This window comes from Bombina bombina, chromosome 5, assembly GCF_027579735.1.
Source record: "Bombina bombina isolate aBomBom1 chromosome 5, aBomBom1.pri, whole genome shotgun sequence".
NCBI classification, from domain to species: domain Eukaryota; kingdom Metazoa; phylum Chordata; class Amphibia; order Anura; family Bombinatoridae; genus Bombina; species Bombina bombina.
The window spans coordinates 55670336-55742424 of NC_069503.1; the positions used below are offsets into that span (position 1 = coordinate 55670336).

At 38.5% G+C, this 72089-nt stretch overlaps 1 protein-coding gene across 1 annotated transcript; it reads right to left on the bottom strand.

The window, feature by feature from the left end:
* Positions 1–23510: 23510 nt before the first annotated feature.
* LOC128659834 (gastrula zinc finger protein XlCGF26.1-like) lies at positions 23511–53283 on the bottom strand. The gene is made up of 3 exons (XM_053713408.1): positions 53010–53283; positions 27051–27166; positions 23511–26497 (listed from the first exon to the last, which is right to left on the bottom strand). The coding sequence occupies exons 2-3, from the start codon at positions 27067–27069 to the stop codon at positions 24912–24914; spliced, it is 1605 nt and encodes a 534-aa protein (XP_053569383.1). The 5' UTR covers positions 27070–27166; positions 53010–53283; the 3' UTR covers positions 23511–24911.
* Positions 53284–72089: the final 18806 nt, after the last annotated feature.

Below are 72089 nucleotides of genomic sequence, written 5' to 3' on the forward strand. Positions count from 1 at the left end.
AAACACAAATGTACAATGCACTATTCAAAATATGAGTGTAGTAAATATAAGGGACACAATATAACGTGAACAAACACAATGGACTAAACATTGAAACCAAAACCTCTGTAGTCAAGGACGATTCCCTGTGCCCTTTAAGGCAAAATATAACCCCTTCCCCTACTCCGGCCGTAAGTCGCAGGAAGCAGGCTGAGTAGATAGTGAGTAAAAACTTCAAAGGAACCTCCCCGGCATGCCAATATAAATAACTAGGTTAAATTGTATTCTATCTTTATAACTATGCCATTGCAAGGTAAAATATATAAACAATTGCTCTACAATAATGGGTAACATTTAATTGAACAAGTTGAGAATATTCGGATCTCTCCCCTAGCGCACAATAAACCATGTATGCCAGAAGAGAGCTTATACTAGATTTCAGGTCCAAGTTCAAACACACAGTCCTCAAAAGAAAACACCGTCCCAACATCCCAGTCTCGATCACCTAAGCCACGAATGTGGTGGCGGCGGCCTGAGGAGGTAATTTGTGAGTTAACATCCACTTTCGATTTTCCAGGTTGAGGCATAGCGGCAGAGCCCGTCCAGTTAATTAAGAGCCCAGAGTTATTTAGTTTAAGAGGGCTTGCTGGAGTGAAGGTCATCCTGGAGCCCAGGGCAGCACGGGAGTCCCCCCCGATCCCCCGCACCGACATGGCCCCTGTCGAGATCCCATCCAGCGTTAGGAGCTCTTGAGCCGTATCAGCTGCCATCTGTTCTGTTGTGTAAATGTTAATCACTGCGGTGTCCGTTAGCTTCCCAGCCGAAAGTTCGGTATCACCAGCATAGTCCAAGCAAACCTTCCTGTTAGCTCCCACCATGCGGCTTGTCGATTGTGTTGCAAGGTGCAGGAGTCTCACTGTGCGTGTAGGTATCAGTGGAGGCATGGCAACCTCAGACACATTTTGGTTAGGATCTGCACTGGTGCTGATATCAGGTTGATTGAGCTGATGTTGCCTTTGATAAGCCTGCATGAAAAAGTCCCATGGAGTCCCTGCGAGCAGAGTTTGGAAGCAGCGTTCTAGCTTTTCCATGCTGTGGTCAATACGTGTTTGCAGACCTGTTTCCTGTGTGGCAGCCATTTTTGCTATGGAAGGATGCGAGATTAATAACAATGTATTCTTTACTTCGGGCACTTCTTAGCTAATATAGTGCTGCAGAGGGTTGTGTAATTCAGGCAAGATTTATGGAACCCCAATTAAGGCAAGAACCCTCGAGTCCTCGAGGGGGGTGGTGCTGCCTATGTATGAGCCGCCGCTCTAGGCCTCCTTCATCCGATGCCGGGCTCAAACTTCAAGAATACAGCACAAATTTCCCCAAAATTCAAGTGCTGATTAGCAGGTTTGCTCAAGTAAACAGATGGTTATACATTTCTGCTATAAAATTTCTTTTTTACCGGCGGGTATCAAGATTTCTGTAAGAGCTCAGGGAAAGTACGACTGTGTAGAGTCGCGGTTCGGACACGCACCCTATTTTTTATATTTTAATTACATTTTTTATTAATTTTTCTGTGTTTGGTTATTTAGACTTTGTTTTATATTATATTTTGTATTTTTATTGAGAACATTTATATAATACTAGTCATTTGTTAGCAATATTTTTCTACCCAGGTAGCAAGCACTGTTTTAATCTCTCTTTTTTGCTCTGTTAGAATAACTTCAGTCTGTGGAAGGTGAGTCTGTAATTTTCTTTCTATCCATTTGTTTAAAGAATGTATTAACAGGATTGGGGCCTGTGTGTGGGTGCGGCTCTGGTTAGTTTATCCGCTTCAGAAGTTCTGCGATGTGCCACGATAAATCTTAGTTGAGGCAGATTATTATCTGTAAGTTGGTTGTTGTCTACAGGGTTAGGGTTGTTCCCTGTGAGTGGGTATTAAAACCTACTTGTCTATTCGGATGTGTTTTCTTATTCAGTTTGTTCTGAGTCGTATCATATCACCATGACATTCAGATATCTAGAACACATGGATGAGATATGTAGGTAGTCCGCACAAGATGTGTATGCTAATTGCATAAGTCTATGATCTGGATTGTGTCATGCAGCAATCTTTTTAGAGTTAGCGGTTGAGATGTAAAACTATTATGCAGGATTTACTGTTTGAAGACGATATCTGAAGCTTCAGACCATGTGTGCAGTAAATCTTGAGGATCACATCTAGCGTTACCCTTAACTCTCCTTAGGTAGAGTACATTAGAACAGGAGGTTGTAGGAGCCAGAGAGGTCTCTGCCATGGTCTCAGGGCATTTGGTGGTGTTCAGCCAGATTGCCGCGGTTTGGAACTATCTTCCAGAGACTACCTGAAGCAGAGGGCAGTATCAGCTGAAAGTGGGTCTGTGAATGTTCTTTAAAGACTTGTTGTAAGTATACTTTAAAATTCAGCTGCGGGAGAGATAAATTAGTGTTAAATTGGTCTGCAAAAAAAGTTAATGGAGGGTGCTAGGGGTCATACAGGCAAAAAACACAAGGAAAGATCACAAATTATAGAGATAAGAGAGGTATCCATTGAGGAAAATAAAACCATTTAACAAGCAAGATATATGGCCCATCAATGTGCTCCAATATTCATTTAAAATACAGAATAAAAATAATAGCCCATACATATTACAACATACACATTATTAGTAACAGGGAAGAAATATAATGAGATAAATATCTTCCAGAGACTACCCGAAGCAGAGGGCAGTGTCAGCTGAAAGTGGTTCTGTGAATGTTCTTTAAAGACTTGTTGTAAGTATACTTTAAAATTCAGCTGAAGCAGAGGGCAATGTCAGCTGAAAGTGGGTCTGTGAATGTTCTTTAAAGACTTGTTGCAAGTATACTTTAAAATTCAGCTGAAGCAGAGGGCAGTGTCAGCTGAAAGTGGGTCTGTGAATGTTCTTTAAAGACTTGTTGTAAGTATACTTTAAAATTCAGCTGAAGCAGAGGGAAGTGTCAGCTGAAAGTGGGTCTGTGAATGTTCTTTAAAGACTTGTTGTAAGTATACTTTAAATATGAGTAAGGTGGGTGGGGTATTTATAGGCTTTGAGGTTGCCTCCTCCTGGTAGAAATGTATATCCCATGTGTATCAAATCATGGACTCTCGCCAACTATATGAAAGAAACTGAGCTGTGCCTTATGTTTTTACTTTGCCAGACATGCAGCATTACAGCCTTTTTCCAACTGTTTTTAAACGTTTATTGATATCTATTGTTTTTAACTGTTTATTGATATCTATTGTTTTTAACTGTTTATTGATATCTATTGTTTTTAACTGTTTATTCACATCATGGATCCATGAAGTTTTTCTACATGAGATTGTGAAATGTTTGATTTGTATTGACTGCTACATTAAAACTTTTATTGCATCCACCTTAGCCTTTTTGCTTATAGCGCTCACTTTCTCACTCAATTTAAAGTAAAAAATAACGCAGACATAGAAGAGACAAAAACACGTAACAACTGCTAATAAAAGCTAAAGGAAAAGTATCTCTGTATGTACTGGAATAGCATAGATAAAGTGACCCCATGTGTATTACTGGGTTTTTAGTGGCACAAGATAACCAGCTTATTATTTTCATTTTATTTGCAATGGATTTTATTTTGAAAATCCAGTAAAACCCTATGTAATGTGTCTCTTCTCCTTTTATTTAAGATGCGCATCTGACAAACACCTATATTTTCATATTCAGGTGTCTTTCTATTAGTGTATTAACCCTTTGAGTGCTAACGACGGCTCCAAGCTGTCGCAAACTGTCCCAGTCAGGTGCTGATGATGGCTCAGAGTCGTCGCAAGCACTCACCCACCTTGAGGGCAATCTGGGGGCTGCCACCTACTCCCACCCCGGTGCTCTGGCCTGAATAGTGAGAGGCATTGCAAGGGGCTTCACGATTCATGTGGTGACATCACACGCAATAACGTGATGACATCACTGCGCAACTTTATTTAAAATTAACAAAGGACAATATAGGGAAATGGAGGCATGCTGCTTAGTAGCCTGTATCTCAGTCATCTAAGCAGCTACAGACCCCCAAAACTCAAAGGTAATCACCTAACCTTTCCAATTGTATAAGTCTTGGGGATCTGAAAAAAAGGTAAAAAGTAAAACAAATATATTTAAAAAAAAAAAAAAAAAAGCTTAAATCCAGCTTAGCACCAAGTGGGAGATGGCTTAGCAGCCAAAGGGTTATTTATTTTCAGTATTTTGTCACAACCTAGCCACCTTTTCAGTTGTGAGAAAAACAGTGAGAACGGAAGGATGGAAATGTTTAGATAATTACGTTGGGATTTGAGACAAAATGTCACACGCCCACATGGAACGCCCATGTTCAGGTTATTTTCCAAACAAAACCACAACAATTATGCTTTGTATTTTGTATTTATAAGTACAAATTTTGATGTGTTTTTTTGCAGATCCCATGTACTTAAATTATGATTGATGCTGTGCATAGTTAATACGATTCATTACCGTGTAATTTACGCACAAGTTGTATGTTTTTGATAAAGTACACTTTTTGCTGAACAATATTGTTATGATTTTTAGATGCACATTAACAATACAATTTTTTCCTGTGTATTTGTGAATGGTTCAATAATTCATTTTGTATGATTTAGAAATTATTAATTTAGTTTTGAGAGGTCCCAACGCTGCTTTTTTCCGAACGCTGGTATTACGAGTCTGGCAGGTACAGGTGTACCGCTCAATTTATTTCTGCGACTCAAGCATACCGCAAACCCACTTACGTAAATTGCGTATCCTATCTTTTCAATGGGGTTTTCCTAACGCCAGTATTATGAGTCTTGGAAAACGTGAGCGGTACAGCTTTTCCTGTCAAGACTCCTACCGCATTTAAAAGTCAGTAGTTAAGAATTTTATGGGCTAACGCCGTAACATAAAACTCTTAACTAAAGTGCTAAAAAGTACACTAACACCCATAAACTACCTATTAACCCCTAAACCGAGCCCCCCCCACATCGCAAACACTTAAATAAATTTTTTAACCCCTAATCTGTTGACCAGACATCGCCGCCACTTCAATAAATATATTAACCCCTAAACCGCTGCACTCCCACCTCGCAAACATTAGTTCAATTTTATTAAACCCTAATCTGCCGTCCCTAACATCGCCGACACCTACATACATTTATTAACCCCTAATCTGCCACCCCAATGTCGCTGCAACTATATTAAATGTATTAACCCCTAAACCTAATTCTAACCCTAACCCTAACACCCACTAACTTTAATATAATTTGAAATAATCTAAATAAAATTACTACAATTTACTAAATTATTCCTATTTAAAAATAAATACTTACCTATAAAATAAACCCTAAGATAGCTACAATATAACTAATAGTTACATTGTAGCTATCTTAGGGTTTATTTTTATTTTACAGGCAACTTTGTATTTATTTTAACTAGGTACAATAGTTATTAAATAGTTATTAACTATTTAATAACTACATAGCTAAAATAAGTACAAATATACCTGTAAAATAAAACCTTACCTAAGTTACAATTACACCTAACACTACACTATCATTAAATAAATTAACTAAATTAACTACAATTAATTACAATTCAATTAAATAAACTAATGTACGAAACCCCCCCACTAAATTACAGAAAATAATAAAATAATTACAATTTTTTAAGCTAAATACACCTAATCTAATCCCCCTAATAAAATAAAAAAGCCCCCCAAAATAAATAAAAAAAACCTACCCTATACTAAATTACAAATAGCCCCAAAGTAATCAGCTCTTTTACCTGTAAAAAAAAAAAATACAATACCCCCCAACATTAAAACCCACCACCCACACACCCAACCCTACTCTAAAACCCACCCAATCCCCCCTTAATAAAACCTAAAACTAACCCCCTGAAGATCACCCAACCTTGAGACGACTTCACCCAACCGGGCAGAAGTGGTCCTCCAGACGGTCTGAAGTCTTCATCCTATCCGGGCAGAAGAGGTCCTCCAAACAGGCAGAAGTCTTCAACCAGGTGGCATCTTCTATCTTCATCCATCCGGAGCGGAGCGGGTCCATCTTCAAGACATCCGACATGGAGCATCCTCTTCTTTCCGCTGACTAACACTAAATGACGGTACCTTTAAGTCACGTCATCCAAGATGGCGTCCCTTCAATTCCGATTGGCTGATCTTCAAGGGGTTAGTGTTAGGTTTTATTAAGTGGGGATTGGGTGGGTTTTAGAGTAGGGTTGGGTGTGTGGGTGGTGGGTTTTAATGTTGGGGGTATTGAATTTTTTTTCCAGGTAAAAGAGCTGATTACTTTGGGGCAATGCCCCTCAAAAAGCCATTTTAAGGGCTATTTGTAATTTAGTATAGGGTAGGGATTTTTATTATTTTGGGGGGCTTTTTTATTTTGTTAGGGGGATTAAATTAGGTGTAAAAAAATTGTAATTATTTTATTATTTTCTGTAATTTAGTGGGGGGTTTCCCCGTAATTTAGATAATTGTATTTAATTGTAGTTAGTGTAGGGAATTAATTTAATTATAGTGTAGTGTTAGGTGTAATTGTAACTTAGGTTTATTTTTATTTTACAGGTAAATTTGTCTTTATTTTAACTAGGAAGTTATTAAATAGTTAATAACTATTTAATAACTATTGTACCTAGTTAAAATAAATACAAAGTTGCCTGTAAAATAAAAGTAAACCCTAAGATAGATACAATGTAATTATTAGTTATATTGTAGCTATCTTAAGGTTTATTTTATAGGCAAGTATTTAGTTTTAAATAGGAATAATTTATTTAATTGTAGTAATTTTATTTAGATTTATTTAAATTATATTTAAGTTAGGGGGGTGTTAGGTTTAGACTTAGGTTTAGGGGTTAATAACTTTAATATAGTTGCAGCGACGTTGGGGCTGGCCGATTAGGGGTTAATAATTGTAGTTAGGTTGCAGCGACATTGGGGGCAGCAGATTAGGGGTTAATAAATAAAATGTAGGTTGCGGCGATGTTGAGGGCATCAGATTAGGAGTTAATAAGTATAATGTACGTGGCGGCGGTGTCCGGAGCGGCAGATTAGGGGTTAATAATATAATGGCGATGTCGGGGGCGGCAGATTAGGGGTGTTTAGACTCGGGGTTCATGTTAGGTGTAGACATAAAATGTATTTCCCCATTGATTCAATGGGGCTGCGTTAGGAGCTGAACGCTGCTTTTTTGCAGGTGTTAGGTTTTTTTTCAGCCGGCTCTCCCCCATTGTTTCCTATGGGGACAAGCACGTTTTGCCAGCTCACCGCTACCGTAAGCAGCGCTGGTATTAAAGTGAGATGTGGAGCAAAATTTTGCTCTCTGCTCACTTTTCTGCGGCTAACGCCGGGTTTAAAAATACCTGTAATACCAGCGTTGTCTGTAGGTGAGCGGTGAGCTGAAACTGCTTGATAGCCCCGCAAGCCTTACCGACAAAAACTCGTAATCTAGCCGATACTTTTTACCTCTGTATTTACCTTGTATCTAAGCTTCTGCAGGCTACCTCCTTATCTCAGCTCTTTTGACAAACTTGCATTTCAGGCAATTAGTGCTGACTATTAAATACCTCCACGTGCATGAGCACAATGTTATTTATATGAAAAACATGAACTAACGCCCTCTAGCTGTGAAAAACTGTCAATGCATCCAGATAAGAGGTGGCCTACAAGGGCTTAGAAATTAGCATATGAGCCAACCTAGGTATAGCTTTGAACTAAGACTACCAAGAAAACAAAGCAAATTTGATGAATAAAATTAAATTAGAAAGGTGTTTAAAATGACACGCCCTATCTCAATCATAAAGGTTTAATTTGTACTTTATTATCCCTTTAAATAATCTCTCCATCCCAGAGACCTTTAGATATTCGGCACCATAATGTCCATCCTCAGAGTGGCAGATACACAATTGGCAGCTTGGGGCCGGCAGGTATCAATAAGAGGCGCCAAAAAATAAAAAATAGATAATAAAAATATAAACAGTGTTAAATATAATACAAAATCCTGATGTAGTGTCTGGGTTATAAAAATATATAAATGTGCGATAACAATAGAATATATAAATAACCAATAAAAATATATATATACAGTATATAGATAACCAATATCCTTTTAAACCAGTTATAATCTCCTAGTGAAACCAAATGTGATGCTGATGTTACAAACACAGAATAAGTGTCCAAAAGAAAAAATGCATTATGTGGAGATTAAAAATAAAAAATTAATAAACAAAAGTACATTGTATCCTGCAGGAAGCAGATAAGGCTAATCCAAAAGCCAATGTGATGATAAGTGGCAGTGTCTAGACACACTTCTCAGGCGGCTCCTCTGGTGTGTTGTGCCCTGACACAAAAAATATGATGTATATAGAACAAGAGAGACAGAGGGCGCCACATAGTGCAGATAAATACAAGACAGGATGGAAGGTTTGCAGGTATATAGAATTCCTACTCACGTGGTAAAAAGCACTAATGTGCAATATAGGCAGGCCAAGTCCAAACAGTCGCCTGGCAGACTTCCCAGGCACCTGTATCAGATAGTCTCTTTATCCCAGTAGGGAAGGTCCAAAGTGACAATGTAGTGCCCACAGTCTTTATGCTGTTAACAAGGGGTAATGTTCTCCAAGGCCCAATCAGTAAGGTGCATAACCAGCCAGAAGCCCCAAGGATGATCAGTCCAAGAATATAAGAATGCAGCAGAGATGTAACAAAACATCAAAGGTTTATTAAAAAGTTTAAAATCACATAAGCAACGCGTTTCTCCGTGTCACAGCACAGTTTCATCAGGCTATAAAATCAGTTACAAAGCTGCGGCAATTATAACCAGTAGTGTCCAATTAGCATCTAGCAAAAATGCACACCCACAAATAACACAGCTGTTAAAATCATAGTAACCACCAAGTAATAATATTATTTCCCGCAATATAGAACAAGAGATCATAGTGTATGAAATGATTCCCATGGAACAACAGAATCTTAACACTCAGCTTATAATATTAAATATTACTATACTATATTTGTATGCGTTAATCACAAAATTTTTGTATATGTTAATTACGTTTTACGATAATAAAGGGGTGGGAGCAGTTTCTAAAAACTGTCATCTCCTAACTGAACCAATTACGAGCAGAGGAGTATTAACAGTAGCCAAAGGGTGGGAGCGATTTCTGAATAGCGTCATTTCATAACTAAACCAATTGCAGGCACTGATATATATTAACATATTTATTATTCATTTTAGATTATGGTTTTTTCAGTTAGTTAACAACTATATGGTCTTATTTATCACATCAAACGATATTGGTCACGTTATTTGTATTCATTTTTGGTATTTGGTTTCATAGATACCATCTTATATTATTCGTGTCTACTAACACATTATTACTATTATTAGTGTGTGAATATTATGTTTGCACTATAAGTTTATATTTATTAATATGATTTTTTTCTCTTTATCATTTGATATTATGGTAAAGTGATCCCTTCTACCCAGTCTGTTATTATTAGATCGGTGAGCGGGATGGGGAGCCCTATCTGCTCTCATCGTTGTGATGTCACATCATTTAGTTATTTTCCTAGTTATTGTCATTCTTTTTATACGATGTTTACATGACAATACCGTAATGCAATATTTATGTCTAACATTATATATCTGCTTCTTGATCTATATGTTATTTTGTTTTATCATTGACGTATTTGTATGCTTTTTGTTTTATATTATGATCACTGCTCCATTGCTTTTATGTTCTTTTTTTGTACAGTGATGGAGCAGAATGTGGTATTTTGTTTATCTTTTGTCACGTCAATATGATTTTAATTCACATCCCCCTCTCTGCGATTGGTTCTTGTTTTCACACGCCTCCTTTATGTATTTAATGATGGACCATATGTTTTGTCCTTCATAGTACGTCACAACGATTTGGTTCACACACCCCACCTTTTTACAGGATTGGTTCCCGCACTACACTCCTTCTGATGTATCGGATGATGGACAAGCTGTTTTGGCATCCATATTCAGAAATCACCCCCACCCCCTGACTATTGTGAATACTCCTTTGTTTGCAATTGGTTTAGCTAGGAGATGACGCTTTTTAGAAACTGCTTCCACCCCCTTACTATTGTAAAATGTAATTAACATATAAAAAATGTCGTGATTAACACATACAAATATAGTATAGTAATAGGTAATATTATAAGCCAAGTGTTAGGATTCTGTTGTTCTATGGAAATAACTTCATACACTGTGACCTCCCTGTGATTGGTTCATGTTTTCACATGCCTCCTTTATGTATTGAATGATGGACCATATGTTTTGTCCTTCATAGCACGTCATCACGATTTGGTTCACACCCCCCCTGTTTAGGGGATTGGTTCACGCACTACACTCCTTCTGATGTATCAGATGATGGACAAGTTGTTTTGGCATCCATAGCACGCTAATGCGATTTGGCCTATACCCCCTTGCCCGCAATTGGTTTAGTTATGAGATGACGCTATTCAGAAATCGCTCCCACCCCCTGGCTATTGTTAATACTCATCTGCTCATAATTGGTTCAGTTAGGAGATGACGCTTTTTAGAAACTGCTCCCACCGCTTTATTATCATAAAATGTAATTAACATATACAAAAATTTTGTGATTAACGCATACAAATATAGTATAGTAATATTTAATAATTATAAGCTGAGTGTTAGGATTCTGTTGTTCCATGGAAATCATTTCACACACTATGATCACTTGTTCTATATTGCAGGAAATAATATTATTACTTGGTGGTTACTATGATTTTAACAGCTGTGTTATTTGTGGGTGTGCATTTTTGCTAGATGCTAATTGGACACTACTGGTTATAATTGCAGCAGCTTTGTAACTGATTTTATAGCCTGATGAAACCGTGCTGTGACACAGAGAAACGCGTTGCTTATGTGGTTTTAAACTTTTTAATAAACCTATGATGTTTTGTTACATCGCTGCTGCATTCTTATATTCTTGGACTGATCATCTTGGGGCTCCCGGCTGGTTATGCACCTTACTGATTGGGACTTGGAGAACATTACCCCTTGTTAACAGCATAAAGACCGTGGGCACTACATTGTCACTTTGGACCTTTCCTGCTGGGATAAAGAGACTATCTGATCCAGGTGCCTATGAAGTCTGCCGGTCAACTGTTTGGACTTGGCCTGCCTATATTGCACATTAGTGCTTTCTACCACGTGAGTAGGAATTCTATATACCTGCAAACCTTCCATCCTGTCTTGGATTTATCTGCACTATGTGGCACCCTCTGTCTCTCTTGTTCTAGATCCATCCTCAGAGTTTGTTTTACAATGACTTAGAATTTTCTATGTAAATCTGATAACCTTATTATCACTCTCACATGCTGTATATAGGTACAGTTATCTGTTGTACTGAAGTGCTCCATATCTGTGTATTAGCTCTTGGAAATTTGTATTATTCCTATAATCCATTAGAGATTGTTTCACTATATTTTTATACTAAATTAGATATAAAAATGCTTTGTATTTATCCTTCAATTAACAATTGGCTAGATTAGGAGTTTTGCATTATGAGGGGTGCGGTGATAACTTGCACGTTATTGTCACCGCTCACTTTCCTACAACGCTTTCTTAAACGCTTTCTTAAACCCAGCGTTAACAGGCAAGAAGTGAGTGTAGAGCAAAATTGTGCTCCATACTGCACTCCAATACCAGCACTGCTGAAAGCTGCGGTGAGCTGGTTTTACGCGCTTGTGCACGATTTCTCCGTAGACATCAATGGGGAGAGACGGCTAAAAAAAAAGCCTAACACCTGCAAAAAAGCAGCATAAAGCTCTGTAACGCAGCCTCGTTGATTCCTATGGGGAAACTAAATTTATGTTTGCACCTAAAACCCTAACATTAACCCCGAGTCTAAACACCCCTAATCTTACACTTATTAACCCCTAATCTGCTGCCCCTGACATCGCCAACACCTACATTATACTTATTAACCCCTAATCTCCCGCTCCAATGTCACCGCAACCTACCTACACTTATTAACCTCTAATCTGCCGCCCCCCAACGTCGCAGCCACTATAATAAACATATTAACACCTAAACCGCTGCACTTCCGCATCACAAACACTAGTTAAATATTATTAACCCCTAATCTGCCACCCCTAACATTGCCACCACCTACCTACATTTATTAACCCCTAATCTGACGCACCCAAGGTCGCCGCCACTATACTAAATTTATTAACCCCTAAACTTAAGTCTAACCCTAATCCTAACACCCCCTAACTTAAATATAATGAAAATAAATCGAAATAAAACTTCATTACCTAAATAATTACTATTTAAAACTAAATACTTACCTGTAAAATAAACCCTAAGCTAGCTACAATATAGCTAATAGTTACATTGTAGCTAGCTTAGGTTTTATTTTTATTACACAGGTAAGTTTCTATTTATTTTAACTAGGTAGATTAGTTACTAAATAGTTATTAACTATTTACTAACTACCTAGATAAAATAAATACAAATTAACCTGTAAAATAAAACCTAACCTGTCTTACACTAACACCTAACCTTACACTACAATTAAATTAAATACAATTACCTAAATTACAAAAAAACCCACTAAATTACACAAAATAAAAAAAAAGAAATGATCAGATATTTAAACTAATTACACCTAATCTAATAGCCCTATCAAAATAAAAAAGCCCCCCAAAATAAAAATAAAAAATTCCCTAGCCTAAACTAAACTACCAATAGCCCTTAAAAGGGCCTTTTTCGGAGCATTGCCCCAAAGAAATTAGCTCTTTTACCTACAAAAAACAAAATACAAACAACCCCCCAACAGTAAAACCCACCACCCACACAACCAACCCCCAAAGAAAATGCCCAAAAGCCCTAATTTAAAAATAAAACCCACCCAATAAACCCTTAAAAAAAACTAACACTAACCCCCAAAGATCCACTTACAGTTTTGAAGACCGGACATCCATCCTCAACGAAGCCGGGAGAAGTCTTCATCCAAGCGGCAAGAAGTCCTCAATGAAGCAGGGAGAAGTCTTCATCCAAGCCGGCAGAAGTGGTCCTCCAGACGGGCAGAAGTCTTCATCCAGATGGCATCTTCTATCTTCATCCATCCGGTGCAGAGCGGCTCCTTCTTCAAGACATCCAGCACAGAGCATCCTCTTCTTCTGATGGCTAACGACGAATGAAGGTTCCTTTAAGGGATGTCATCCAAGATGGCATCCCTTGAATTCCAATTGGCTGATAGAACTCTATCAGCCAATCGGAATTAAAGGTGAAAAATTCCTATTGGCTGATGCAATCAGCCAATAGGATTGAGCTTTAATCCTATTGGCTGATCCAATCAGCCAATAGAATTGAGCTTGCATTCTATTGGCTGTTAGTGTAAGAAGATAGGGGAAAAAAGAGAGGTGCTTGTGTGTACCAGTTTAGCAGGTAAAACAGCTTATATTCACCCACAACAGGTTACTCACATTTTAGTGAAGCACTCAGACAGTGCTATTAGGCGCATACTGGGAAATCAAAAGCAATCCAGCTTGCTGGATTCTCCACCGTGTATACAGGAACACTTTGGCTCTAATATCCTAGAGCTGGTATGGATTGCCAACAGGAGAAGTTCCACAGAACTCAGGACTCAGGCAAGCAACAAATGACCCACAGAGACCTCCACAATAAGTAGAGCCGGTCCGAGTGGTGATGATTGGTAGGTGGTAAAAATATGGCACTCAGCAAAGGTTCCAAAGTAGGTTAAAAAGTAGTAGTAGGTTTCTCAGCACTAACCCTGTTTCATCAAGCATATAAAACAAAACGATTATAGCCCTAATATATACAAACCTTACCAATCAATGCAAATTAGAAAATAACATACACCTGGGAATCTCCCTCTGAGGGGTGGATTCTCAGCATTTTAACCCTTCGTTTATAGTATATATTTCTCATTAAGAAGGAGACTTTGTATAGAAAAAGAATATGTAATATAAGAATTACTGTGGCAATTTTGTAAACTAAAATAAGCGTTCCTAAATTATCATCATGATCTGGGTACGATTGTGGCCTCTAACATATCAGGAATTAACTCTCTAGTACAAATATGTAAATGTAAACAATCGCTGTAATATTCGTCAATAGGGGGGGGGGGGTTTATTTTGATAGGGCTATTAGATTAGGTGTAATTAGTTTAAATATATGTTTTCTTAGTTTTTTATTTTGTGTAATTTAGTTTTTTTTGTAATTTATGTAATTGTATTTAATTAATGTAATTAATTGAATTGTAGTGTAATGTTAGGCGTTAGTGTAACTCAGGTTAGGTTTATTTTACAGGTCAATTTGTATTTATTTTAGCTAGGTAGTTAGTAAATAGTTAATAACTATTTAGTAACTATGCTACCTAGTTAAAATAAATACAAACTTGCCTGTAAAATAAAAGTAAACCCTAAGCTAGCTACAATGTAACTATTAGTTATATTGTAGCTAGCTTAGGGTTTATTTTACAGACAAGTATTTAGTTTTAAATAGGAATTATTTAGTTATTAATAGTAGGTTTTATTTAGATTAATTTTAATTATATTTAAGTTAGGGGGTGTTAGGGTTAGATTTAGGGTTAGGTTTGGGGCTTAATAACATAATTTATGTAAGAACTTACCTGATAAATTCATTTCTTTCATATTAGCAAGAGTCCATGAGCTAGTGACGTATGGGATATACATTCCTACCAGGAGGGGCAAAGTTTCCCAAACCTTAAAATGCCTATAAATACACCCCTCACCACACCCACAATTCAGTTTAACGAATAGCCAAGAAGTGGGGTGATAAGAAAAAAGTGCGAAAGCATATAAAATAAGGAATTGGAATAATTGTGCTTTATACAAAAAAATCATAACCACCACAAAAAAGGGCGGGCCTCATGGACTCTTGCTAATATGAAAGAAATGAATTTATCAGGTAAGTTCTTACATAAATTATGTTTTCTTTCATGTAATTGGCAAGAGTCCATGAGCTAGTGACGTATGGGATAATGACTACCCAAGATGTGGATCTTTCCACGCAAGAGTCACTAGAGAGGGAGGGATAAAATAAAGACAGCCAATTCCTGCTGAAAATAATCCACACCCAAAATAAAGTTTAATGAAAAACATAAACAGAAGATTCAAACTGAAACCGCTGCCTGAAGTACTTTTCTACCAAAAACTGCTTCAGAAGAAGAAAATACATCAAAATGGTAGAATTTAGTAAAAGTATGCAAAGAGGACCAAGTTGCTGCTTTGCAAATCTGATCAACCGAAGCTTCATTCTTAAACGCCCAGGAAGTAGAAACTGACCTAGTAGAATGAGCTGTAATCCTTTGAGGCGGAGTTTTACCCGACTCGACATAGGCATGATGAATTAAAGATTTCAACCAAGATGCCAAAGAAATGGCAGAAGCTTTCTGGCCTTTTCTAGAACCGGAAAAGATAACAAATAGACTAGAAGTCTTTCGGAAAGACTTAGTAGCTTCAACATAATATTTCAAAGCTCTAACAACATCCAAAGAATGCAACGATTTCTCCTTAGAATTCTTAGGATTAGGACATAATGAGGGAACCACAATTTCTCTACTAATGTTGTTAGAATTCACAACCTTAGGTAAAAATTCAAAAGAAGTTCGCAACACCGCCTTATCCTGATGAAAAATCAGAAAAGGAGACTCACAAGAAAGAGCAGATAATTCAGAGACTCTTCTGGCAGAAGAGATCGCCAAAAGGAACAAAACTTTCCAAGAAAGTAATTTAATGTCCAATGAATGCATGGGTTCAAAAGGAGGAGCTTGAAGAGCCCCCAGAACCAAATTCAAACTCCAAGGAGGAGAAATTGACTTAATGACAGGTTTTATACGAACCAAAGCTTGTACAAAACAATGAATATCAGGAAGATTAGCAATCTTTCTGTGAAAAAGAACAGAAAGAGCAGAGATTTGTCCTTTCAAAGAACTTGCGGATAAACCTTTATCTAAACCATCCTGAAGAAACTGTAAAATTCTCGGAATTCTAAAAGAATGCCAAGAAAAATGATGAGAAAGACACCAAGAAATATAAGTCTTCCAGACTCTATAATATATCTCTCTAGATACAGATTTACGAGCCTGTAACATAGTATTCATCACAGAGTCAGAGAAACCTCTTTGACCAAGAATCAAGCGTTCAATCTCCATACCTTTAAATTTAAGGATTTGAGATCCTGATGGAAAAAAGGACCTTGCGACAGAAGGTCTGGTCTTAGCGGAAGAGTCCACGGATGGCAAGAGGCCATCCGGACAAGATCTGCATACCAAAACCTGTGAGGCCATGCTGGAGCTACCAGCAGAACAAACGAGCATTCCTTCAGAATCTTGGAGATTACTCTTGGAAGAAGAACTAGAGGCGGAAAGATATAGGCAGGATGATACTTCCAAGGAAGTGATAATGCATCCACTGCTTCCGCCTGAGGATCCCGGGATCTGGACAGATACCTGGGAAGTTTCTTGTTTAGATGAGACGCCATCAGATCTATTTCTGGAAGCCCCCACATTTGAACAATCTGAAGAAATACCTCTGGGTGAAGAGACCATTCGCCCGGATGCAACGTTTGGCGACTGAGATAATCCGCTTCCCAATTGTCTATACCTGGGATATGAACCGCAGAGATTAGACAGGAGCTGGATTCCGCCCAAACCAAAATTCGAGATACTTCTTTCATAGCCAGAGGACTGTGAGTCCCTCCTTGATGATTGATGTATGCCACAGTTGTGACATTGTCTGTCTGAAAACAAATGAACGATTCTCTCTTCAGAAGAGGCCAAGACTGAAGAGCTCTGAAAATTGCACGGAGTTCCAAAATATTGATCGGTAATCTCACCTCCTGAGATTCTCAAACTCCTTGTGCCGTCAGAGATCCCCACACAGCTCCCCAACCTGTAAGACTTGCATCTGTTGAAATTACAGTCCAGGTCGGAAGAACAAAAGAAGCCCCCTGAATTAAACGATGGTGATCTGTCCACCACGTTAGAGAATGTCGTACAATCGGTTTTAAAGATATTAATTGAGATATCTTTGTGTAATCCCTGCACCATTGATTCAGCATACAGAGCTGAAGAGGTCGCATGTGAAAACGAGCAAAGGGGATCGCGTCCGATGCAGCAGTCATAAGACCTAGAATTTCCATGCATAAGGCTACCGAAGGGAATGAATGTGACTGAAGGTTTCGACAAGCTGAAATCAATTTTAGACGTCTCTTGTCTGTCAAAGACAGAGTCATGGACACTGAATCTATCTGGAAACCCAGAAAGGTTACCCTAGTCTGAGGAGTCAATGAACTTTTTAGTGAATTGATCCTCCAACCAAGATCTTGAAGAAACAACACAAGTCGATTCGTATGAGATTCTGCTAAATGTAAAGACTGAGCAAGTACCAAGATATCGTCCAAATAAGGAAATACCACAATACCCTGTTCTCTGATTACAGACAGAAGGGCACCGAGAACCTTTGTAAAAATTATTGGAGCTGTAGCTAGGCCAAACGGCAGAGCCACAAACTGGTAATGCTTGTCCAGAAAAGAGAATCTCAGGAACTGATAATGATCTGGATGAATCGGAATATGCAGATATGCATCCTGTAAATCTATTGTGGACATATAATGCCCTTGTTGAACAAAAGGCAAGATAGTCCTTACAGTTACCATTTTGAACGTTGGTATCCTTACATAACGATTCAATATTTTTAGATCCATAACAGGTCTGAAGGAATTCTCCTTCTTTGGTACAATGAAGAGATTCGAATAAAACCCCAGTCCCTGTTCCAGAACTGGAACTGGCATAATTACTCCAGCCAACTCTAGATCTGAAACACATTTCAGAAATGCTTGAGCTTTCACTGGATTTACTGGGACACGGGAAAGAAAAAATCTCTTTACAGGAGGTCTTATCTTGAAACCATTTCTGTACCCTTCTCAAACAATGTTCTGAATCCAAAGATCGTGAACAGATTTGATCCAAATGTTTTTGAAAAAACGTAACCTGCCCCCTACCAGCTGAGCTGGAATGAGGGCCGCACCTTCATGTGGACTTAGAAGCTGGCTTTGCTTTTCTAGAAGGCTTGGATTTATTCCAGACTGGAGATGGTTTCCAAACTGAAACTGCTCCTGAGGATGAAGGATCAGGCTTTTGTTCCTTGTTGAAACGAAAGGAACGAAAACGATTATTAGCCCTGTTTTTACCCTTAGATTTTTTATCCTGTGGTAAAAAAGTTCCTTTCCCACCAGTAACAGTTGACATAATAGAATCCAACTGAGAACCAAATAATTTGTTACCCTGGAAAGAAATGGAAAGTAGAGTCGATTTAGAAGACATATCAGCATTCCAAGTTTTAAGCCATAAAGCTCTTCTAGCTAAAATAGCTAGAGACATAAACCTGATATCAACTCTGATAATATCAAAAATGGCATCACAGATAAAATTATTAGCATGTTGAAGAAGAATAATAATATTATGAGAATCATGATCTGTTACTTGTTGCGCTAAAGTTTCCAACCAAAAAGTTGAAGCAGCAACATCAGCCAATGATATAGCAGGTCTAAGAAGATTACCTGAACACAGATAAACTTTTCTTAGAAAGGATTCAATTTTCCTATCTAAAGGATCCTTAAAGGAAGTACCATCTGACGTAGGAATAGTAGTACGTTTAGCAAGGGTAGAAATAGCCCCATCAACCTTAGGGATTTTGTCCCAAAATTCTAATCTGTCAGACGGCACAGGATATAATTGCTTAAAACGTTTAGAAGGAGTAAATGAATTACCCAATTTATCCCATTCTCTGGAAATTACTTCAGAAATAGCACTAGGAACAGGAAAAACTTCTGGAATAACCACAGGAGATTTAAAGACCTTATCTAAACGTTTAGAATTAGTATCAAGAGGACCAGAATCCTCAATTTCTAAAGCAATTAGAACTTCTTTAAGTAAAGAACGAATAAATTCCATTTTAAATAAATATGAAGATTTATCAGCATCAATCTCTGAGACAGAATTCTCTGAACCAGAAGAGTCATCAGAATCAGAATGATGATGTTCATTTAAAAATTCATCTGTATAAAGAGAAGTTTTAAAAGATTTTTTATGTTTACTAGAAGGAGGAATAACAGACATAGCCTTCTTGATGGATTCAGAAACAAAATCTCTTATGTTATCAGGAACATTCTGAACATTAGATGTTGATGGAACTGCAACAGGTAATGGTACATTACTAAAGGAAATATTATCTGCATTAACAAGTTTGTCATGACAATTAATACAAACAACAGCTGGAGGAATAGCTACCAAAAGTTTACAGCAGATACACTTAGCTTTGGTAGTTACAGCACCAGAAAGCGATTTTCCTGAAGTATCTTCTGACTCAGATGCAACGTGAGACATCTTGCAATATGTAAGAGAAAAAACAACATATAAAGCAAAATTGATCAAATTCCTTAAATGACAGTTTCAGGAATGGGAAAAAATGCCAATGAACAAGCTTCTAGCAACCAGAAGCAAAGAAAAAATGAGACTTAAATAATGTGGAGACAAAAGCGACGCCCATATTTTTTAGCGCCAAATAAGACGCCCACATTATTTGGCGCCTAAATGCTTTTTGGCGCCAAAAATGACGCCACGTCCGGAACGCCGACATCCTTGGCGCAAAAGAACGTCAAAAATGACGCAACTTCCGGCGACACGTATGACGCCGGAAACAGAAAAGATTTTTTGCGCCAAAAAAGTCCGCGCCAAGAATGACGCAATAAAATGAAGCATTTTCAGCCCCCGCGAGCCTAACAGCCCACAGGGAAAAAAAGTCAAATTTTTAAGGTAAGAAAAATAATTGATTCAAGTGCATTATCCCAAATATGAAACTGACTGTCTGAAAATAAGGAATGTTGAACATCCTGAGTCAAGGCAAATAAATGTTTGAATACATATATTTAGAACTTTATAAACAAAGTGCCCAACCATAGCTTAGAGTGTCACAGAAAATAAGACTTACTTACCCCAGGACACTCATCTACATGTTTGTAGAAAGCCAAACCAGTACTGAAACGAAAATCAGCAGAGGTAATGGTATATATATAAGAGTATATCGTCGATCTGAAAAGGGAGGTAAGAGATGAATCTCTACGACCGATAACAGAGAACCTATGAAATAGACCCCGTAGAAGGAGATCACTGCATTCAAAATAGGCAATACTCTCCTCACATCCCTCTGACATTCACTGCACGCTGAGAGGAAAACCGGGCTCCAACCTGCTGCGGAGCGCATATCAACGTAGAATCTAGCACAAACTTACTTCACCACCTCCATAGGAGGCAAAGTTTGTAAAACTGAATTGTGGGTGTGGTGAGGGGTGTATTTATAGGCATTTTAAGGTTTGGGAAACTTTGCCCCTCCTGGTAGGAATGTATATCCCATACGTCACTAGCTCATGGACTCTTGCTAATTACATGAAAGAAATGTTTATTATAGTGGCGGCGATATCCGGAGCGGCAGATAAGGGGTTAATAAATGTAGGTAGGTGGTGGCAATGTTAGGGGTGGCAGATTAGGGGTTAATAATATGTAACTAGCATTTGCGATGCGGGAGAGCGGCGGTTTAGGGGTTAATATGTTTATTCTAGTGGTGGCAATGTCCGGAGCAGCAAATTAGGGTATAATAATTTTATTTTAGTGTTTGCGATACGGGAGGACCTCGGATTAGGGATTAATAGGTAGTTTATGGGTGTTAGTGTACTTTTTAGCACTTTAGTTATGAGTTTTATGCTACAGCTTTGTAGTTTAAAACTCATAACTACTGACTTTAGATTGCGTTACAAATCTTGCGGGATAGGTTGTACCGCTCACTTTTTGGCCTCCCAGATAAAGCTTGTAATATCGGCGCTATGGAAGTCCCATTGAAAAAAGACTTTATGCAAATTGCGTAAGTAAATTTGCGTTAAGGCCAAAAAAGTGTGCGGTACAGCTGTACCTACAAGACTCTTAACAACAGCGGTAGCAAAAAAGCAGCGTTATAACCCATAATGCTGCTTTTTAACTGCATCTGAAAAGATGATGCAGGTAAGGAAAGGAAAGTATTCATAACAAATTTATATTATACCTTACAGTAAGATATAACTCCTGGATCAAAAAGAAGCCACTTCTGGGCAGATATGTGATGCTGTTATGTGCACTTTTAGTTTTCAGGACTGAAAAATACAACATTCTGAGACTTAAATTACAGGAAAATGGGGAAAAATAAGTAATAAAGGTAAATGTAATAAATAAAGCAAATGACAGAGAACATTCCAATGGACTACAGCTACTTTATTAGAAAGAAGGCAGCTTTATCAGGACCATTCTTACGCGTTTCGCTCATCAAGCGCTTTGTCAGACGTCTCCGATGATGTCACAATAAGAGGTCACGATAATGCTGCATCTTTCTAATAAAACCGCCTTAATCCATAGGACTGTTCCCTGCTGTTTGTTTATTACAGTTTATATGTAGTGAATAGAGGAATAACAGTGGGGACCCTTTGTACCACTGAAGTGTTGGCGTGCAGCTGCCGGAGGAAACCTAAAGCTACACAGGAAACTCGCCATGACCGGAAGTGACTACTAGCACAAGCGAGTGGGACGCTCTTTATGCCTACGGATCTATAATTCAAGCAGAGACAAAAGGGAATAGTGAGTGAGTGAAGTTATTTCTATGTGTTTATTGTATTATTAGTCACTGTACGTCTGTGACACACAGATAATATCCCAGCACACAGCTGATATAACAATACTATTAGACATTAAATAGTGAGTCAGTGAAGTTACCTCTATGTGTTTATTGCATTATTAGTCATTGTACGTCTGTGACACACAGATAATATCCCGGCACATAGCTGATATAACAATACTATTAGACATTAAATAGTGAGTGATGTTATTTTTATGTGTTTATTACATTATTAGTCACTGTACGTCTGTGACACACAGATAATATTCCGGCACACAGCTGATATAACAATACTATAAGACAATGAAAGTATATGGTAAAGTTGTTTTCCTAGGAATAATTAGTCAGTTTATATTACAGTCTCAGGGTGTTTACTGTCCCTTTAATCAGAGCTAGCTTTGTGCTATCTTGTTGTGAATCCTTGTGTAATGAAGATAACATTGTGACAAATCTAACAAGATATTGATTATCTAGATTATCTAGATATAACTATCTGCTTTTAATTTAAGGGATATAAAGGGGCAAAAATATTTTAATATGTTAGATCAGTTTATTATTGTACCACTGATTGTTTATAACTATGTATTTAACTCCTGCAAAGTCAGCTAAAGAGCAGCAATGTAATACTGGGAGCTAGCTGAGCATATCTGGTGAGCCAATGACAAGATGCACATGTGTGTAGCCACCAGTCAGCTCTCAGTACTACATACACTTGATAACAGAAGTGAAATTAAAATTACAAATTCTATCTGAATCATGAAAGTGTAATGTTCTATCCCTTTAAGTATGATTTAAGGTACATAAAATGTCTGTGTATAAAAAGCTTTGCTGGTGATTAATAATCTGGGTTGGTGTAGGTGAGGGGTTAATTTGATATGGTTTTATGTACTGTTAAAGGGACAGAAAAGGCAAAATTAAACTTAAATGGATTGGATAGAACATGATATTTCAAACTACTTTCCAATTTACTTATATTATAATTTGTGCTTAGTTCTGTTAGTATCCTTTTTTAAAGTGTAATACTAGGTGAACTCAGGAGCATGCACGTATCTTCAGACAGCAGTTTGCAAGAACATTTATAGCAATGATATACATAGTTACAAACACTGCTGCACAGAGTGCTAAATACACGTGCACGCCCTTAAAGGGACATGAAACCCAAAAATTTTCTTTCACGATTCAGATAAAGAATACAATTTTAAACAACTTTCCAATTTACTACTTTTATTTAATTTGCTTCCTTCCCTTGTTATCCTTTGCTGAAATGTTATCTAGGAAAGCTCAGGAGCAGCAAAGAACCTAGTTTCTAGCTGCTGATTGGTTGCTGCATACTTATACAGATTCTCATTGGCTCACCCATGTGTTCAGTTTGAAACCAGTAGTGCATTGCTGCTCCTTCAACAAATGATACCAAGAGAATGAAACAAATTAGATAATAGAAGTAAATTAGAAAGTTGTTTAAAATTGTATTTTCTATCTGAATCATGAAAGAACATTTTTGGGTTTCATGTCCCTTTAAGCTCATATAATATCAGCCTCCTATGTTTACTCTTTAACAAAAGATACCAAAAGAACAAAGCAAATTAGATAATAGAAAGGAATTGAAAGTTGGGTAAAATTGCTGCTCTATCTGAATTACCAGCGTTTAACTTTCACTGTCAGATTTGGCTTCTGTCTGATGATGTTTTCCTAATTATTCTGTGATATTGGGTTTTTAATTAGACAAAAAACACAAAATACTGGTCTGGATTACAATCACTTTTTATTTGCATGAAACACTTTGTATATCACTATATAGTAAAAAGCAGCATTACATGATATATGCACACAATGGTATAAATATACCTAACACTTGTGCTCTTGATACAAAGGGATTTATCAGACATATAATGTTCCCTTTATATATACAGTAGGTGCTATTATCAGTTCTTGTGGCTTCTAACTAACATGAAAACATATAACAGACATAATATCAAGTTACAGAACATGACACACATATTACATACCCAATATACATGTAGGTTATAGTAGCCATTTAAATTAAACTGATTATGATCACATGACACACATATTACATACCCAGTATACATGTAGGTTATAGTAGCCATTTAAATTAAACTGATTATGATCACATGACACACATATTACATACCCAGTATACATGTAGGTTATAGTAGCCATTTAAATTAAACTGATTATGATCACATGACACACATATTACATACCCAGTATACATGTAGGTTATAGTAGCCATTTAAATTAAACTGATTATGATCACATGACACACATATTACATACCCAGTATACATGTAGGTTATAGTAGCCATTTAAACTAAACTGATTATGATCACATGACACACATATTACATACCCAGTATATGTGTAGGTTATAGTAGCCATTTAAATTAAACTGATTATGATCACATGACACACATATTACATACCCAGTATACATGTAGGTTATAGTAGCCATTTAAATTAAACTGATTATAATCACGTATGTACCGGTTACTGATATTGTGTCCCATGAAATAAAATCAGTTTCCCCTCAGTAATTCCTCTGCTATATAACATGTACAATGCTAAGCATCTATTGCTATAAGAAAAGGTTTATCCACATGATGGGCACATTAAATATATCTCCCAGATGTCAATAATTTGAGACTGATGTTCTTGTTCATATAATTCTTCAACACTCTTCATATAAAGTCTCCTTTATTCTGTTAATGTAATTATTTCCTCCCCTATGTAAAACAAACGTACAACTCCTAACACTGGCACATTAATAAACAACACTGGGGATGCTTTGGTGGTGAATGGTTGTGTAAACTGGTCAGTATGAGGACAGATCTGTATATTCCTGTGTGGTGTTTGGATTCTATCACATTGATATGAGAGAAACTGAGGTGCACATATATAGAGGAACAAAGGACAGCAGGAGAGCACTTCCAATCTGGGGCTTTTATAACTGGGATTTAGAAAGTATTATTTACAATAGGATCCTTTTTGATGCTTCTATTTAGAGAGTTTGTCCTCTTTAGGATAATTGTAAAAAGGTTTGTACAATGTGTATATAAAGTTTATTTGTGTGTAAATATTTAGTGTTTTGTGATACCGGATTTCAGTAAAAACCTTTTTTCCACTTTCTAAACATGTGAAAGGTTTCTTCCCTTGTGAATCCTTACATGAGTTTTCAGATTATTCATAAGTGTAAAACCTTTTCCACACTCTGTACATGTGAACGGCTTTTCTCCTGTGTGACTCATTTCATGCTTTTTCAGATCACACTTTTGTGTAAACCTTTTTCCACACTCTGTACATGTGAAAGGCTTTTCCCCTGTGTGACTCCTTTCATGCCTTTTCAGATTACTCTTTTTTGGAAAATATTTTTCACACTCTGTACATGTGAACAGCTTTTCTCCTATGTGAATCCTTTCATGAGTTTTCAGACTTGTTATTTGTGTAAAACTTGTTCCACACTCTGTACATGTGAACGGCTTTTCTCCTGTGTGACTCATTTCATGCTTTTTTAGATCACACTTTTGTGTAAACCTTTTTCCACACTCTGTACATGTGAAAGGCTTTTCTCCTGTGTGAATCCTTTCATGCCTTTTCAGATTACTCTTTTCTGGAAAATATTTTCCACACTCTGTACACGTGAACAGCTTTTCTCCTGTGTGAATCTTTTCATGATTTTTCAGACTTGTTATTCGTGTAAAACTTTTTCCACACTCTGTACATGCGAAAGGCTTTTCTCCTGTGTGACTCATTTCATGCTTTTTCAGTTCACTCTTTTGTATAAAACTTTTTCCACACACTGTACATGTGAAAGGCTTTACTCCTGTGTGAATCCTTTCATGAGTTTTCAGTTCACTGTTTTGTATAAAACTTTTTCCACACTCTGTACATGTGAAAGGCTTTTCTCCTGTGTGAATCATTTCATGAGTTTTCAGATTACGTTTTTCTGTAAAACATTTTCCACACTCTGTACATGAGAAAGGCTTTTCTCCTGTGTGAATCATTTTATGAGTTTTCAGATAACGTTTTTCTGTAAAACATTTTCCACACTCTGTACATGAGAAAGGCTTTTCTCCTGTGTGAATCATTTCGTGAGTTTTCAGATGACGTTTCTCTTTAAAACATTTTCCACACTCTGTACATGAGAAAGGCTTTTCTCCTGTGTGAATCTTTTCATGAGTTTTCAGATTCCTTTTTTCTGTAAAACTTTTTCCACACTTTGTACATGTGAAAGGCTTTACTCCTGTGTGAATCTTTTTATGAGTTTCCAGATGATTACTTTGTATAAAACATTTGCCGCACTCAGTATATGTGTGTGGTTTGTTGTGTTCTAGTAGATAAGACTTCCATCTAAAGATTTTCTCACATTCTGTAGATTTGAAAGGTTTCTCCTTTGTATGAATCCTTTGGTTAGACTGTGGACTTTTCCCTTCTTTAATATGTTTTGAAAACTCAGTAAATGTGTGTGATTTATCATCTGGGATAATAATTTCACTAGATAACTCATAAATGTTTTCCTCTTGTTTGATTACTAAATTACTCTCTGTACATAATGATTGCTGCCCAGCTCCTGCCAATTCACTGTCTTTTAATATCTTTTGTGATATCCCCCATGTTTGTGAATAGTCATTGGTGTCTAAGATTTTTGGGGTTTGTGGTATCATTCTGATGTTTTCTATAGTGAAGGATGGATATGAACTATTCACGTGTTTGTCTACATAAAAAGAAATGGAATAAAGAAAAAATTAGACTGTTTATTCTTTATAATATAATCCATCTCAATAAAAAAAACAATTTTTTATACCCAAAAATGCCTTCATTTTTGTATTTTTAAACATATTTACCTGTAAATAACAAATTAAAAAAGGACGACATAGAGTGTAAACATTACTACATCATTGTAAACTAAATTACTGAGTTGTGGGTGTTACACACATGGGAACAAGGTAGGCATAAGTGCAGTTATGGGTGTTCTATGAGCGAGATCAGGGCAGAGGAAGGTAGAGTTGCAGGTGCTCTGAGTAATGAACCAGGTCAGTGGGTGAGGTTAGGCACTTGTTGGACATGGTCTGTCTAAAAGAACAGAGGGGGGAGTAGTATTTTTTCCCTCCTCCTCAGCCCAATGGATGTTGCTCCTTCTTTATAATGTCACTGACACAAATGTTCTTAAAGATGCAGATATAAACATAATAGTTTATATTTGTTTAATAAGTGATCTGTTCTATTTTCCCAGTAATTAAAGCCAGCATAATATCTATTTTACTCACCTAACACATATGAGTTCATGCTGATAACAAGCGCCAATGTCTGTGCTCAGGAAGAAGGTTCCCTTACTCACTCCAGTTACATCAATACCTGATATCTCTCAGTGCTCTGGCCGTGTCTGTAAAAAGTATATTAAATGGTTTAGACAGATAATAATAAATAATGGTTCTGATTAACTGTATGTATGGTATAATTAAAGGCACACATAACAATTCATGTGATGCAGATTAGGTTATTACATATGTGCTATTGTTTCAGCACAAGCATTTAGTACAGTTAGCTCTGTGGGTGTTACAGTTGCCCCTTAAATATTATTCTTCCCAGATCTATACAACATAATGGTAGAAAATCTATTTAAGTGGGACCATATCATAACTTTACAAATATATTATAATCTTTGTTTTCTATCATTTATATGAAACAATATTTTCCTTTCTGAAAGAAATGTTAAATATCCGTTGTTTAAATATAAGTTAAATTGGATACTGCAGTATTGGTATTGTACTTCCTACTAATTCTCACTGTCCTTTAACTTCTCTTGGTCCATACTGAGTTGTCTTAAATCACACTGCAAGATAGGCACTAAAATGTTCATTTCAATTGTTATCTTGGATAGAGTTAAGAAAAGAAAGATTTTTTTGTTTACAAGGAGTGATAATATAATGAGATATGTTCTTTTGGCAAATTCAGTCCATTTAAAAGGACCATAACATATAGAATTACAAAATCAACAAATGCATAATAAAAATACAATGCAATAAAATCTACTTCTCTTTTTAAAGTCATAGTAAATTGTTTTCTGATAAATGTAGTTCTGCACCTTTGCCATGTGACAGCTATCAGCCAATAACAGACACATATTTTTATATAATGTGAACTTCTGCATATGCCAAGTAGGAGCCGGTGCCTCAAAACAGGTCATTTAAAAGGCTGTGTACAATTTGATAATGGAAATAAATTACAAACAGCAAACAGTTATTTTTTTTTAATTAAATTGTTTTTATTGAGTTTTTCAAAAATGAACACATGAATAAAATTAGTACATAACATTTGTGGAATATAGTGAAAATAAAATATAAATACAAATTAGTCACTGTTGATAACATAAATTAGAGGCACTATAATCAGCATAGTCATGTGACCGTAAAGAAATGAAGGATATTTATAAAGAGGGTGAAAAGTAGGAGAGGAAATAAGTTAAAGAAGGGGAGGAGGGGGAGATGAGAAGGTTTTGTGTCAAAGGTATTTGTTAGACATCATATTTATATGGGACCAGAAAACAACAATATAACCTAAGATAAAATCAGCTTTACCTTGAAAGCAGTAGTGGATTTTTTCCTAAGAGAGAACATGATCACTTCCTTTAGCCACATTTGTAAGGTGGGTGTTGTTGATTTTTTAAAAAATCTAGGTATTAAATCTCTTGGCACAATTTATCATACATTGTAACAATCTCCTATGATACAGACAGGGGATTTGGGGGAGGTCAACGAGAAGTATTATGGAAGGGCAAAGTTCAAGTGTTGTGCCTAATATTGAGTTAATGTGTAAGGTGATGTTTTCCCAAAATGTTTTTATCTGAGGGCAATGCCACCAGATATGGGAGAGTGCCTATTTCACTGCAATGTCTCCAACACAGTGAGGAGGCACCACTGAAGATACTGTGGAGTCGGCGGGGTGTGAGGTACCATCTTGATATGATTTTGTAGTTAAGATCTACAATGATTGGGGAGATGGATGCTTTCTTAGCCAATTTAAAGAATTTGCTTCATTGTTCTTCTGTAAATGTTTCTTGCAGTTCATTTTCCCACTTAGTTATGCATAGGGGTTTATGTGTTGGGAAGCAGCCTCTAAGCATACTATAATTTAATATATAAGGATTCAAATGGTGTGATAGGTCTAACGAAATTTAGCTTATGTGGATTTATTTGGATTGCGTGACGAATTTGAAGATAAACAAACCATTTGTGAAAAGGTGTTCCTATATGTTGTAAGTCATTTTGTGTTCTGAAATGTCCGTCTTTAAACAGTGAAGATATTGATAGTTGTTGTAATTGATCGGTTATGGAGATTGTGTCTATTCGGGCTGGAGGAACAATGGGTGTCCCCAGAGTCGGGTGAGAGGGGATATTTGGCTTGAGATTATGCAATTTAATTGGATGGTTTTGCCCCATGTTTTGAGTGTGCTTGCTACATAGTAGTTGGTGGTGCATGTTGTTGGTCTGTATATTTTAGGGATCCAACACATCTCGCCCAAAGAATGAAGATTGGGGAGCACTGCTTCTTCTTCTGTGTGTACATGTTCCCAGGCTTTATAGTGTGATTTAATAAGTACATCTGTGTGTAATGTACCCAGGCATTATAGTGTGATTTAATAAGTACATCTGTGTGTAAATGTATCCAGGCTTTATAGTGTGATTTAATAAGTACATATCTGTGTGTAAATGTATCCAGGCTTTATAGTGGGATTTAATAAGTACATCTGTGTGTAAATGTATCCAGGCTTTATAGTGTGATTTAATAAGTACATCTGTGTGTAAATGTATCCAGGCTTTATAGTGTGATTTAATAAGTACATCTGTGTGTAAATGTATCCAGGCTTTATAGTGTGATTTAATAAGTACATCTGTGTGTAAATGTATCCAGGCTTTATAGTGTGATTTAATAAGTACATCTGTGTGTAAAACAGAATTTATGCTTACCTGATAAATTACTTTCTCCAACGGTGTGTCCGGTCCACGGCGTCATCCTTACTTGTGGGATATTCTCTTCCCCAACAGGAAATGGCAAAGAGTCCCAGCAAAGCTGGTCACATGATCCCTCCTAGGCTCCGCCCACCCCAGTCATTCGACCGACGGACAGGAGGAAATATATATAGGAGAAATCATATGATACCGTGGTGACTGTAGTTAGAGAAAATAATTCATCAGACCTGATTAAAAAAACCAGGGCGGGCCGTGGACCGGACACACCGTTGGAGAAAGTAATTTATCAGGTAAGCATAAATTCTGTTTTCTCCAACATAGGTGTGTCCGGTCCACGGCGTCATCCTTACTTGTGGGAACCAATACCAAAGCTTTAGGACACGGATGAAGGGAGGGAGCAAATCAGGTCACCTAAACGGAAGGCACCACAGCTTGCAAAACCTTTCTCCCAAAAATAGCCTCCGAAGAAGCAAAAGTATCAAATTTGTAAAATTTGGCAAAAGTGTGCAGTGAAGACCAAGTCGCTGCCTTACATATCTGGTCAACAGAAGCCTCGTTCTTGAAGGCCCATGTGGAAGCCACAGCCCTAGTGGAGTGAGCTGTGATTTTTTCAGGAGGCTGCCGTCCGGCAGTCTCATAAGCCAATCGGATAATGCTTTTAAGCCAAAAGGAAAGAGAGGTAGAAGTCGCTTTTTGACCTCTCCTTTTACCAGAATAAACAACAAACAAGGAAGATGTTTGTCTGAAATCCTTAGTAGCCTCTAAATAGAATTTTAGAGAACGGACTACGTCCAAATTGTGTAACAAACGTTCCTTCTTTGAAACTGGATTCGGACACAAAGAAGGTACAACTATCTCCTGGTTAATATTTTTGTTGGAAACAACTTTCGGAAGAAAACCAGGCTTAGTACGCAAAACCACCTTATCTGCATGGAACACCAGATAGGGCGGAGAACACTGCAGAGCAGATAACTCTGAAACTCTTCTAGCAGAAGAAATTGCAACCAAAAACAAAACTTTCCAAGATAATAACTTAATATCTACGGAATGTAAGGGTTCAAACGGAACCCCTTGAAGAACTGAAAGAACTAGATTTAGACTCCAGGGAGGAGTCAAAGGTCTGTAAACAGGCTTGATTCTAACCAGAGCCTGAACAAATGCTTGAACATCTGGCACAGCTGCCAGCCTTTTGTGAAGTAAAACAGATAAAGCAGAGATCTGTCCCTTCAGAGATCTTGCAGATAATCCTTTCTCCAAACCTTCTTGTAGAAAGGATAGAATCTTAGGAATTTTTATCTTGTTCCATGGGAATCCTTTAGATTCACACCAACAGATATATTTTTTCCATATTTTATGGTAAATTTTTCTAGTTACAGGCTTTCTAGCCTGAATCAGAGTATCTATTACAGAATCTGAAAACCCACGCTTTGATAAAATCAAGCGTTCAATCTCCAAGCCGTCAGTTGGAGGGAAACCAGATTCGGATGTTCGAATGGACCTTGAACAAGAAGGTCCTGTCTCAAAGGTAGCTTCCATGGTGGAGCCGATGACATATTCACCAGGTCTGCATACCAAGTCCTGCGTGGCCACGCAGGAGCTATCAAGATCACCGAAGCCCTCTCCTGATTGATCCTGGCTACCAGCCTGGGAATGAGAGGAAACGGTGGGAATACATAAGCTAGGTTGAAGGTCCAAGGTGCTACTAGTGCATCTACTAGAGTCGCCTTGGGATCCCTGGATCTGGACCCGTAGCAAGGAACCTTGAAGTTCTGACGAGACGCCATCAGATCCATGTCTGGAATGCCCCATAATTGAGTTATTTGGGCAAAGATTTCCGGATTGAGTTCCCACTCCCCCGGATGGAAAGACTGACGACTCAGAAAATCCGCTTCCCAATTTTCCACTCCTGGGATGTGGATTGCAGACAAGTGGCAGGAGTGATCCTCCGCCCATTGAATTATTTTGGTCACTTCTTCCATCGCCAGGGAACTCCTTGTTCCCCCCTGATGATTGATATATGCAACAGTCGTCATGTTGTCTGATTGAAACCTTATGAATTTGGCCTTTTCTAGTTGAGGCCAAGCTTTGAGAGCATTGAATATCGCTCTCAGTTCCAGAATGTTTATCGGGAGAAGAGATTCTTCCCGAGACCATAGACCCTGAGCTTTCAGGGGTTCCCAGACCGCGCTCCAGCCCACCAGACTGGAGTCGGTCGTGACAATGACCCACTCTGGTCTGCAGAAGCTCATTCCCTGTGACAGATTGTCCAGGGTCAGCCACCAACGGAGTGAATCTCTGGTCTTTTGATCTACTTGAATCGTCGGAGACAAGTCTGTATAATCCCCATTCCACTGTCTGAGCATGCACAGTTGTAATGGCCTTAGATGAATTCGTGCAAAAGGAACTATGTCCATTGCTGCAACCATCAATCCTATTACTTCCATGCACTGCGCTATGGAAGGACGAAGAATAGAATGAAGTACTTGACAAGAGCTTAGAATTTTTGATTTTCTGACCTCTGTCAGAAAAATCCTCATTTCTAAGGAATCTATTATTGTTCCCAAGAAGGGAACTCTTGTTGACGGGGACAGAGAACTTTTTTCTATGTTCACCTTCCATCCGTGAGATCTGAGAAAGGCTAGGACGATGTCCGTATGAGCCTTTGCTTTTGACAGAGACGACTCTTGAATCAGGATGTCGTCCAAGTAAGGTACTACTGCAATGCCCCTTGGTCTTAGAACCGCTAGAAGGGACCCTAGTACCTTTGTGAAAATTCTTGGAGCAGTGGCTAATCCGAATGGAAGTGCCACAAACTGGTAATGCTTGTCCAGAAAAGCGAACCTTAGGAACTGATGATGTTCCTTGTGGATAGGAATATGTAGGTACGCATCCTTTAAATCCACGGTAGTCATAAATTGATTTTCCTGGATAGTAGGTAGTATCGTTCGAATAGTTTCCATTTTGAACGATGGAACCCTGAGAAATTTGTTTAGGATCTTGAGATCCAAAATTGGTCTGAATGTTCCCTCTTTTTTGGGAACTATGAACAGGTTGGAATAAAAACCCATCCCTTGTTCTCTTATTGGAACAGGATGAATCACTCCCATCTTTAACAGGTCTTCTACACAATGTAAGAATGCCTGTCTTTTTATTTGGTTTGAAGATAATTGAGACCTGTGGAACCTTCCCCTTGGGGGTAGTTCCTTGAATTCCAGGAGATAACCTTGAGAAACTATTTCTAGCGCCCAAGGATCCTGAACATCTCTTGCCCAAGCCTGAGCAAAGAGAGAAAGTCTGCCCCCCACCAGATCCGGTCCCGGATCGGGGGCCAACCCTTCATGCTGATTTGGTAGCAGTGGTAGGCTTCTTGGCCTGCTTACCCTTGTTCCAGCCTTGCATTGGTCTCCAGGCTGGTTTGGGTTGTGAAGTATTACCCTCTTGCTTAGAGGAAGTAGAATTAGAGACTGGTCCGTTTCTGCGAAAGGGACGAAAATTAGGCTTACCTTTAGCCTTAAACGACCTATCCTGTGGGAGGGCGTGGCCCTTTCCCCCAGTGATGTCTGAAATAATCTCTTTCAAATCAGGTCCAAATAATGTTTTGCCCTTGAACGGGATGTTAAGCAATTTTGTCTTGGAAGACACATCCGCTGACCAAGACTTTAGCCAAAGCGCTCTGCGCGCCACGATAGCAAACCCTGAATTTTTCGCCGCTAATCTAGCTAATTGCAAAGCGGCATCTAAAATAAAAGACTTAGCCAATTTAAGTGCTTGAACTCTGTCCATAACCTCCTCATACGAAGATTCTTTATTGAGCGATTTTTCTAGTTCCTCGAACCAGAAACACGCTGCCGTAGTGACAGGAACAATGCATGAAATTGGTTGTAGAAGGTAACCTTGCTGAACAAAAATCTTTTTAAGCAAACCCTCTAATTTCTTATCCATAGGATCTTTGAAAGCACAACTATCTTCGATAGGAATAGTAGTGCGTTTGTTTAGAGTAGAAACCGCCCCCTCGACCTTGGGGACTGTCTGCCATAAGTCCTTTCTGGGGTCGACTATAGGAAATAATTTCTTAAATATAGGGGGGGGACAAAGGGTATGCCGGGCCTTTCCCACTCTTTATTTACTATGTCCGCCACCCGCTTGGGTATAGGAAAAGCATCGGGGGGCACCGGAACCTCTAGGAACTTGTCCATCTTACATAATTTCTCTGGAATGACCAAATTGTCACAATCATCCAGAGTAGATAATACCTCCTTAAGCAGTGCGCGGAGGTGTTCTAATTTAAATTTAAATGTCACAACATCAGGTTCAGCTTGTTGAGAAATTTTTCCTGAATCTGAAATTTCTCCCTCAGACAAAACCTCCCTCATGGCCCCTTCAGATTGGTGTGAGGGTATGTCAGAACAGTCATTATCAGCGTCCTCTTGCTCTTCAGTGTTTAAAACAGAGCAATCGCGCTTTCTCTGATAAGTAGGCATTTTGGATAAAATGTTTGCTATAGAGTTATCCATTACAGCCGTTAATTGTTGCATGGTAATAAGAATTGGCGCACTAGATGTACTAGGGGCCTCTTGTGTGGGCAAAACTGGTGTAGACACAGAAGGGGATGATGTAGTATCATGTTTACTCCCCTCATTTGAGGAATCATCTTGGGCAATATCATTATCTGAGGCATTACTGTCCTTACTTTGTTTGGACACTATGGCACAATTATCACATAAATTTAAATGTGGAGACACCTTGGCTTTCATACATATAGAACATAGCTTATCTGATGGTACAGACATGTTAAACAGGCTTAAACTTGTCAACAAAGCACAAAAAACGTTTTAAATAAAACCGTTACTGTCACTTTAAATTTCAAACTGAAAACACTTTATTACTGAATATGTGAAAAAGTATGAAGGAATTGTTCAAAATTCACCAAAATTCAGAGCTTTAACCCTTAAATTAACGGAACCGGAGCCGTTTTTACATTTAACCCCTATACAGTCCCAGCTATATGCTTTGCTGAGACCCAACCAAGCCCAGAGGGGAATACGATACCAAATGACGCCTTCTATATGCTTTTTCAGTGATTCTTAGCTCCTCACACATGCATCTGCATGCCTTGCTCTCCAAAAACAACTGTGCATTAGTGGCGTGAAAATGAGGCTCTGTCTATAACTAGAAAAGGCCCCCATCTGAAAAAGGTGTCCAACACAGTGCCTGCCGTTTTTCTAAACAATCCCCAAGATTAATAGTTAGAATCTGCAAAATATGCCTAGCAAAGCAATCGTTTTAGCCCTGAAAAATGTCTACCAGTTTTATAAGCCCTTATGAAGCCCTTTATTCTTTTATTTAACTAAGAAAATGGCTTACCGGTCCCCATAAGGGGAAATGACAGCCTTCCAGCATTACAAAGTCTTGTTAGAAATATGGCCAGTCATACCTTAGGCAGAAAAGTCTGCAACTGTTTCCCCCAACTGAAGTTACTTCATCTCAACAGTCCTGTGTGGAAACAGCAATCGATTTTAGTAACTTCTGCTAAAATCATCTTCCTCTTGCAAATCTTCATCTTTTTTCTGTTTCAGAGTAAATAGTACATACCAGCACTATTTTAAAATAACAAACACTTGATTGAAGAATAAAAACTACATTTAAACACCAAAAAACTCTTAACCATCTCCGTGGAGATGTTGCCTGTACAACGGCAAAGAGAATGACTGGGGTGGGCGGAGCCTAGGAGGGATCATGTGACCAGCTTTGCTGGGACTCTTTGCCATTTCCTGTTGGGGAAGAGAATATCCCACAAGTAAGGATGACGCCATGGACCGGACACACCTATGTTGGAGAAATGTATCCAGGCTTTATAGTGTGATTTAATAAGTACATCTGTGTGTAAATGTATCCAGGCTTTATAGTGTGATTTAATAAGTACATCTGTGTGTAAATGTATCCAGGCTTTATAGTGTGATTTAATAAGTACATATCTGTGTGTAATGTACCCAGGCTTTATAGTGTGATTTAATAAGTACATCTGTGTGTAAATGTACTCAGGCTCTATAGTGCGATTTAATAAGTACATCTGTGTGTAATGTACCCAGGCTTTATAGTGTGATTTAATAAGTACATCTGTGTGTAAATGTATCCAGGCTTTATAGTGCGATTTAATAAGTACACATCTGTGTGTAAATGTACCCAGGCTTTATAGTGTGATTTAATAAATACATCTGTGTGTAAATGTACCCAGGATTTATAGTGTGATTTAATAAGAACACATCTGTGTGTAAATGTACCCAGGCTTTATAGTGTGATTTAATAAGTACATCTGTGTGTAAATGTATCCAAGCTTTATAGTGTGATTTAATAAGTACATCTGTGTGTAAATGTACCCAGGCTTTAAAGTATGATTTAATAAGTACATCTGTGTGTAAATGTACCCAGGCTTTATAGTGTGATTTAATAAGTACACATCTGTGTGTAAATGTACCCAGGCTTTATAGTGTGATTTAATAAGTACACATCTGTGTGTAAATGTACCCAGGCTTTATAGTGTTATTTAATAAGTACACATCTGTGTGTAAATGTATCCAGGCTTTATAGTGTGATTTAATAAGTACACATCTGTGTGTAAATGTACCCAGGCTTTATAGTGCAATTTAATAAGTACACATCTGTGTGTAAATGTATCCAGGCTTTATAGTGTGATTTAATAAGTACACATCTGTGTGTAAATGTACCCATGCTTTATAGTGTGATTTAATAAATACATCTGTGTGTAAATGTACCCAGGATTTATAGTGTGATTTAATAAGTACACATCTGTGTGTAAATGTATCCAGGCTTTATAGTGTTATTTAATAAGTACACATCTGTGTGTAAATGTATCCAGGCTTTATAGTGTGATTTAATAAGTACACATCTGTGTGTAAATGTACCCATGCTTTATAGTGTGATTTAATAAATACATCTGTGTGTAAATGTACCCAGGATTTATAGTGTGATTTAATAAGTACACATCTGTGTGTAATGTATCCAGGCTTTATAGTGTGATTTAATAAGTACACATCTGTGTGTAAATGTACCCATGCTTTATAGTGTGATTTAATAAATACATCTGTGTGTAAATGTACCCAGGCTTTATAGTGCGATTTAATAAGTACACATCTGTGTGTAAATGTACCCAGGCTTGATAGTGTGATTTAATAAGTACATCTGTGTGTAAATGTACCCAGGCTTTATAGTGTGATTTAAAAATACATCTGTGTGTAAATGTACCAAGGCTTTATAGTGTGATTTAATAAGTACATATCTGTGTGTAAATGTACCCAGGCTTTATAGTGTGCTTTAATAAGTACATCTGTGTGTAAATGTACCCAGGCTTTATAGTGTGATTTAATAAGTACATCTGTGTGTAAATTTACCCAGGCTTTATAGTGTGATTTAATAAGTACACATTTGTGTGTAAATGTACTCAGGGTTTATAGTGTGATTTAATAAGTACATCTGTGTGTAAATGTATTCAGGGTTTATAGTGTGATTAAAAAATAAATCTGTGTGTAAATGTACCCAGGCTTTATAGTGTGATTTAATAAGTACATCTGTGTGTAAATGTACCCAGGCTTTATAGTGTGATTTAATAAGTACATCTGTGTGTAAATGCACCCAGGCTTTACAGTGTGATTTAATAAGTACATCTGTGTGTAAATGTACCCAGGCTTTATAGTGTGATTTAATAAGTACATATCTGTGTGTAAATGTACCCAGGCTTTATAGTGTGATTTAATAAGTACACATCTGTATGTAAATGTACCCAGGCTCTATAGTGTGATATAATAATTACATCTGTGTATAAATGTACCCAGGCTTTATAGTGTGATTTAATAAGTACATCTGTGTGTAAATGTACCCAGGCTTTATAGTGTGATTTAATAAGTACATCTGTGTGTAAATGTACCCAGGCTTTATAGTGTGATTTAATAAGTACATCTGTGTGCAAATGTACCCAGGCTTTATAGTGTGATTTAATAAGTACATCTGTGTGTAAATGTACCCAGGCTTTATAGTGTGATTTAATAAGTACATATCTGTGTGTAAATTACAAATTATAATAAACAATGCGGCCACTCTCTGGTAAAACAAAAAGTGTTAATTTAAAAAAAATATGGCTTCCAGTGAAGACCCTTTGTGCCATTTAATGAATGAATCTGAATTGAAAAATTGCAAGCCGATAAAATAAAATAACCACACTTTTATTGAAAGTAACACACTAAAATTGTACAAAAACATAAATTATGCTTAATAGATAATTTCCTTTCCTTCTGTATAGGGTGAGTCCACAGCTGCATTGCTTACTTGTGGGAAATACAGAACCTGGTCACCAGGAGGAGGCAAAGACACCCCAGCCAAAGGCTTAAATACCTCCCCCCCACTTCCCTCATCCCCCAGTCATTCTGCCATAGGAACAAGGAACAGTAGGAGAAATATCAGGGTGAAAAAGATGCCAGAAGAATAAATACAAATTTAGGGCCGCCCATTGAAGAACACGGGCGGGAGCTGTTGACTCTCCTTATACAGAAGAAAAGGAAATCTGGTAAGCATAATTTATGTTTTCCTTCTTAATATAAGGAGAGTCCACAGCTGCATTCCTTACTTGTGGGAAATAATACCCAAGCTCCAGAGGATAGTGAATGCTAACGTGAGGTTAAAAGGAGAGGCGGCCCCTAATCTGAAGGCACCACAGCCTGCAAAACCTTTCTCCCGAAGGCTGCTTCAGCAGAAGCAAAAGCCTCAAACTTGTAAAATTTTGAAAAAGTATGTACGGAAGACAAGATTTGCCTTACAAATCTGATCCATAGAGGCCTCATCTTTGAAGGCCCAAGAGGAAGCCACTGCTCACGTAGAATGATCCGTAATCCTCTGAGGAGGCCTATGTCCCATTGTGTCACATGCTAAGCGGATAAAACTCCTCAAACAAAAATACAAGGAAGACGAAGAGGCCCTCTGACCCCTACGTTTCCCAGAACCAATGACAAACAGATAATACATTTGTCTAAATTCCGTCGTAGCCTGAAGAATTTCAAGACATGACTACATCCATATTATGCAGAAAACGTTCTTTTGATGAAGAAGGATTAGAACATAAGGAAGGAACCATCTCTTCCTGATGAAGGTGCAATCCGACACAACCTTAGGAAGAAATCCTAACCTAGGACATTGAACGGCCTTATCAGCAAGAAACACCAGATAAGGAGGGATGCATTGCACGGCACCAATCACAGAGACTCTGCGCGCAGAGCAATAAACAAAAGAAATTAACCTTCCAAGATACATGATGTTAAAAACATTAAGGACAAGATTTAAGCTCCCAGAAGGAGCATCAGGTTTAAACACCAGCCTGATACTAGTCAGAGCCTTAACCAAAGACTATGCATCCGTAAGCTCAGCAAGCATCTTGTGCAGTAAAACAGACAGGGCCAACACTGTCCCATCAAGGAACTAGCTAAGTGGCCCTTCTCTAGACTGACCTGGAGAAAGGAAAAATGCCTGGCAACCTTGACAAAACACGCTCTTCCAGAAATAAGTAGGTCCTCCACACCTTATGATAGGTGTGATGAGTAACCGACTTACATGAATGAGAGTATCATAACACTCTCAGGGAACCCTCTCTGAATAAGACTAAACATAAAAATCCAGCAGTCTTCAGTGAATCAGGTATGATGAAGAAAAGGCCATGTACCCGCAGGTCCCTGCAACAAGGAACCCTATTGGAGGATAAGATGAAATCCCCACTTAATACAGGAAACACCTTCGCAGCAGCGATGGAGCAACGAGTGTCATTGACACCTGCTCCCGCTAGATTGAGCCACCACTCGAGGAAGGAGTGGCAATTGTGGACAGGGAAACATAAATTGAACCTCCAAGACACTGCTAATGCCTCCATTAGCTCCGTCTGAGGATCCCTGCACCTCAGCCAAACTGAGTACTTGTATCGAGATGAGACACCATGAGATCTCTATCCGGTGCCCTCCTTCTACTTCAACATCTGAAATCCCTCAGATGAAGAGACCATATCCCCAAACAGGGAATGTCTGCAGATAACATCCGTCCCGGATGACCACACCCTTAGTGTGGATCATTAACAACGAGCAATAGTGGGCCTCTGCCCACCCCAGACTTGGGACACTACCCTCATTGCTAGGGAGTCACCCACCCCTCAGATGGATATCTGAACCACTGAGGAAAAATTAGTCTGGGTAGAATATATATACTGGGACTAACCCAGTAGGATAAGCCTTCAGAGCAAAAAGGATTGCCCAAAGATCCATAGGTAATCAGGAGGGAGCATTCCTCCTGAGCCCACATTCCCCGTGCCTTCTGGCACACCTTCTCCATTCTGATGGACTAGTGAACGTAGTCAACATCGCCTGGGATGCTTTTAAGAAGGATGTCCCTTGGAACAGGAGATCTGGACCAAGCCTAAAAGAGAATGAACTCTCGACCGGAGGTCTAAGGAAAACTGTTGAAAAAGATTCAAAACAACACCACTCTCCTGGCTCAGCATTCACAGAGCATTGGTCAGAGATGAGACCTGGCAAAAGAATGAAGTCCATGATCGACACCATAAAAACAGTCACCACCAAACCTGAGCCAGTGATGGCCAGAAGGAGGTCTGGAGGGAACGACATGGCAAAGCTATGATTGCCACCATCTAGTCAGAAAAATAGTTTTCATGTCTATGAAGGTTCATATAGTACCCAGGGATCCGCCCTGGCACTTTATACCAGAGAACTCTGAACAATGTTTCCTTCCATCCCTGAGGATCGAGGAAGACAGGTGAAACACCCAAATAGTCTTCTTACAGACAAGACGGTGGTGGTTGAGCCAGAATTGTCCAGAAAGGAAAACTGCCACATTTTCTGGATACTTGCATTGCCAAGAATCCCTAGATCATGAAAAGATCTGGATGAGGTAGCTAGACCAAACAAAGGAGCAATGAATTGGAAGTGCATTGTCCAGAATGTCAACCTCAGGAACCAAAATGTTCCCTGCGAAAGAAAGCAAAGGAATGATATCCTTCATCAATAGTGGTCATACCCCAAGCTAGAACACAGGTGGGGGGGATTTTTTTAGCCTCTCTCTGGAACTAGAAGATGCTAGAACTAGCTTTAAGTAGTAAAGATCCCAATTAGGATAAGAGTTCCCACCTTCTACGGGACAATGAAGTAAAGGATTGGTTTCCCAAAGCCCATTCTGCAATAGACATCGGGACAATTACTCTAAAAGAGTACAAACCCGCACCCACTCCAGAAAGGCTTCATTTTCTCTATCTGTGAAGTCAAGAAAAAGAAAAGGAATTTGCGCAAAGGTGGCTGAGACTTGAAGTCTCTAGGACCCAAGAATCTTAAATGTCCCTGAGTCAAGCGTCTGAAGGAGCTATAGTCAGTCCCCACACAATCCGGATAGGACCAGGAACTAGCCCTCATGCCAACCTACGTTTGGCAAGATGCTTGCTCTGCTGGACGAGTCTAGGACTGAGCCGGTCTCCAAACACACTTGGCTTGAACTGATGTAGCGGAGGTCTCTGATGCTGAGCTTCATCAGTAGAATAAGACAAATTAAAGAATTTTCATCCAACTGTAAAAAACATAGAAAACAGAAACCAGATCAAATTTTTCCCTTAAGCAGAAGAAAAAGATGAGGTTCAAAGGTCATATCTGTCAGAGCGAACCAAGACCTGAACAGAACGAAAAAACTGAAGCCACAGTTTAGGGCTAGTAATCTGCAAAGTATTACAAATAAAAGAATTATCAGCTCCAAGGCCTTAATTCTATTCTCTCTCGAAGATATTGAGTGAGTAACCACCTAGAGTCGAGAAAAGGACTGCTCATTAGAAAAGCGCTCCAGCAAGTGAGACAACAAAAGTTGTCAATAAATATCCCATGAAACATACTTATAACTAAAGTGTTTCCTTTGTGTATAAAAGAGCTCTAGGCAAGGGCACAAATAGTGCTAGCCAAGAAAAGGTGAGTATAACAACCCCTTATAGAGCCCTGAACCAGGAATCTTAAAAGGAATTAGATGATGGGGAAGAGGATCTTCATCCTGCCCCACCCATCTTAATCAACTTCGCTATCTGATTTAGGATTCTGAGACTCGACCAAGAGATCAGCCCCAAAAGTCTCCAAAACCGCCAAAACCTCCCTTAGAAGAAGGCGCAGACGAGCAACTCTAAATCTAAAAGTGAGATTTTCCTCTGCCGGAGGAAGAGAATCAGCAGTTTGCGACCCAGAAGGTCCATAATCTGAAGCCTCAGAGGGACCCGCATCCCCAGATGATTGATCGGATGCAACCAACACTTTACATGATGATCCCTGGGCAGGAGTGCATGGATTAACCATTCGTTTGCGCGTAGCAGTGCTAGGTAAAGGGCAGAAGGCTGCAGATAGCACCATACAGAATTGCGCAGTAACGTCTCGTGGAAAAAGGCCCCCTCCAGGTGGAGGATTAGTGGTGCAAGGGGAAGCTGCATGTGTAGGATCAGATGAATGTAGGGGACACACCTCATGGGAAGAAGCGTCCTCAGAGACGGAAGGCTTAGTGGCATCTAACATCTAAACATTAAATGAAGAAAACGGCTTATTGCGGCATATGGAACATATTTGAGCAGGCTGGCTAAACGGGCCTCCTCACAATATACACAAGTATCAGATTCTGTAGTAGAGGGATACCCCTCTAATCTCAGAATCCTCCAGCACTCTTTAAATCTTGGTTTTTTTTTAAAACAAAGAGAAAAAACTGGCACCTATACCCTCAATGGCTGAGGCACTCACCACCTCCTATGACCCAGACAGTGTTGAGAAAATTTGCTCCTCTCCATAGCCACTCGGTCAGGAATAGGAAACCTTGACCACACCCGGTCACATGGTGCATAAAGCAGGACCACCCCTGCCCTAGAAAGAAAGTGTGCCCAGCGTATAAACTGCACAACTTTCACAGTAAAAGAGCGACCTGTATGTTGCAAAACAGCCAAAAACATCTCACACATAAAGCAGCATAAATCACAAAACAAATATGATTAAACCCTACTGTTCAATAATCCCCCTCAGGAGATATATTAACCCTTGATTACATAAAGATAAAGGAGTCACACTGTGACCCTGTCTTCTAGCGTCTTTTTATACATGTGTGTTAAAATCAAAACGATCTTACCAGAATCCATGCTGTGGAACATAAACACAGCCTTTCAAGTGTGACAGTCTTGTAGCGTCGCTCCTGACATTGACTTGAGTGAGAAAAAGCAGGCAGTGAAACTCGTCAACACTGATTGCTAAGGAGCTGTTAAAGGGACAGTCTATTAAAGGGACAGTCTAGTCCAAAATAAACTTTTATGCTTCAGATAGGGCATGTAATTTTAAACAATTTTCCAATTTACTTTTATCACCAAATTTGCTTTGTTCTCTTGGTATTCTTAGTTGAAAGCTTAACCTAGGAGGTTCCTATGCCAATTTCTTAGACCTTGAAGGCCACCTCTTTTCAGAATGCATTTTAACAGTTTTTCACCACTAGAGGGTGTTAGTTCATGTTTTTCATATAGATAACACTGTGCTCATGCACGTGAAGTTATCTGGGAGCAGGCACTGATTGGCTAAACTACAAGTCTGTCAAAAGAACTGAGAGGGGCAGTTTGCAGAGGCTTAAATACAAGATAATCACAGAGGTTAAAAGTATATTAATATAACTGTGTTGGTTATGCAAAACTGGGGAGTGGGTAATAAAGGGATTATCAATCTTGTAAAACAATAAAAATTCTGGTGTAGACTGTCCCTTTAATCTGAGTCTGGATGGTTCCGCAGAATAGACTCTACTTGCATCTCCAGACCCTAACCTTCATCAATGCTCTCACTGAGAGGCTGACAAAACTCCAGTCCCATATCAAAGGGTAGATACCCTTCCTAGGAATTACTCCAAAATCTTCTGACACTTCTCTGCCAACCTCCTGTGACGAAAGGCAAAGAATGACTGGGGTTGATGAGGGAAGTGGGGGACGTATTTAAGCCTTTAGCTGGGGTGTCTTTGCCGCCTCCTGGTGGAATGCAGTTGTGGACTCTCCTTATATGAAGAAGGAAAAAGATCTTAAAATAATATGCTACATAATAATTTTACCAAGAAAAAAAAAAACAAAAACCCAACATAAATTTTCAGCCAAAACAGTAAGTCAAGTAACAAACTCAAACAGCAGCTGTAGGCTAGAATCAAATTTGAAACATGCTACACAATAATTTTACCGAAAATAACAAGCAAAAAACTAAAATCGAAAAAAGCCATTTTCTGCCGAAACGTTTCTGCGGCCGAAATATCGCTGCATCCCTAGTTGATGGAAGAGAGAGAAAAAAAGAGAGAGAGAAAAAAAGAGAGAGAGAAAAAAAGAGAGAAAAAAAAAGAGAGATCGAGAGAGAGAGGAAAAAAAAAGAGAGAGAGAGAAAAAAAGAGAGAAAAAAAAAAAGAAAGAGAAAAAAAAGAGAGAAAAAAAAGAGAGAAAAAAAAAGAGAAAAAAAAGAGAGAAAAAAAAAAGAGAGAGAAAAAAAGAGAGAGAAAAAGCTGTCAGTTCATTAACATGTTTTGTTTTCAATAATGAAACGTTATGTATATTAACTACAGTTGTTTTGTTCGAGAGTCTGTTGTTCAAAGTAGTTTGACACATAGGTATTTTTACACAATCTAAATTGGTACTTGTCTGTCACATTCACAGCATTATTATATAGTTGTGCATTTCAACAACTGGCATTTTTGGCGTTTTTCAATTCATATGTTTATATGTCTATTACTTATCTGTTTTTTCTATGTTTGATTAGGCAGGCTTTAGGGAGTTTATATTACACATTGCTTATGCCTAACTTCATCTTTTTCAGTTTTGTATATTCATTTTCATTATTGTCACTTGCATTTGCAAATATTTTCTTTCAACGTACCACTGTGCATTATATGTTAGTTTGCTGTTTTTGTATGGTCTATAACTACATCACACATTTATGCCCATTTCCGTTTTTTGACACTAGGAGCTTGTTTCACATAGGGCTATGTTACATGCCCCACTTCCTGTGCACACACAGTGATGTCACATCCTGTTTCACGAATCAACAGTTACCCGTTTTTTTTGCTGTATTAAGGCACACTAACTTCAGAGGTATTTTAGTTGTTCACATTATTGTCTTGATGTTCCTATGTTCTCATGTTTTGTATCAACTAAGACAAGTTGTAAAGCCGGACCGGAAGTGAGGAATTTTTCTACTTCCGGTTTGATGATTTTGAGCTGTGTATGCGTTTAATTGTTTGGCGCTTTTTTCACTATGATTGAGATATTGTGGGTTGTTTTGTAACACTATTTAAATGTGGTTTGTACACTTTGAATTTATTCTGAAGAAGGGGAGAATCTATCCCTGAAACGTCAATATTTATATTTACACTTTTGAATATATATATATATATATACAGGTATATATATATATATACACACACAGGGAGTGCAGAATTATTAGGCAAATGAGTATTTTGACCACATCATCCTCTTTATGCATGTTGTCTTACTCCAAGCTGTATAGGCTCGAAAGCCTACTACCAATTAAGCATATTAGGTGATGTGCATCTCTGTAATGAGAAGGGGTGTGGTCTAATGACATCAACACCCTATATCAGGTGTGCATAATTATTAGGCAACTTCCTTTCCTTTGGCAAAATGGGTCAAAAGAAGGACTTGACAGGCTCAGAAAAGTCAAAAATAGTGAGATATCTTGCAGAGGGATGCAGCACTCTTAAAATTGCAAAGCTTCTGAAGCGTGATCATCGAACAATCAAGCGTTTCATTCAAAATAGTCAATAGTGTCGCAAGAAGCGTATGGAAAAACCAAGGCGCAAAATAACTGCCCATGAACTGAGAAAAGTCAAGCGTGCAGCTGCCAAGATGCCACTTGCCACCAGTTTGGCCATATTTCAGAGCTGCAACATCACTGGAGTGCCCAAAAGCACAAGGTGTGCAATACTCAGAGACATGGCCAAGGTAAGAAAGGCTGAAAGACGACCACCACTGAACAAGACACACAAGCTGAAACGTCAAGACTGGGCCAAGAAATATCTCAAGACTGATTTTTCTAAGGTTTTATGGACTGATGAAATGAGAGTGAGTCTTGATGGGCCAGATGGATGGGCCCCTGGCTGGATTGGTAAAGGGCAGAGAGCTCCAGTCCGACTCAGACGCCAGCAAGGTGGAGGTGGAGTACTGGTTTGGGCTGGTATCATCAAAGATGAGCTTGTGGGGCCTTTTCGGGTTGAGGATGGAGTCAAGCTCAACTCCCAGTCCTACTGCCAGTTTCTGGAAGACACCTTCTTCAAGCAGTGGTACAGGAAGAAGTCTGCATCCTTCAAGAAAAACATGATTTTCATGCAGGACAATGCTCCATCACACGCGTCCAAGTACTCCACAGCGTGGCTGGCAAGAAAGGGTATAAAAGAAGAAAATCTAATGACATGGCCTCCTTGTTCACCTGATCTGAACCCCATTGAGAACCTGTGGTCCATCATCAAATGTGAGATTTACAAGGAGGGAAAACAGTACACCTCTCTGAACAGTGTCTGGGAGGCTGTGGTTGCTGCTGTACGCAATGTTGATGGTGAACAGATCAAAACACTGACAGAATCCATGGATGGCAGGCTTTTGAGTGTCCTTGCAAAGAAAGGTGGCTATATTGGTCACTGATTTGTTTTTGTTTTGTTTTTGAATGTCAGAAATGTATATTTGTGAATGTTGAGATGTTATATTGGTTTCACTGGTAAAAATAAATAATTGAAATGGGTATATATTTGTTTTTTGTTAAGTTGCCTAATAATTATGCACAGTAATAGTCACCTGCACACACAGATATCCCCCTAAAATAGCTAAAACTAAAAACAAACTAAAAACTACTTCCAAAAATATTCAGCTTTGATATTAATGAGTTTTTTGGGTTCATTGAGAACATGGTTGTTGTTCAATAATAAAATTAATCCTCAAAAATACAACTTGCCTAATAATTCTGCACTCCCTGTATATACATACATACATACACACATACACACACACACACACACATACACATACATACATATACACACATTATATATACATACATATATATATATACATATACACACAATCACATACACAGTTATATACACACACACACGTATATGTATATACACAATCACATACACAGTTATACACACGTGTGTGTGTATAACATATTTATTTATTTTTTCTTCTTTTTTTAAACATTTTATCTTGACTGAAAATTTGCCCTGCTTTGAGACACTGGGATTGTTTTTAAACATGTCTCAGGGGGACTCTGCTTACACTGCTGGGCCTATTTCCACTATCACAGGGAATATGGAAGAGATACAGGGTGCTTCTACATTTCACTTTACAGATTAAGATGCACAGTCCATCTTCTTTGATGCTTTAACGATAACACCTATGCCCAACAAGCCCTCCTATACTTATAACTAGGGTTGCACCGATACCATTTTTTTAAGACCGAGTACAAGTACCGATACTTTTTTTCAAATACTCACCGATACCAATTACCGATACTTTTTTATGTCATGACAGTTTACCTTATGATTTAAGATCACTTCTTTATAATTATGAACTGTATCTCAAAAGACATTTTGAAATAATAAAACAGTTTTATGTGCTTGTTGTCACAAAGTTTACAGAACATGTTTATAAATAAAAATATTACAATAACATATTAATAATAACAACAATAAATAACAGCTGTAGCAGCTAGGGCTGGAAAGCTACAATTTAAAGGGGGGGGATTACTGGATGCAATTGGGTTGTAGGGTGCCTATATAACTCATCAATCTGACATTTGTACTTAATACAAAGTAATATAATTTAATTCTGAAATAAATATTGAGGAAGGAGTATCCCAGTAATCCTCTTTGTGAAAAATGGGGCATTTGCATTCTACTGACTCAACAGAAAATAGGGCTGGTCTTCATATTTTTCCAGGGCTGCTTTTTTTTCCCCAGTCCAGCCCTGGCTAAGGTTGTTCCTCAGAGTACAGTATGTTTTGAGCATAATTGTGCAAGAGGAGAACTAGTAGTATAACAGGCAATCTAGCAATTAGAATATTTTTTTAAAAGTTAGTGGCAAGTTCTTAAGGAACAGAATCATCTCTGCATTTTCAGCTATAAATCTGTTTCTGCTAACAGCAAGGACGTTTGACGTTAAGCTGAACAGTCTTTCACTTTTCACACTACTGCATGGGTTAGAAAGATATTTTTGGGCCATTAAATCTCAGTTTATTAACTGCCCAGTACTTCAGGGGTTTGTCTGAATGACTGCTCTGATGTACAATAATACAAATAACAGCAATTTGTATTGGCAGAACAATTTTTAGTTAAGTCTCCACTCCAGCTTAAAATGAAATGGGAACATGCAGTTTGAAAAATGCCACAAGATGGCGTATGGGTAGGAATTGGAGGTATCGGTTTAAGTATCGGTGCATTTGCACGAGTACAAGTACTCATGCAAATACTTGGTATCGGCACCGATACCGATACTAGTATCGGTATCGGTGCAACCCTACTTATAACCATCTACTAAAATTGAAGAAACGCCAGAAAGATTTGGAACTCCACGGTGCCTACCTATCGGAGTACCACCGTAAGAGATATATACCACGGGGGTTCCGGATCAGAAACACCCCTACTATAGGACGCTATAATCCAGCTTTTTGTGAGAGGTGGTGCAGCATACTCAATAAGTGCTCTCTTGACCTCATTCTCTTTGTCATACAAGAGGTTACTACACTACTACAACAAACCAAAGTGGAGATACAACAATATGAACAACTCAATTTTGAGATTATGCAACAAGACAAACAGGAAAACTGGCAGGATAAGCTGCAAACGCAAGTTTCTCAATATGAGAGGGATTTGATACAATTAAAAAACAAAAAACTGGCAACAGTCAAAGAGGATTATAGAGACAGACGGATCTACATCTGGCAATTATCGTCACAAGACAGACAGAGGGTTTATCAAGGACGCCAAAGGAGGCAAAGATATAAAAAACTGCTACTTTACAGACGGTTGATTCATCAGGTTTGAGCTCAGAAGGGGAAGCCCATAAACAGGGATCAAACTACGAACAGACCCCGGCCGCAGGTGTGACAACGCGCTCAAAAAACAGGGCAGGCAGAGACCACACCCCAGAAGGGGTGGTCACAAAGAAAAAGCCCCCACGACCTCCCAACATACAAAAGTCAGCATAGTGGTGAATTTGAGTAACAGGATGCTTACTAGCATAGAAGAACATGTACTCAATAGGGGCTTAACATTCATCCCAACATGTAGCACAGATGAATTTGGACTATACATAGACCTACAAAAATCCCTTAGACAACTAAAATTAAAAGAAAAATTTGGGAATTCAACAGAGGAAGAACAAGAACAGTCCAAATTTAAGAAAAAATCCACCTTTGAACCCCAAAGTCACAATGCTAGCATCGGTACTTACCACAGACTACCAAGAAGAAGCCTTATCCCAGTTGGATGACCCCCAGACATATCACAAGCTACCTAGAGACCCCACAGGACTTTTTAAGGATAAAATTGATAAATTCTTGGATCAGACCTTTATTAATGGTTTTATTACCAAACAGGAATTGGAATTCCTAAAAAATGCACACCCAAGAACACCAGTGTTCTACACGGTTCCAAAGATCCATAAAGATCCATAAAAGGCTGGAAATCCCTCCAGGAAGGCCTATTGTGTCAGCCATCCAATCTTTACATCAGCCACTGGCAAAGTTTGTAGATTTATTCCTACAGCCTTTGGTTAGACACATGAATACATTCTTATTGGACTCCAATATGCTACTAACTATAATTGGGAACCTTGGATTGTTGGAAATTTCAGACATTCTGGTAACACTTGATGTTGCCAGTCTGTATACTGCTATTCCGCACCATTTTGGACTTAGAGCCATAACCAGAGCGCTCCAACACTACCCATATGTGGGTCCCCCGGCGGAAGTACTCTTCTACTCTTTGACACTTCTGGAAAATCTGTCTTACTACTAATTATTTAAAAATCGAGAAACAGTTATATCTTCAACTGATGGGCACAGCGATGGGGTCCAATGTGGTCCCATCCTATGCCAACTTATTCATGGCAGAATTTGAAACTACTGATACCCACCTCTTCCAGGATCCTCGAATATTGCTATTTAAGTGGTACATTGATGATCTGATATTGATCTGGTGTGGAACAGAGGAAGATCTACTTATGTGGTTCAACCAATTAAATCAGACATCAGCACATATCAAGTTCAAAATGAACTACAGTACCACAGCGATAGATTTCCTGGACCTACATCTTTACAAGGAGGAAGGCAGATTACAATCAACACTCTATAAGAAAGATACAGACAGGAATTCACTATTATACCATACCAGCTGTCACCCTCCTGCCCTCAAAAAGGCTCTACCTAAGTCTCAATTACAGAGAGTCATTAGAAATAATACGGAACAGATCAATACCGATAAAAAAAACATAGAGATGAAGGACCGATTTATCCAGCGATGATATCCACAAGAACAACTGATGAAGATTGAACAGGATCTCAGGATGGATGACACAAAGATGGTTCTACAGAACCAAGGATAACATTCACAACAGTATATACTCATGACAAACAAGGTTTGGTCTGCAGAAAAATTGGGAGTTCCTCAAAACAGACCCCACACTTCCGTTTAAACATCTTGCCCCTCCAAGGGTGGGCTACAAAAGGGCTAAATCCCTAAGAGACTATTTGATACATACGGACCCAGCACACAATTATGAATCGAAAACCTGGCTTCACTGCAAAAAAAAAACAGGTTGTTTTAGATGCCTAGGATGCACCACCTGTAGTGCACTAATAACGGGTCCTTATTTCTCCCACCCTTACAAAAAGAAAAAATACTTCCACAGATACCGAATGACTTGTACCACCACACATGTAGTCTATCTTCTATATTGTGTCTGTGGACTATTTTATGTGGGGAAGACCGCGGATGACCTCCGCACGAGGATGGCTAACCATAGGTCATCTATACGCACAGCCATAGATAAAGGTACATCAGAACAGCTGGTAGGCCGACATTTTGTACAAGCAGGACATACAGTTAAAGATCTAAAATACACTCTGATCGATCATGTACCACCCTCCCCTAGAGGAGGTGATAGAGGACGAAGACTGTTGCAATTGGAAGCTAGGTGGACCTATGGATTGGGCACCTTATCTCCTCAGGGCTTAAATACCCACTTGGACTGGCATAGCTATCTATGAGAGAAGTCCTATCTTGGTTATATAACCAAATTATCCATCTTTACTTTGACAAATATTCTGATTAATAGTCCCCCATTATAGTGATTTACTATGGCTCCCCGAAATGCTGTACAAATAGCTTGCTACTATGGCTTGAATAGTGGCCCTTAGCTAGTTTTCCAAAAATTGGAGTTCACTTAAGATAATTCCATTTAAGAATAACCCTTGGAAACTTCATACACAAATACAAATGTGATTGCCACTAATGCCAATAGCTCTTATTCTGTGACATAACATATATTATAATCAATCAATGATTATCCCCTGTAACTCCCCCTATTCTCTGCCTTTAGTGGTTCTCCCATACAGTAACTAACCCCCCTGTATTCGTTTAATTAACTAAGTAAATACACACAGACAGTATTGGTAACAAACACTGATTAACACAGTACACTTTTTTCACCAATATCGATTTCACATTTCAGTTCCCTTTTAACTTAATTTCACTTTGACAATGATCACATTACAATTGTTATATTGTATCGTATTAATATCCTTGTATTTGTATCACTTGTTTTTGCACTATGTTATTTGTTATTTTTTATTGCCACACAGGGGCGGTTCCGGCGCTACTGGCGCTAGCATGATGACGTCATGACGCTTACGCGTCACTTCCGGTTCATTCCGGTGCGGCAACGATGGGGCCGGTGGTGTTCGGGACAGCTCTCTGGCTATTTAGCCACTGTGGGATAAGCACTAAACACACTGCTTTATTTTCAGGAGTCTGAGGACCAGCATCATAGCCCGAAAATGTTCACTCTGTAACTTTAAATAAACACGTTTTTTTCTCACGGTGAGTGCCTCTATCTTGAACTGCTACATGGATACTCTGAGTGCAGCCCGGCATTATACTGCAAAATAGTGAGTGCTGGTATTTTTGGGATATATATATATATATATATATATATATATATATATATATATATATATATATATATATATATATATATATATATATATATACACACACACACACACACACACACACACATATATATGTAACACATGCAGTGAGCCAATGACAATCTGTGTATATATATATATATATATATATATATATATCTATCTATCATCAAAAAGGAGTATAGAATCCACGCCAAAGTAAAGTAAAACTTGACTTTTATTCTTGTATTAAAATGTTACAACGATGGAGAAATCACAGCAGCTTTGCAGAGTAGACGCAGCACTGGGCTTACGCGTTTCGGCTGTTAAGCCGTAGTCATAGCCTATAGTGCTGTGTTTGCTACTGCTATTTAAAAAAAGATACAGTAATCCTATTGGCTTTTAGTTAATTGGTAATTAAAAAACACACGATTGCGCTACTCTTGCTGAATGCCAGCAAGAATGAATATATGAGAACACGATTTAATAAATTGCATAGTTAATAGTTGCAATGTACTGATCATAGAAACCAGCCCATAGTTAAAAGAAAAATATTTATTTTCTATTAGCAATGTTGGTGTGGGAAAATGGTTGTGGTAATTTATGTTATGTGTCAGACACCCCATATGTAGTGTAATAAAGTATCATGAACCAATGTCAAGTATATATAATAAATTTGTAGCTGATTCCTTTCATTCAGATCATATAACTTGGATGAGTGAAGCAGAAGGAATTGGCAAAATTAATATTAGTAATTGAATAGTAGTGGATGTGACGATAATTCGAATATAACACAGAGAGAAAGAATCACATAAAATTATTCCTCTAGGATATTATGATTCCACTGAGAGTATGAGAAAACAGGAATTAAGTATGGAAGAAGATAAATAAAGTAACTAGTCAGTTCCGTTAATATTACAAACAGTCTTTGAGGAGAGATAACATCAAAGAGCTTTCTAGTTGTAGCACTTACTTAGTGGGGTAGTCCGGAGTACAGCGTACTAACTCTGAGAGTGCTGAGATAAGCGGAGCTGAACAGCAGGGAAGCGTGTGCGGTGATTCAACCGAAGCGGCGTCTGGCACTATGACAGAGACACAGCTGAGAATCTGCAGGGAAGCGTGTGCCGCATAGATTCCGGATCAGCGTCTGAAAGTTTGGTCAGGACTCTGAGAGTCGGAGACAGATGACGTAGGGAGTTCCAGTGATAGGGCAAGAGGAAGTTGGAAATCCGTAGGCTAGAAACAGAACAAAGTAATACTGCAATTCTGTTAGAAGAGAAGTTAGACAATCAGCAGGTAATTCAGGTTATACTGAAATGGCTTGGTTAGGATAAGAACGTGTGAATGAAGATATCCTTCTGGTACACGACTTCAATAATCAAGCAACAAACAGGTGTTGCTGATAGCCATTTATAGGTAGTATTAAGGTGGACAGATGGAATTAAGGCGGAATCATGACAGATTCCCCCTCTCAAGGAGACCCTCCTGGGTCCACAGAACCCGGTTTTGTAGGGTTACGAAGATGGAACTCACGTAGCAGATCAGGAGCGTGAATATCACGCAAAGGTATCCAGGAATCCTCTTCGGGACCATATCCAGTCCAACGAACCAGGTATTCCACCAGTCTCCAACGGTTGCGGGAATCTAAGATCTCCTCAACTTCAAACTCAGACTGGTCAGCACATACAGTAGCATCGAGGCCATCTTCCCCAGGCTGTGGAACCAAAGGTCCAGAATAGGGTTTCAAGAGTGACACATGGAAAGTTGGATGGATTCTCAGATTTCCCGGTAAATGTAGAACAACTGCGTTTGGGTTGAGGACTTTCTTTATTCTGAATGGACCAATAAATTGGTTAGCCAATTTTTTGCAGGGGACCTTCAATTTCAGATTCTTAGTAGATAACCATACTCGATCACCTGGTTTGTACAAAGGAGGGAGCGTATGTTTCTTGTCATAGTAAAGTTTGTTTTTTGCAATTTCCAAATGTTTTTTTCAAAAGAGTTAAAGAACTTTTTAATTCAGTAAAGTATTCAACAGCATATGGTGAAGAAGAGGTGGTGCTAGCGGTTGGTATTGTTCTCGGATGATAACCATACGAGGCATAGAATGGTGACATTTTAGTTGAGGTATTGATCGAATTGTTGTAGGCGAACTCAGCCATAGGAAGCCAGTCAGACCAATCATCTTGGACCTGCGAAATGTAGCACCTGAGGTACTGTTCTAGTGTTTGGTTAAGACGTTCTGTTAAACCATTCGATTGTGGGTGAAAGGCTGTTGTGAATCTGGGGGAGATCTTCATTAGACGACACAATTCCCTCCAAAATCTAGAGGTGAATTGAATTCCCCTATCTGTTACAATCAAAAGAGGTAAGCCATGTAACTTAACTATGTGAGCGATGAATAAGCTAGCTGTGGTAGTAGCAGTGGGTATTTTCTTCAGGGGTATGAAATGTCCCATACGGGTGAGATGATCAACAACCACTAAGATACAAGTGTAATTCCTCGATGGTGGCAGCTCTACAATGAAGTCCATTGCTATCATTTGCCAGGGTGTGTCAGGTATGGGTAGGGGAGTTAACAATCCGAATGGTTTATGAGGTATTCGTTTGTTTCGGGAGCAAACTTGACAGTTTGTGATATGGTTACATACATCTTGTTCATATTTGGCCACCAGTATTCTCTATGCAACAATTCAAGGGTTTTGGTAATACCAAGATGTCCTGATAAAGGATTATCATGGTAGTGATGGAGTAACACTGTTCTGAGTGTTGGTGGCACATACAACAGTTTATAATAGTGAAATAAACCGGTCTTCAATTCTTTGGTACATATCGAGGGGATATTAGAGTCTTTTTGTTGAGCAGTTAGAAGATCGGAATGGAATGATGTAATAGAGGCTAGGAATTTGTAAGAAGGAATGATATTTTGTGCTTCTTCCCGTTCTGGAATACTTTGGAAGGTTCTGGATAAGGAATCTGCTTGAATATTTTTGGTTCCCGGTCTATAATGTATCAGAAAGTTAAATCGATCCAAAAATAATGACCAGCGGACCTGTCGTGAAGATAACGTTTTGTTTTTCTTTAGATATTGTAGGTTCTTGTGGTCAGTCAAAACCAAAAAGGGTTTGAGTGTACCTTCAAGAATATGCCTCCAGTGTTCCATGGCAACCTTTATTGCCAAAAGTTCAAGATCTCCAACTGAATAATTCCTTTCTGCAGGTGTTAGAAGTCGTGAATAAAAAGCAACGGGGTGGCGAACTTGTGATCCAACACGCTGTTGAGATAGTATAGCCCCTACACCAATATTTGAGGCGTCTACTTCAAGTGTGTAATCTGCATCTGGATCTGGAAGCTGTAAAATTGGAGCTGACGTAAAACATTTTTTCAGGTGTTCGAAAGCTTCTTTGGCTTCGTTCGTCCAGCAAAATCTGTTTTTTTCCTGTTAGTTTAGTCAGGGGTTGAACAATGGAGGAATATCCTTGTATGAATCTTCTGTAGAAGTTGGAGAATCCTAGAAATTTTTGAAGGGACTTTAAACTGGTAGGTGTGGGCCATTCCAAAACAGCTTTTACTTTATCTGGATCCATTGCTATGCCATTTGGGGAGATGATATAACCCAGGAATTTGATTGTCTTTACATGGAATTGACATTTCTCCGACTTGGCATATAAATGATGCTCTCTTAACCTAGTTAGGACCCATCTTACATGTTTGATATGGTCTGTCATGGTTTTTGAGTAAATTAAAATGTCATCTAAATATATCACTACGCAGCTGTCTAACAAATCCTTAAATATCTCATTAATAAAAAATTGAAAAGTTGCTGGAGCATTTGTTAAGCCGAATGGCATAACGTTGTACTGAAATAAGCCATAACGTGTCTTAAATGCTGTCTTCCATTCATCTCCCTTTCTCATGCGTATAAGATTATATGCCCCCTTTAAATCTAGTTTTGTAAAGATTCGAGCATCTGTTAATCTTTCTAGGAGTTCGGGGATGAGTGGAAGTGGATATCTGTTTTTCACCGTGATAGCATTTAAACCCCTGTAGTCGATAATTGGGCGTAAAGTGCCATCCTTATTGGTCACAAAAAACATTCCAGCGGCTGCTGGGGAAGTAGAGGTGGAGATAAACCCTTTTCTAAGATTTTCGTCAAGGTATTCTCTAAGATATTGTAACTCTTTTTTAGACATAGGATATATCTTACCAAAAGGGATGGTGGTGTTAGGCTTAGTGTCTATTGGGCAATCAAATGGCCTATGAGGTGGTAAATTTTCTGCCTCTTTAAGGTTAAATACGTCTGAAAATTCGGTGTATTCTGTGGGTATTTGAGTTTGTATGTGGTTCAAAGAAAGATTAGGGTAACAAGTTGTAGTGCAGTACTTAGAGGTATACTGTATAGTGTTTGTAACCCAATCTATGATTGGGTTATGTTTCTGTAACCAGGGGAACCCTAAAATAACGGGGTGTATTGAGTTAGGTAATATGTCGAATGTGATGTATTCGATATGTCCATTACCTGATGTGATGAGTAGCGGTATGGTGTGGTGTGTTATTGGACCTTTTAAATGAGTGGATCCATCAATAACTTTGACATGCACAGGGAATTGCTTTAACACACTAGGTATTTTATTTACAGAAACATAAGATTGATCCATAAACATGCCGAATGCCCCTGAATCGACCATTGCCTCATTCCTGAGATGATGTTGATCCCACTGCAAAGAAATGAAATGGTTAAGTGTGACATTTATTTGTGGGTTAACGATCAGAATCTTACCCCTCTTTTGGCGCATCAGAATTGAACAAGTAGATACTGTGTGGTCCTTGTTCCCACAATACATACATAGGTTTAAGTTTCTTCGTCGTTGTTTTTCCTCGTTTGTTAGTGGACCTTTTATTGTTCCAATTTCCATGAGAACAGGACTTGTAGATGATTTCTCTATTTGAGGTGCATGATACTTCTTTGGATATATTTCAGATGATACTTTTTCTGCCCGACGTTCCCTGTATCTCCTATCCATAGAGATAGAGATCTTTATGAGTGACTCTAGGGTGTCAGGAAACTCGATTCGTGAAAGCTCATCTTTTAAATGTTCAGACAGTCCCAGGCGGAACTGATTACGTAGGGAGACTCCGTGGCCCATAACTGGAACTCAGCGACGTAGTCTTCGACGGGTCTTCGACGGGTCTTTTACCCTGCTTTAGTGTTCTCAGGTTGTTCTCAGCAGTGATCTGGGTGTTGCGATCTTCATACAGTAGGGCCATTGCTTTAAAGAAATCTTCCAAAGATCCCAAAATGGGATCATTAACTTCAAAGAATTTATCTGCCCACAACCTGGGTTCACCACTTAAATAAGAGATCACTGTGCACACTTTTACTCTGAGTAATATGTTTTAGGTTTCATGGAAAACATCAGTAAACAGGCATTGCGAAACTCGCGATAACGAGTGCGTACACCTGTGAATACACATGGTGGGTTAATCTTTGGTTCAGGGTGTTCAGCAGTCTTTTGCGTGATAAAATCATTCATGATTCGCTTCAGTGTATTATTTTCATTTTTCAACTCTGTTAAATCCTGGGCTAATATCTCTACTTTCTGGTTTAGACTGGTTATTTCATTAGCCATAGCTGCTGGATCCATAGCTCAGAGTTAAAAAATAAATTTAGATATATAAGGCTTGATTATTCCATCATGAACCAATGTCAAGTATATATAATAAATTTGTAGCTGATTCCTTTCATTCAGATCATATAACTTGGATGAGTGAAGCAGAAGGAATTAGCAAAATTAATATTAGTAATTGAATAGTAGTGGATGTGACGATAATTCGAATATAACACAGAGAGAAAGAATCACATAAAATTATTCCTCTAGGATATTATGATTCCACTGAGCGTATGAGAAAACAGGAATTAAGTATGGAAGAAGATAAATAAAGTAACTAGTCAGTTCCGTTAATATTACAAACAGTCTTTGAGGAGAGATAACATCAAAGAGCTTTCTAGTTGTAGCACTTACTTAGTGGGGTAGTCCGGAGTACAGCGTACTAACTCTGAGAGTGCTGAGATAAGCGGAGCTGAACAGCAGGGAAGCGTGTGCGGTGATTCAACCGGAGCGGCGTCTGGCACTATGACAGAGACACAGCTGAGAATCTGCAGGGAAGCGTGTGCCGCATAGATTACGGATCAGCGTCTGAAAGTTTGGTCAGGACTCTGAGAGTCGGAGACAGATGACGTAGGGAGTTCCAGTGGGTAAGAGGAAGTTGGAAATCCATCGGCTAGAAACAGAACAAAGTAATACTGCAATTCTGTTAGAAGAGAAGTTAGACAATCAGCAGGTAATTCAGGTTATACTGAAATGGCTTGGTTAGGATAAGAACGTGTGAATGAAGATATCCTTCTGGTACACGACTTCAATAATCAAGCAACAAACAGGTGTTGCTGATAGCCATTTATAGGGTAAGTATTAAGGTGGACAGATGGAATTAAGGTGGAATCATGACATAAAGTATAATAAAATACAGGTTACAGATGTGACCAGCAGCATGTGGAGTGGGGTTCAAACCCCCCTCTTAGTGTTTACTGTGTAAAATGAGCTATATATTTTTCTGTTTTTATATTTTGCTTTCATTTTTACATAAAGCTATCTGATCTGACTCTCTGTCATGCCATGTATTTACTATGTTTTACTCTCAAGTTTTCTTCCCCAAAGGGTTAATTAACTATATTATAGAGAACAGAAAGATGTATTACACCTTTAGTCAATACAAACAATTTAATACCCACATTTGTGTATTTTGACAGATATGTGAGTAAACACATATACCTTGAGTGACCTGGTTCTTAATTCCCCTAACTTTATATAGGGATAAGTCATACTGTTGTCCTATTTTGTACCTCTTGTAGTACTATCCCTACTGTTACGGCTGGGCACACAAACAGTATTGAATTGTGGTATATGTGCAATTATATCACACTCATTGGATTTATTCCCAATAATTTATTAAATCTAATCTGGAATTTAATCCTTTGGGAACTCTGGTGTCTAATTTGAAAATCCAAAAGATTTCTCTTTTGGCTAAAAGTCGCTCGAGGTCACCGCCCCGCTTGGGCAATACCACCTTTTCAATGGCACACCACCTGAAGGTGCCTAGTGTGCTTTTATGTTTTTGGGCAAAATGTTGCACAAGCGGAGTGGTTGCCTTACCTAGACTTATTGTGGAAAGATGTAACCTAATTTGAGTATTGACATCCCTTGACGTGAGACCAACGTACTGTTTCCTGCAAGCTGTACAAGTTATCAGATATATAACATGAGTGGTTCTGCAATTTAGATGGGCACGTATGTCATATTTAGTATCATGTGCCACAGACTCAAACTCCTTGGTGACCTGTACATATTTGCAGGGACGACAGTGGTGGCTCCCACATCTGTACATGCCTACATGTGTAAGCCATGAACTGTTCATATTGGATGATTTCCTTAATTGGGTGGGTGCTAGTATAGACCCTAAAGTTTTACTCTTTTTGTATGAACATCTGATTCCTGTTTTGACCACTTTTTGCAGTTGGTCATCTGCCGCAAGGATTGAAAAATTCTTTCTCACTATTTTGCAGATGTCATAATATTGAGAGCTGTATTCAGTTACAAAGTTAACTCTGTCACTTACAGAACCTTTCTTCTCTGTTGTTCTGTATTTGAGTAGTTCGGATCTCGAAATACCTTCTACTACTGCCTCTGCCTTCTCCAAATCCCTTTGAGGATATTTCCTTTTTCTCAGATTTTGTTTGAGATCATTAGCCTTATTTCTAAATTCTGAGGGGTCAGAGCAATTGCGCTTCAGCCTAATTAATTGGCCTTTTGCTATCGCGAACCTTATCTGCTTTGGATGGCAGCTCTGGCCATGGAGTATGGTATTACCTGTTATGGGTTTGTGATACACACATGTGGACACTTTTTGCCCTAAGGTACCTCTGAGCAATAGATCCAAAAAATGTGTTTCCACGGGATTAGTTTCATGAGTGAATCTCAAACCCATATCATTGGTGTTTATGTAAGTCATAAACAATTCAATGCTTTCATCTGACCTCTTCCAGACCAGTAACAGGGCATCTATATACCTGTAATAAAGTTGTATGTTGTGTTTGTGAAGGTTGCTATCTCCATAGATGCGCACAGCTCCCACCAGCCTAGATACAAATTTGCGTAGGATGGGGCAAATTTCGCTCCCATGGCTGTGCCGCACCTCTGGAGATGGCAATCCCCCTCAAATTGAAAAAAATTGTGAGTTAGAAGAAACTTAATCACTCTTAGGAGAAAGGCCTGAAAATCAGTACTGTAGTTGGAATAATTGTGCAGAAAGAATTGTATAGCTTCCAGTCCCTTGTTGTGGGGAATGGAAGAATACAGTGCAGCAACATCTACAGTGAGCCACATATAACCACTAGTCCACTCGAACTGTTCTACAATATTGATGACATGTTTAGTGTCCTTCAAATGGGATGCCAATTGTGTCACCAGAGGCTGCAAGATGGAATCAGTCCATTGTGACAGGTGTTCTAAAAGTGAACCAATGCCGCTCACTATGGGCCTTCCCTGTACATTGGTGACAGATTTGTGACCTTTGGGAAGATGGTGGAATCAGGGGATCCATGGATGTATTACATAAAGATATGCCACTGTCTAGTCATCCAGATACCCCTGTTCCCTGCCATCGTCCAAGATATTTTTAAGTTCTAACTGGTAAGGTCATGTAGGATCTCTGTCCAATTTGACGTAATCATGTGGATTATGTAATTGGCGGTGAGCCTCAGCTACATAAATCGACCCTATTCATCACAACTACGAAAAAAAAGAAAGAAAGAAAGAAAGAAAGAAAGAAAGAGAGAGAGAGAAAGAGAGAGAGAGAAAGAAAGAGAAAGAAAGAAAGAAAGAAAGAAAGAAAGAGAGAGAGAGAGAGAAAGAGAAAGAGAGAGAAAAAGAGAAAGAGAGAGAAAAAGAGAAAGAGAGAAAAAGAGAAAGAGAGAAAAAGAGAAAGAGAAAGAGAGAAAGAGAAAGAGAGAAAGAGATATATATGTATATATATATATATATATATATATATATATATATATATATATATATATATATATATATTTTGTCATTGGCTCACTGCATGTGTTCAATTAGAAACCAGTGGTGTGTAGTATCTTCTACCTAAATCATGAATGAAAAATGTTTGTGTTTCAGGTTCCTTTAATGTTACAACACAACAAAAAGTACAGACCAGTGATTTCTCAATTGTATGGATCTAATTATTCCCTAGACCATGCACATGGGCTCTCACAGGTGGATTTTCTATGTATTTCTCTTTTTTGGGATCATCTATGTGAAATTAGGGTGAATAAAACATTTATCTGAATGCACATCTATAGGGTTTCTGTGCTGTTGGGGAGCTCAGGATGTAAATCTGCAGGGAATAACAGCTCTAATCTTTATGGTCACTGGAACTGAATTTATATTTTCTGTGTCAGAGTAAAATGCTTATTTGTGCTCTAGGTATTTATCTGAACCCTGGGAAACGATGGATTCATTTTATGCAATTTGTTTCCTGCAATGATAGCACTTAAAGCAATCTTTATAGTTCTGATGGTTCTGGGACAGGAAACCCTACTTTTGTCTTTAGATATAGATAGAGCATGACATTTTAAAGAATTTTCTAATTTTACATATATTATTATTCTTCTTCATTCTATTTGTATCTTGCTAAAAAGCAGGCTCGTCTCTCTTTATATGACAATTAAAAATATGGTGGGGGAGGGGCATATGAGGTGGGAGGGACAGAGGAGGTAGGTGGAGCAAAAAGGGGGTGGGGGGGCCCTGTCACACTTTTTGCCTGAAGCCTTGGTTGGTCTCAGTCTGCCGCTGTATATACATTTATATAAACTAATGTTATTGTCATAAAGGGCTTTGTCAGCTGTAAAACACAAAGACCTAAATACAATTGAGGTGGTAAATTGTGAAAACTAAGTGATAAAAACATTTATCGCCATTAAAGTCTATTGAGAATTTTTATGATATCAGCAGTTTCCAAACTTTACCACCGCAATGAAAACACGGCCAAAGTATGATCTGTTGTAACCATATAGATAAAGCACTTAAATCTATGCTTAAAGGGACAGTCTATTCCAGAAATTTTTATATTTAAAAAAAGATAGATAATCCCTTTATTTACCATTCACCAGTTTTGCATAACCAACACGGTTGTATTAATATACTTTTTACCACTGTGATTACCTTGTATTTAAGTCTCTGCAGACTGCCTCGCTATCTCAGATCTTTTGACAGACTGGTATTTTACCCAATCAGTGCTGACTCAAAAACTCCACAGGATTGAGCATGTTATCTAAATAGCACACATGAACTAGCAGTGTCTTGCTGTAAAAAGCTATAAAAATGCACTAATAGATAAAAGATAAAGAGGCAAGAAATTAGCATATGTGCCTATCTAGGTTTAGTTTTCAACAAAAAATACAAAGAGAATAAAGCAGATTTGATGATAAAAGTAAATTTGAAAGATGCTAAAAATTGCATGTCCTATCTGAATTATGAAAGTTTAATTTTAACTTTACTTTAACCCGTTAGCGACCAGACCATTTTTCAATTTTCTTACCGTTAGGGACCAGGGCTATTTTACATTTCTGCAGTGTTTGTGTTTAGCTGTAACTTTCCTCTTAGTCATTTACTGTACCCACATATATTATATACCGTTTCTCAATAAATGGACTTTCTAAAGATACCATTATTTTCATCATATCTTATAATTTACTATAAAATATATATATAAAATGATAAAAAAAAAAATGGAAAAACACAACACACTTTTTCTAACTTTGACCCCCCAAAATCTGTTACTCATCTACAACCACCAAAAAACACCCATGCTAAACAGTTTCTAAATTTTGTCCTGAGCTTAGAAATACCCAATGTTTACATGTTCTTTGCTTTTTTTGCAAGTTATAGGGCAATAAATACCAGTAGAACTTTGCTATTTCCAAACCATTTTTTTTCTTCAAAATTAGCGATAGTTACATTGGGACACTGATATCTTTCAGGAATTCTTGAATATCCCTTGACATGTATATATTTATTTAGTAGACAACCCAAAGTATTCATCTAGGCCAATTTTGGTATATTTCATGACACCATTTCACCGCCAAATGCGATAAAAAAAAAAAAATCATTAACTTTTTTACTAACTTTTTCACAAACATTCACCGAGATTACGAGTCTTGCGTTAGCCTTAAAAAGCAGCGTTGTGAGGTCTCAACACTGCTTTTTAACACCCACTGGTATTACGAGTCTGACAGGTACAGGTGTACCGCTCACTTTTTTTCCGCGACTCGAGCATACCGCAAATCCCCTTACGTAAATTGCGTATCCTATCTTTTCTATGAGATTTTCCTAACGCCAGTATTACGAGTCTTGGAGAAGGTAAGCGGTACACCCTCTCCTGTCAAGACTCCTACCGTATTTAAAAGTCAGTAGTTAAGAGTTTTATGGGCTAATGCCGTAACATAAAACTCCTCTTAACTAAAGTGCTAAAAAGTACACCAACACCCATAAACTACCTATTAACCCCTAAACCGAGGCCCCCACATCGCAAACACTATAATAAAATTATTTAACCACTAATCTGCCGACCAGACATCACCGCCACCTACCTACATTTATTAACCCCTAATCTGCCGCCCCCAACTTCACTGCCACTATACTAAATTTATTAACCCCTAAACCTAAGTCTAACCCTAAACCCCCTATCTTAAATATAATTTAAATAAAACGAAATAAAATTACTACAATTAAATAAATTAATCCTATTTAAAACTAAATACTTACCTATAAAATAAACCATAAGATAGCTACAATATAACTAATAATTACATTGCAGCCATCTTTGGGTATTTTTTATTTTACAGGCAACTTTGTATTTATTTTAACTAGGTACAATAGTTATTAAATAGTTATTAACTATTTAATAACTACAAGTTTACCTGTAAAATAAATCCTAACCTAAGTTACAGTTACACCCAACACTACACTATAATTAAATTAATTACCTAAACTAACTACAATTAATTAATTAATTACCCACACACCCAACCCTACTCTAAAACCCACCCAATCCCCCCTTAAAAAAAACACTAACCCCCTGAAGATCACCCTACCTTGAGCCGTCTTCACCCAGCTGGGCCGAAGTCCTCCAAAAAGCCAGGTAGAAGTGGTCCTCCAGACGGCAGAAGTCTTCATCCAATCCAGGCAGAAGAGGTCCTCCAGACGGCAGAAGTCTTCATCCAGGAGGCATCTTCTATCTTCTTCCATCCGAAGCGGAGCGGGTCCATCTTGAAGACATCCGACGTGGAGCATCCTCTTCCATCCAACAGCGACTGAAGAATGAAGGTTCCCTATTGGAACAGCCAATAGAATGCGAGCTCAATCCTATTGGCAGATTGCATCAGCCAATCGGATTGAACTTCAATCCGATTGGCTGATTGCATCAGCCAATCGGATTGAACATCAATCCGATTGGCTGATTGCATCAGCCAATCGGATTGAACATCAATCCGATTGGCTGATTGCATCAGCCAATAGGATTGAACATCAATCCGATTGGCTGATTGCATCAGCCAATAGGATTTTTCCTACCTTCATTTCGATTGGCTGATACGATTCTATCAGCCAATCAGAATTCAAGGGACGCCATCTTGGATGACGTCACTTAAAGGAACCTTCATTCTTCAGTCACTGTCGGATGGAAGAGGATGCTCCGCGTCGGATGTCTTCAAGATGGACCCGCTCCGCTTCGGATGGAAGAAGATAGAAGATGCCGCCAGGATGAAGACTTCTGCCCGTCTGGATGTCCTCTTCTGGCCGGAGAGGATGAAGACTTCTGCCCCTCTGGAGGACCATGTCAGGGATTGTGGTTATGCTGTACCTTTAAGGAATTCAACCAATAGGATTCTTCCTCCTTTCATTTAAACACCTGCTCAGGTTACAAACGTTGCTTAGTATTTTGTTATTTTCACTAGTAACACTGAGCCTTGCTACAGATGAACTACTGCCTTCTCTCTGCATTTGTTTAACCTCTTGGTCTTTTGTGTTTGCAAATAGGAACTACAGTCACTGGAATCAATTGCTTTTATTTAGGAACTTTCTGTTTGCACATTCCTGCACAGCCAGTGACTGCAACTAAATATTCATCTACCTTATCAACACCCTCCAACTGCCTTCCTCCAGACTCACCATTGTCTACTTATCAAAGGTACTCTGCAGATGTACATATTTAATTTTACCTTAGATTTCTTGTGAATTGCATAATATCAGTTTAAGCTCTCCACTCGGTCCTGTGACATCACAAGCTCTGCAAAGACTCATCTGTGCACACTGAACAGGAAGTCTCCTCCCCTCCAGATCAGATACCAACATTCAGAGACTCTAGTCACTGCTGTGAGCTTCACAAGAGATTCTGTGAGTACACAATGTTTTATTGAACCGACTTAGCATTTAAGAAACTGCTACTTAATTGTGGATTGCATAAAACATATAAGGTTGTCTAAACTGCTACTGAATTGTGGACTGCATAAAACATATAAGACTGTCTTACTTCTCATGCCTGATTAACTCACTCACTGCAGCTTTGCATAAAACATATAAGACTGTCTTACTTCTCTTGCCTGATTAACTCACTCACTGCAGCTTAACTGTTAAAGTAACTCTCAAGTATATTCTAAGGAAAAGACAAAGTAATTCCACCTTATTTTAGTTTTTCTTACTACTCAGTTAATTTATCTTTAAAGTTCCATCATCTATAAATAATAGATTGAATGGATACCAAAGTTATATCTTGTTTGTACATTCTCCATACAAAATTAACCTTTGCAAACTAAATGACACTATACTACTTGGTTTCACTTTGAAGCTAGTGTTACCATATCAATTAGTGTTACATTCAAATATTTCTAAATCTTACAGACCACTTGTGCCCGGCTGGGTGAAGACGGCTCAAGGTAAGGTGATCTTCAAGGGGGTAGTGTTAGGTTTTATTAAGGGGTATTGGGTGAGTTTTAGAGTAGGGTTGGGTGTGTGGGTGGTGGGCTTTAATGTTGGGGGGTATTGTATTTTTTTTTTTTAGGTAAAAGAGCTGATTACTTTGTGGAAATACCCCGCAAAAGACTCTTTTAAGGGCTATTTGTAATTTAGTATAGGGTAGGGAAATTTATTATTTTGGGGGATTTTTTATTTTATTAGGGGGATTAGATTAGGTGTAATTAGCTTTAAAAATTTGTAATTATTTTTTATTTTATGTAATTTAATGTTTTATAATTTTGTTTTTCGTACTTTAGTTTATTTTATTTAATTGTATTTAATTGTAGTTAGTTTAGGTAATTAATTTAATTATAGTGTAGTGTTAGGTGTAATTGTAACTTAGGTTAGGATTTATTTTACAGGTAAACTTGTATTTATTTTAGCTAGGTAGTTATTAAATAGTTAACTATTTAATAACTATTGTAGGTAGTTAAAATCCCAGAAGCAGAACTTTTTTTCACTTTCTGCGATGAGATTTTTTTGTAGTAAAAAATTTTCTGCAGGTCATTTTGAAATAAAATTCAGTATATATATATATATATATATATATATATATATATATATATATATATATATATATATATATATATATATATATAATTTAATTATATATACACACACACACTCTGTCATATAGCTCTATTCAATACAATCTATAATCTGTATCTTACAGTCATCTCTTGACACACACACATATACACCCTGTCTTATATAGCTCTATACACTATATAATCTGTATCTACGGTTACAGTCATCTAATGTAACACTAACTCCTTGGCACTCTTTGCTTTACTATTTTCTATAAACCTATAAACACATATATATATATATATATATATATATATATATATATATATATATTACACATACACATACAGTAGGTCACATCATGTTTCTTTATTCAGACTTCCTCATTGACTTGCCAAATACCAGTAAAGGGTCAGGTTCCTTGCCCAATGCCCACTAAACTAATATACCAGTGTTATACATAACAATAACTAACTAAGCTTTGCAAACAGCCCCAGGGGTATATAATACATCTGCTGCCTGTGACTTTATATGCTTTTATGATATCACACAGAAAACATAGCACTCCAGTGTTGCGTTATGGAGGGAGGGGCCGAACACCGGTACGTGAGACATCTAGAGATCCCCCCCAGCTGCCTTTTCTGCAAACACTTGTAAACCTTCTCCTCCCCGCTCAAAGTGTTAATAGCACCGCACAGGGAAAAAAAAGAGTTATCCCTGCTGCGGTCTGCTTGTGAAGACTGTTAGCTGAAGAGATGTGTGTGGGTGAAGTTCCGGGAATTGCCGATTCCCATTTTTGATAATCCAATCACCATTGCCAAATTAGACACACAACCAACCGGTATAAGCTTTCACGGTAGTGTTGTAAAAAAAAGAACATGAAGGGTGAAGCTAGCGCATGCACATTCACAAAAAAATGTTTACAGCCTGGGCGCGGGCTTCAATAGAGAGGGGGGGGGCCGCCTCAGTTTTCAGCAGCGCTAGCTTCAGCCTTCATGTTCTTTTTTTTAAAACACTACCGTGAAAGCTTATACCGGTTGGTTGTGTTCCTAATTTGGCAATGGTGATTGGATTATCAAAAATGGGAATCGGCAATTCCCGGAACTCCACCCACACACATCTCTTTTAAGCTAACAGTCTTCACAAGCAGACCGCAGCAGGGATAACGCTTTTTTTTTTCCTGTGCAGTGCTATTAACACTTTGAGCCGGGCAGGAGAAGGGTTACAAGGGTTTTTCTGCTATTAACGCGCATCCCTGGCTGCACACTTACCTCAGTCGCAGAAGCAGACGTTCTGGCAGCTAAAAGTAACATTAAGTTATAAGCAAAGCATCTAATAAAATGTATCAATTTCATGAGCAGCAGCCAATAATGTGAAAGTAAAAATGTGCCGGTTGCTATGCATAATAATAATAATAAAAAATAAAAAAAAACTTGTTGAAGAAAATTATGTGCTTAACAGAACTGGCCATTCTTTCTGCAGGCAGGCTCCACTTTCTTCGATATTAATCGCAGATCGCACTATGTTCTGCCTTGGGGGTTAAAATAAATACAAAGTTGCCTGTAAAATTAAAATAAATCCTAAAATAGCTACAATGTAATTATTAGTTAATATTGTAGCTATATTAGGGTTTATTTTATAGGTAAGTACAGGTATTTAGTTTTAAATAGGAATAATGTAGTTAATAATAGTAATTTTATTTAGATTTATTTAAATTATATTTAAGTTGGGGGGGTTAGGTTTAGGGTTAGACTTAGATTTAGGGGTTAATAACTTTATTATACAGGGAGTGCAGAATTATTAGGCAAGTTGTATTTTTGAGGATTAATTTTATTATTGAACAACAACCATGTTCTCAATGAACCCAAAAAACTCATTAATATCAAAGCTGAATAGTTTTGGGAGTAGTTTTTAGTTTGTTTTTAGTTTTAGCTATTTTAGGGGGATATCTGTGTGTGCAGGTGACTATTACTGTGCATAATTATTAGGCAACTTAACAAAAAACAAATATATACCCATTTCAATTATTTATTTTTACCAGTGAAACCAATATAACATCTCAACATTCACAAATATACATTTCTGACATTCAAAAACAAATCAGTGACCAATATAGCCACCTTTCTTTGCAAGGACACTCAAAAGCCTTCCATCCATGGATTCTGTCAGTGTTTTTATCTGTTCACCATCAACATTGCGTGCAGCAGCAACCACAGCCTCCCAGACACTGTTCAGAGAGGTGTACTGTTTTCCCTCCTTGTAAATCTCACATTTGATGATGGACCACAGGTTCTCAATGGGGTTCAGATCAGGTGAACAAGGAGGCCATGTCATTAGATTTTCTTCTTTTATACCCTTTCTTGCCAGCCACGCTGTGGAGTACTTGGACGCGTGTGATGGAGCATTGTCCTGCATGAAAATCATGTTTTTCTTGAAGGATGCAGACTTCTTCCTGTACCACTGCTTGAAGAAGGTGTCTTCCAGAAACTGGCAGTAGGACTGGGAGTTGAGCTTGACTCCATCCTCAACCCGAAAAGGCCCCACAAGCTCATCTTTGATGATACCAGCCCAAACCAGTACTCCACCTCCACCTTGCTGGCGTCTGAGTCGGACTGGAGCTCTCTGCCCTTTACCAATCCAGCCACGGGCCCATCCATCTGGCCCATCAAGACTCACTCTCATTTCATCAGTCCATAAAACCTTAGAAAAATCAGTCTTGAGATATTTCTTGGCCCAGTCTTGACGTTTCAGCTTGTGTGTCTTGTTCAGTGGTGGTCGTCTTTCAGCCTTTCTTACCTTGGCCATGTCTCTGAGTATTGCACACCTTGTGCTTTTGGGCACTCCAGTGATGTTGCAGCTCTGAAATATGGCCAAACTGGTGGCAAGTGGCATCTTGGCAGCTGCACGCTTGACTTTTCTCAGTTCATGGGCAGTTATTTTGCGCCTTGGTTTTTCCCCACGCTTCTTGCGACCCTGTTGACTATTTTGAATGAAACGCTTGATTGTTCGATGATCGCGCTTCAGAAGCTTTGCAATTTTAAGAGTGCTGCATCCCTCTGCAAGATATCTCACTATTTTTGACTTTTCTGAGCCTGTCAAGTCCTTCTTTTGACCCATTTTGCCAAAGGAAAGGAAGTTGCCTAATAATTATGCACACCTGATATAGGGTGTTGATGTCATTAGACCACACCCCTTCTCATTACAGAGATGCACATCACCTAATATGCTTAATTGGTAGTAGGCTTTCGAGCCTATACAGCTTGGAGTAAGACAACATGCATAAAGAGGATGATGTGGTCAAAATACTCATTTGCCTAATAATTCTGCACTCCCTGTAGTGGCGGCGATGTTGGGGGGCAGATTAGGGGTTAATAAATATAATGTAGGTGTCGGCGATGTTGGGGGCAGCAGATTAAGGGTTCATAGGTATAATGTAGGTGGCGGCGGTGTCTGGAGCGGCAGATTAGGGGTTAATAATATAATGCAGGGGTCGGCGATGTTGGGGGCAGCAGATTAAGGGTTCATAGGAATAATGTAGGTGGCGGCGGTGTCTGGAGCGGCAGATTAGGGGTTAATAATATAATGTAGGGGTCTGCGATGTTAGGGGCAGCAGATTAGGGGTTAATAAGTGTAAGATTAGGGGTGTTTAGACTAGGGGTTCATGTTAGGTGTAGACATAACTTATTTCCCCATAGGAAACAATGGGGCTGCGTTAGGAGCTGAACGCTGCTTTTTGCAGGTGTTACTCTTTTTTCAGCCGGCTCAGCCCCATTGTTTCCTACGGGGAAATCGTGCACGAGCACGTTTAGCCAGCTCACCGCTGACTTAAGCAGCGCTGGTATTGAGGTGAGATGTGGAGCTAAATTTTGCTCTACACTCACTTTTCTGAGGCTAACGCAGCCATTCAGAAAACTCATAATACCAGCGTTGTTTTAAGTGAGCAGTGAAAAAAAAAGGCTCGTTAGCAACGCAAGTCTTACCGACAAAAACTCGTAATCTAGCTGTTTATGTTTCTAACTGAATTTATTTACAAACAGCTTGTGCAATTATGGCACAAATGGTTGTAAATGCTTCTCTGGGATCTCCTTTGTTCAGAAATAGCTGACATTTATGGCTTTGGTATTACCTTTTGGTCATTAAAAGGCCGCTAAATGTCGCTGCGCACTACACTTGTATTATGCCAGGCAGTGAAGGGGTTAATTAGGTAGCTTGTAGGGTTAATTTTAGCTTTAGTGTAGAGATCAGCCTCCCACCTGACACATCCCACCCCCTGATCCCTCCATGACCCCTCTCAAACAGCTCTCTTCCCTCCCCCACCTTACAATTGTCGCCACCATCTTAAGTACCGGCAGAAAGTCTGCCAGTACTAAAATAAAAGGCATTTTTTAAAATGTATTTATTTATCTGCAGTGTTGGGTCCCCCCTTAGCCTCTAACCTCCCTGACCCCCCCCCCCCCCCCCCCATCAGCTCTCTAACCCTCCCCATTTACCTATATGCTGCCATCTTTGGTACTGACTGCTGTCTGCCAGTACCCAGTTTGCTAAAAACATATATATATATATATATATATATATATATAAAAAAACATATACATATATATATATATATATATATATATATATATATATATATATATATATATATATATATATATATAAAAAATCTGTAGTGTAGCTGCCCACCTCAAATCCCTACAACCCTCCCAGATCCCTTTCCCAACATTTATTCCCCCCTCCCTCTCCATGCTTCTCATATATTTAATGAATGTAGATGTCACGCACTCCTGCACAATTGCACGCACTTGAGGGACACGGGATCCGGAACTGACTAGCGATGGGCCGCCCACCTGCCTACTTGCTATGGCTCCCACCCACCAACGATCGGTACCATTGCTGGCTGATGCAGAGAGGGCCACAGAGTGGCTTTCTCTTCATTGATGGGTAAAAAGGGTATTGCAGTGATGCCTCAATATCAAGGCATTACTGCAATACCCTGAGAGCAATCACAATTGAATCCCCAGAGGATGTGCCAGGCACGTCCTTGGTTGTTAACAATCATTTTGTGCAGCACATGCCTGGCTAGTCCTTGGTCGTTAATGGGTTAAACTCTGAAAATTGTGGGTTTTCCAATCATTAGCATTTTAAATGCACACTACAGGCTAAACCTGCCGCTGCTACATATCTGCCCCTAGTAAGTCTGAGCAGGAGTGATAAGATCATGTTAAAGGGACGTTAAACCCAAATTTTTTCTTTCATGATTCAGACAGAGAATACCATTTAAAAAACAACTTTCAAATTTACTTCTGTTATCTAATTTGCTTCATTCTCTTGATATGTCTTCCTGAAAAGCTTATCTAGATAGGCTCAGTAACTTCTGATTGGTGGCTGCTCATATT